The sequence below is a fragment of the Haliotis rubra genome, unplaced genomic scaffold, assembly GCF_003918875.1.
Source record: "Haliotis rubra isolate DU_JTF1 unplaced genomic scaffold, ASM391887v1 Scf126, whole genome shotgun sequence".
Classification (NCBI taxonomy): Eukaryota; Metazoa; Mollusca; class Gastropoda; order Lepetellida; family Haliotidae; genus Haliotis; species Haliotis rubra.
Genome location: NW_025765181.1, coordinates 463,309 through 532,977, shown reverse-complemented (window position 1 = coordinate 532,977; position 69,669 = coordinate 463,309). Strand labels below are relative to the sequence as shown.

The window sequence follows — 69,669 nt, the reverse complement described above, 5'->3', positions numbered from 1 at the left end:
CCGGGTAGTCGAAGAGTAAATGTTTACTTCGAGAATCTCATCACTACTCACACCCATGGCAGGTACCCTTCAGCGCGTGGGACAAGAGACAAAAGGCTGCTGACTTGTTTGATCGGCATTCTAGAAGTTGGTGAGTCAAAAATGAAGCATGCAACTTTATGGATGAAAACTGCTTGATAGAGGTGTAAGAAACTACATAGAAACGTCGCTCTATTCAATAAATAAGAAAATCCTCTTACACACACATTTAAGTGATAAACGATGAAATACTCATTTCATTTATTTATTTGAGATTTTGTTTGCATTAAGTAGGGTTTAAAGGCTTTAAGGACAATTGTTTTGACTAGTTACATATTCTACCGTTTATATGTCCATACACGTATTAGTATCATCCGCGAGTAGGAAGATAGGTGTTTGTAGGAGGATATATTTTTTCCACTTTATATTTTATACTGAATAATGTGTTTTATCTGAAACCTACTTACACCTCAAATTAGTTTCTTAAAATATATCTGCGTGTCCATCAAATCAAGGTGATTAGGTTGATTGTGTGTTATCGTACCCCGATAGCGGGGATCGGTGCTCACAGTTTCAATCACTGGATTGACTGGTCCAGATTCGATTAATTACAGGTGCCAGACTATTTGTTGCGCAATGGAAATAAACATGTGCAGAGCTGTCTAATAAATGTAACTGAAAAGCTAATCAACTAAATTTTGAATCCTACCTTTGGCCTGAACTAGGAACTAATAATATAAACGTGAAAACTATTACAAGTGAGAAAACTGGATGATTTATAATCAACTAAACGTGATTCTCTTAAAGTGATTCTAAATAAAGAAAATTAACTGTGAATGAAAACGTTAATTGCCTAACCTCTAAACACTACAATATTCTAATACAAGTACAACAATGTAACGGAAAAGCTACTAATCTAACGCCATTATAATAGCAAAACGAATCAGCCTAATGCCTAAGAACGAATGGGACGAATGGAACGAATGGAATGGGTTAAATTTAACACATATTTATATGTTTGGTAAACAGAAATCGATTCTGAACACCTTGTGGAACACCATTCGTTGATTGCGACAGCAACGGGCGTTGTAAAAACACCCTGTTCATTCTCATAATTAATTTTGTATAACTGGATTTCAGTGGCATTGACAGCAGCAGACATTGTACATAACATCCTGTCCATTCTCGTAATAAAATTTTGTATAACTGGATTTCAGTGGCATTGAGAACCATCCTCTTTACTCCCACCTTGTCATAATGGCTAGCCTCTCTTGCGACACACAGCAAACAACACGCCGAATAACGCTACCTACACGTACATTGCTTTTGCAAATCAACATGGAGGAAGCACTGTATGCTGCCCCGTAGACTTAGAAAAACATGGGTGCACTCGAAGAGTAAATATTTCGTATAGTTTATTCTGCCCATTGCACACAACCTATGATTCACCACTGAACGTGAGCATGCATTGTTAAGAAACAGCATGCCACAACACAGTAGTCTAATCTATTTGCTTAGGACCAGATTAAGATGTCTAGTTCCCGAGCATGCACTGACCTTAACATGACATCTGTGGCACAAAGATGCAGGACAAAACGGGGAAGGGTCATGACTATTTTTATGATAGTTATTTTTAAATTGTATGCTCAGTCTCAACTGCACAAAATCTCCAAAAATATTAATGATTCCCAAAAGCGATTCCCACATTTTTCAGTGTAAATTTGTTCTTTTAATATCTGTATATAAGGAGATATAAATTTCATTCTACAGCACAGACAATAGAAACTATGTTAAAACAATGTTAAAACAATGCTATAATTAGCTGAAACAAAAGCCCATATCCCACATCCCACCCCCCAAAAATCCCACATTTAATGCTACAATGAGCAAAAACAAAGCTACAAATGACCATAAATCCCACATCCTACATTTATCCCACATCCCACATTTTTCCCACATCCCACACTAAAAAAATCCCACATTGCATCCCACATTTTATCCCACATCCAACAAATCCCACATTTAATGCTGGAAGTAATTAGCTATTAATCCCTCATTCAGGTTCATTAAGCTTATTGATACACAATGTCTCCTTCATTAAGAAGTTAATAAATGAGAAAGTTATTCATTATGAATGTTTTTCCACTATATTTGAATTATGGTTTACTCAGTGTGTGTGTGTGTGTGTGTGTGTGTGTGTGTGTGTGTGTGTGTGTGTGTGTGTGTGTGTGTGTGTGTGTGTGTGTGTGTGTGTGTGTGTGACAACGATTAGAATGTTGCTATGAAACATACATAAAAGATTCTTTGTACTGAAAAGAGAGGCGTCCCCGGTCCTAACAATAACCTGTTTGAGAAATGCTGTATCATGATGTTGTACGTGGTTGCATGGATGGAGACTATGTAGTGTTGTCGTGTCGTGTTAATAGATTTCGTTATAAATATAAATTCAAAGGTTATCCATCACCAGACTCCTACCAGACACTTATAGTCGTTATAGTCCTATCACTTGCAGACAGATATCTACATTGGCCATAACATCTACACTGATGCATAATTAAAACGATTGATCAATTAAAACCCATGAGGTTGTTATTCCTATCGTATCATCAGCAAGAAAAAACGCTGCATCATGTTCATGTAAGAGTTTTTCTCATTAACCTATCGCGGCAAACTGCTGACAAGTAGCTTTGCTCCGTAGGACAAAATGGTTAGTGTTGTATCGCTGTCTAAAGAACTGAGATACACAAGACCCCACCCTGCCACGTTTCATCGTTTTCTCATAGAATTGGAGATATACAAGAAATGAATATTCTATAAATTGTGCACAGTAGACACACCTGATACATTAACAATAGCTGAGATTTAGTTGGGAATATTTCATGTGATGGAAGTCCACGTTACATTTAATGCTAAAAAAACTGAGTACCAACTTAAAATCGGAAATAATAATAATAATAATAATAATAATAGTACGCCTCTTCGTGGTGGGCCTAGATAGGGGAATTATATTTCCTGAACTGAACGTACATCACCCAGTTAGGGCTGACCCCCGAAGCTGGGAAATTACTGGGTTACTACAAGCCAAGAAGAATTCAATCTTTCACTTCCGCAGCCCAGTCAGCCTTCTTCCGGTAAAGAGACAAACCATACTGGAGATGGGACTTGACCGAGGGGAAGGCACAGAACCCGGTCAAGAATATCTTGGTCAAACCATCTCAAATCCACACTACTTGATAAGCTGATGATGAGCCTTACCAGCTGATGATGAGCCTTACCAGCCTGACTGTGCCAGTATCACCCGAACCCTCTCTGCTGCATATTATCTTTAATCTGTAAAACATAATAATAATAACGCTTCGGATATTATTTTTGATTACGAAACAGCTTCGAAATTGAAAGCATTATTTATCGACTTTTTTCAAGAAGTTAGAAATTTTAAATCTAAGACACACAACGTCATCACATGTTGTTTGTTGATTAGTTTTCATCGATTGTTTGGAAAACTTACCATTCTGAAATTAGACACTGACCATGATGAGGTATTGGATACAGAACATATAAAAACAGTTGTAGAATATTTGATAAAATCCGATGCTATTGTGGAGGTTCATCGATTCCGCGAAGAATTCAAAGACAGCTTATACAAGGTGAGTGTATTCATTATTTATATAGGGTAGATGTTTCAGTACTCTAGCTCTTTTTGTTTAATCATTTTGTGCACCTTACCTCATCAAAAAGTCTACCATATACAGGTATCCTCGATCAATGTTTTCACTCTTATTGAAATTCGTTATTATCATCATGCATGCTGTATCAAGTGATAGATCGTTAGATAGAATTATAGCAGTTAGGCTAAAACGTGAACTTTATTCGTTCGATCATCACATATGTTATCACAATCACGTATTATCTGTCATGTGATACAGATTACTTTATCTGTCTGATAAGCGGTTTATAATTATGTTCATGCGATTGTCTTGAACAAAGGTGATATTGACAAATTTATACATCTTGATAGGAGTAATAAACCGCTCAGATAATGATATTGTGTACGTTATACCGTATACTAGGCGAGTATGAACAACTATTAACAATTTCTACTATGAACGAGGAAATTCACAAGTGTGTTCTTGCTCTCACACTTTTTATATCATCAATATCGCGATAATGTAGGATAAATTTCATATTTATTGCTATATAATAATATTATTATTACTAAGATGTGGGAAAAGCCGCTGCCAACTTAGGGTTAATGAAAACTGCAACAGGTTGCCGTCTACTTTAAAATAAATCGAACGTATTACTTTAGTGAGTTAAGATTTAAAGTTTCTTTAACAATATTTTATTCATATCGCACCTATACGTATTGCTTAAATACTGATATATATATATATATATATATATATATATATATATATATATATACTACACTTTCGAGATTTATCAGTGTTGCCTTTATGATTAAGTAGACTAAAAAACAAATGCAAACTAACTTGCATTTCGATGAAAAACTAATTAGTCACTTATTCTGCACAAGTTTTAAAAATACGTTTAAAAATTAGTGTTAGCATCATAATGACTTATTAAAGTGGACAGCATCTCTGTAGTTTTTCTGCGAAGTAATCTAAAACGACATATGAATGGTGCTTGTGCGATGTTTCTCCGGGGCAAACACGTGATCACCCAACTCACACGGTAATTATAATTGTTCACGACACGTATATATGACCCCATCAGACTTACCCGCTCACGACATTGATATAATTTATCATTCGGACAGTGAGTGGAGTTTGAAAATTTCAGAAAATATATCACCATTTGGCACTCTTATTTTAAATCAATTTTCTGCCGAAATCGTTTACAATTATTTAGGCAAATATTTGAAACGCTTAAATATAAGTGAGGTTGTCACTGTCGGTATTAATTTACAAATTTTATTTCCAAAATTTTCAAAAAATCATTTTTCTGGTGTTAGCCTATTGCGCCACGGAGCTTTAACATTTATTTTGACGAAGCGGGAGATTGAAGTGCTTTTAATGAAAGTTTCCTCCTGTTTATAAGGTATGAAAATCGTTTTGCGTTTAACCAGAATGTGTACGTGCAATTTCCCTCGCCTACATTCTTTCTTGTCGCCGACACGAGACTGCGTGTCTTTGATCTTTGAACATCATTTGTTACATTGTTGCTGTTTTCACGTGCTTTATTCTCGCGTACGCGGATCAGGAAATAAGACGAATTAGACTTTCATTCAAGCAAAATGATTACCTTGATATTGTGTGCGTTGGTTGGAGTAGCTTCGACCACTGAGATTAACAACTCGTGTCATATAAGACACCATGTGTTTACCTGACTGTAAAAGTCATTGTTGTCCACGGTCGCGATGACCGCATTGTAGTTGATGCAACACTGTTCCCCTCATTACAAGTAGGTATTCAAATTTACCTTACTGTTTATGTTGATGATATCAAATCATTTATTGTTAATAACGATGTTATTTATTTTGAAACACTCACTAATAATTAAATTCACTGATTAATCTTATCATAAGTGCATCCTGTAGTAAGCGAGTGTTTTGATGATGATAACACTCACATATGTAAACTTATCTTGCAGCTCATCAGAGGAGGTGTAGCTGGTTGTCAGGACATTATCAACCGTCCAGTGGAGCGGCATCTGCTTGTTAATGATCAGCCCTGCTTTGGTAAGTTAATGTCATATTTTATCCTATCCGTTACTGTTTTTCTGTAGTATAATATTTTTACAAACACCGTGTAAAAACAATTTGTTTTACCGCTCACCTGTTTCAAACAAACACGTACCCCTCTCGTTTCATGTTATGTGAAAATATTCAACGACATTTATAGCGTTTTCGTTCATGTTTAAAGTAAAGTTATGATGCTTTTGCATCCATTTAAAAATCCTTCCAGAGGGGTACGAGTCACTGTGTGGTTTGGGGGAATAACATGGTTTAATGATATTTTATGTTCGTTTTCTCTACTAAATTCACTTGCAGTTTTTCTCTCTGATAGTTGTGATCACACGCACGCAGCATGCATGTGCGTGTGTATATATTACTTCAGTTTATTTTGTTCAATTTTCAGCTGACAAATGTAACTATGGACACTCATATTAACCTCGCTAATGCCACCACCCGTATAACCCCTACTACTACTAACAGTGCTACTCCTACTCCAAGAAATGCACCTATTACTCTTACAACATACACTACCTCTACTAATACAAATAGACACACAAGGGCTACTTCCACAAATGCTTATTTTAATCACTCCTCATCTAAAACAGTATCTGCGTTTACCTCCCCTTCTATAAACAGTCTTACTAGTACTACCGTTATCCCATCCGCTACTACTACTACTACTACTACTACTACTACTACTACTACTACTGTGACAGATGTCACCACTGATCCCTCTACCATCACCCCTAACATAACCATAAATTTAAATAGTATTAATAACACTAACGTGTCTGATGACGAGGGGGTCAACACAATTGTTGGAATTAGTTCAGGTACCGTGGTTTTGCTTTTTGGTTTGTTTATTCTTACCATTTATTTTAGAAAATCCATTAAACGAAAATTTAAATGTAACGAGACAGAAAACAAAGAAACGATACAAATGGAGGAAACTAATTATTCAGGTGTCCTTAAACCTGTAAATAACGTCGATGATGATGATGATGATGATAGCAATGTCATTTTTAAAAAAACCACAATTATAATTTATTCTTCAGTTAATTGAAAATAGCAAAACATATTAACTCTGATTTGCATCTTGCTATTATTCTATCACACCTTCCCTTCCTCTTCCTGCAGCCGACTATCCCCGCTTTCACACCAGCGATGACAGTGGTTTCGGTCTGATCACGTTGTCTATGTGATGGTATGTCCAAGTCTAACTGACTGATATATTGATGAGTTGGTAGGATATGTTTCCAAACGTCTACTTTTCTCAACAAACCTAGCTGTATGCTTTCACACTGCTACATGAATCAACCATCAGCTATTTACATGAACCTCTCATCCGCAGGGGAAAGAGTTACACGACATCACTCTGAATTCCCACTACGTGACGCTATTTAACTCGACAATGCAGGGTGACATGACTACCTCATCCTTGCGGGCGTCCTTTTAAACTATGCGTTTTCTCGTCTGATGAAGGGTATTCCGCATTACTGTCTTAAACCACCTTTCATTCCCCCTTTCCTCACCTGTGCTGTTTACGTCGTACCTGATGGTGGTCACGTGACTTGGATCAGGTTTTGAAACTAAACCTTCCCTACGGTTGTGTAGAGCTTAGTCAAAGAGACTTATAATCTAGATGGTGATATCTTCGAACTCTCACTACGAGACACTTACGAGGGACGTTAACTATCAGGTGAGGTGATATGGGGTTTAACGTCGTGCTTTCGCTCATATGACGACGTGCATGCGTGTGTATGTGTATGTGTGGCTGCCTGTACTAGCCCAGACTTAAGCTGGTTTTATAGTCCTAGCCCACTGAGATACCATGCCGCAGTGAAGCATGAATACCCCACTCAGACACATTATACTGACTCCGAGCCGACCAGTCCTTGTTGTACCCATTAATGCCGAGCGCCAGGCAGGGACCAACAAGTACCATATTTTAACGTCTTTTGGTATGACGCGGTCGGGGATCGAACCCGCGACCTTCCGCTCTCCGGGCGGACGCTCTAACCACTACACCACGGAGGCGGTCCGTTAACTATCACACCATAAAATAGACAAACACTGCGACTCCGTCTAATCAAACCATACTTCTAGTGTTCTTGAAGCATGGTGAAAGGATAACAAAAACAATACTGGAAATCTTCACAAGCTGGGTCTGTCACTTCTGATTTACTTTTGCGCACTGTTGTTACCTGTAAACAAAATACAATATTAGATCCTTCACCCAGAATGAACACGTAGAAAAGATGAAAAACAACAATATTAAGATAAATCAAGGAAAACAGAATTTAGAAACTCTTCACAATAGTTGAACATACCAATACAGTGTTGTATACAACATAATGTGACGGGTGCACACAGCTTTGGGTACAGAATATTTATCACACTTCATTGAGTTCGTCCACCCGGAGAGCGGAAGGTTGCAGGTTCGATCTCCGACCACGTCATACTAAAAGACGTTAAAATATGGTACTTGTTTATCCCTGCCTGACGCTCGGCATTAATTGATACAACAAGGACTATTTGACTCGGAGTCAGTATACTGTGTGTGAGTGGGGTATTCATGCTTCACTGCGGCATGGTATCTCAGTGAGCTAGCTCTATAAAACCAGCTTCAGTCTGGGCTAGTATAAGCAGCCGCACATACACATAAACACGCATGCACGACGTCATATGAGCGAAATATTTTCAAGCACGACGTTAAACCCAATTTCACCTCACCTCATTGAGTTAATAACTTACGATACAAAATATTTAACGACACTTCACTCAGTGATAGCTTGTGGAACAGTTTCAGATCACTTCATTGATAGCTTACGCATATATTTTACAACACTTCACTGAGTTGATAGCTTGAGGTAAAGAACATTTTTCAACACTTCGCAAAGAGTTGACAGCTTGTGCTAAAGAATAATTTTCAACATTTTTAGTATTCGTAGATTACCAAGCTGATACATATGTACATCACTTACCACGAACATATTGTATGCTTCTGATGGTGGTTGCTTTCCCAAGTATTGGAGTAACTCTCCCAGTTTGTTTCATTGGAGTAGTGGGGATGCCTGTCATTCCCAAAACTGGTGTTGTTGACGGCGGGGGAGGAGGTGGCATCAGCGTTGGTGTAGATGTACGTTGAATCTCGTCAGGTGTATAAATTTCTGGAATTGTGTGTGTGTGTGTGTGCGTGCGTGTGCGTGCGTGTGTGTGTGTCTGGTAGTTCATCCATCATTTGCGCAATATTTTCAGCCTGTTGTACGTACTGAGGACCATCAGCCAAAAGTTGATTGAAGACATCCAAAGTCATAGATATGCTCCTTCTCTGGTGTCTAGCATTCCAGTTCGTTAGGTGAATGTACACCGTAACATTAAACAAGTTGATAGACAAAAAATGTTTGTCTGCAAACTGAACATTAATTGAATCAGACATGATTTCAGCTTGGTAACTCGGTTTGGCAACAATGACAGAAGTGAGCAGAATTTGTAACTATTCTCTGGAGGTAACTGTATTTATATCACATCATGATTTAGCAACAAAAAAAATGAAAAAAATAATAATGTACAGTACCATGACCTAGCTCAACCATAGTCAACCACTTGCAGAAAAAGAAGTGACTAATCACGACACTCTTCAAAAGTTCCTCCACCCCCATTCATTACAAAACACGTTTTTATCAATAACCCTACATGTACCAAGCTACCTCACTTATCGTGACACAGTACTTTTCAAACGGTTTCCACATGAACCCAGACACGCCCATCTTTCATTACAAAGTCATGACAGCATTGACTGGACAACTGTAAATACAGAAAGAGATACAGGTTACATTCTTGAAGTGGATTTGTTGTACCCCAAACAGTTACACAAAGCTCATGTCGCTTTTCCAATGGCTCCTACACATGATGAAATTCCCTACGATGAGTTTTCACCTGCTCACAAGAAACTGTTAACATATTTTAGCCCACCCAAAAAATCATCCTGTAAACGTTCAAAGAAATCTTCTGGTAAAAAACTCTTTACTACTCTGAAAGATCGTTCCCACTATGTGGTTCACTTCAAAACGTTACAGCTGTATCTGAGACATGGATTGATATGTGCAAAAATACACAGAGTGCTCAAATTTAGTCAAGGGTCATGGTTGAAACCTTACATTCATCTTAATTTGAATAACCGCAAAAATGCCAAGGATGACTGTGATAAAGATCGCTATAAATTCATGAACAATTATGTGTTTGGACGATTCTGCATGAATAAACGAAAGCATAAAACGGTTCAGTTGGTGACACAGAGGCCCAAACTTCGAAAATGTGCAGCTAAAAGTAACTTCAAGCAGGTTAAAATCTTTTCAGAAGACGTGACTGTTGTAGAGTTGGAGAAATTAAACGTGCATTTAGATCAGCCCATTGCAGTTGGCTTCACCATCTTGGATCTAGCCAAATATGAAATTTACTCCTTCTATTATGATGTCATACAAAACAGTATGGACCAGAAAGACTTGACCTTTTGATGACTGACACAGATAGTTTGTTCATGCATGTACATGCACCTCCACATGAACCTTTACTTGATACTTATGTGTTTATGAAACTCAATTCACATTTGTTTGACACTTCCAACTATGCACCTGATGACCTCAGAGGGATATATTCAGAGAAAAATCTCAACGTGACTGGTAAAATGAAGGATGAAGCAGGTGGGAGCATCATATCAGAGTTTGTAGGGTTAAAAAACAAAATGTACTCTTTCCTGATGCAAAAACCAAAAGAAGTCATTGAAAAAAAGACAGCCAAAGGCATTAAGAAATCTGTTATCAAGACATGTCTCAGACATGACATGTATAAACAATCACTATTTGACCAGAAGAGGTACAATTGTTCCTTTTACTTGATTCGATCACACAATAACACTTTGTACACTGAGAGACAAAGCAAAGTGGCATTGACACCAGTTGACAACAAGCGGTATTTATTAGATGATGCTATTCACAGCATCCCATATGGATATTCACCAGAGTAAAAATTTGTATATACTCCCTATGTATGTGAAGACATCTTCACAGGAACCAGTAGTCAGTAGGTATGTATTTCATTTACTCATTCACCATTTATTTATCTATTTGTTCATGTATATATCTATTTATTTAATTATTCATTTATTTATTTGTTCATTTTGTTCATTTTCAGCATCAAAATGAATATCCAGAGATATGTATACAGGTTGATCAATGTCAATGGTGAATCACTGCGTGAAGGTGGAACCTCAAGAAGAACAGGTATGGCAGCTTATCAAGCAGCACAGAGGGTTCTACAGCGAATAATGGATCAAGGAGTTATCCCTGCAAACACTGTATATCCTGTGGAAGTGCGTGAAATTACCACCACAAGACGGTCTCTTGAGCTACACGTGACTTGAGACATAATCGCCAGATGTTTGAGACTATTCTGGAAACGCTCTACCTGAATGAACTCCAGAGAAGAATCACAAAACTGTGTCAAGACAATTGTTATAGATGTGAAATTGATCATCCCTCACAAATTCACCACCAGTGTGTGATGATGGATAGTATTGAAAAGGTCAACCTCTATTTTGAGGAAGCTCTGAGTGGAATACCTCATCAGAACATTTTAGAAAGAGCACGACAGCAGCGTACACAGCTCAGACTAGACTTAAATGACAGACATACCGTCTGTTATGAAAACATTGATTATTTGAACTCTGGTTTGCTTTCCAACATAGGAAAAGAGAGACTGGAGATGCTAACCAAACTCAACATGAGTTTACCATAAACAAGTCAAACTATTCATTCAGTAATCCATTTATTTTATCTATTTCCCTTGTACATAGTATGTATAGAATGATGGATGTACATTAAAAAGGTTCGATTGTCCTTACTTTTGCTGTACCAGGCACACCATCAGACGCTTTGCGTTTTAGATATAAAGTATTTACAGTCTTCTTTTTGTCTTTCTTTTGTCTGCTTTTCAAGAGATGTTTAGGAACATGTGAATGTTTTAATAGTTTATAAAAATCCCTATATCCTACTGGACGGTGGCTTTTAACACCTGCTTTCATGATGACAAAGCGGATCAAGTCTACTATGTTCGAACCATGCAACACCTCACCATAAGGTAACACAAGTTGTAAATCTTCTGTCAGTCCTATTTGTCTGTTTAGAATGTTTTCTTTCACAAATATCCACAAAGCCATTAACTTGCCAATGGTTTTTGTAGACGAAATACCACTTATGATCTGCTCAGGTACACGAAGCATGATGTCCATGTTATGCTTCACAACAGATGCAGGTGCTTCATCATGACTGTTACTAGATCCATTATTATTATTCATAATCTTCAGATCTTGTTTCGTTGTCAGATGATCCTGATTCAGTGTCTGATTCACTGTCTGAGGAGGAATCTGTTCTTCTTGATTGTTCATTAACCTCTGGTGGGTCTCTCTTGTCAGAAGAACCATAGGCTTGCTCATAGTGAATCGATGAAAGGTATGCTTGATAGGATCTTATGCAAATGGGTAGAACCGAATGATGTGTCAGAATCAGCTCACGTTTCTCGCGGATGTTAACTGTCTTGCTGGCTAAAGATCGAATGCACTTCTTGTAGCGTGTCAGTCGTATTTTATCACTGTCTGGTAAGGGAATGATTCCTCTCAGTATGTTAAATATAAGAGTAATCACCAACATAAGCTGTTCACGTGACGCATGTATTAACAAATCCTTTCTTTGTCCAACACCGGCTTGCTTCAAAATCAGAAGAAAATTCAAATGTTTTTCTAGTAGTTCAGTCATGATGTGATGTTTAATGTTCGATGTGCCACTTTCGAATGTACAAGTATATGATATAGACAACAGGGTTTTATTGCATCCGAACAATAAAAAACAACAAAAACCAAAAACAAACAAACACTTTCTAACCTTTCTTGGTGTTCTTGGGTTCAGACACCATGTGCATATAGCTACAGTGAGGAGACAGTCTGAAGTGTTCGGACATGGGATCATCGTCAAGTATTCATCAGGTATCCATCGAAACACGTGTGAGAGAGTTTACTACTTACGACACACTGAGAGAGAGGGAGAGAGAGAGAGAGAGAGAGAGAGAGAGAGAGAGAGAAAGAGAGAGAGAGAGAGAGTGAGAGAGAGAGAGAGAGAGAGAGAGAGAGAGAGAGAGAGAGTTAGAGAGAGAGAGAGAGAGAGTGCCGCTATTCATAGAAGAGAGAGAGATGTTCAGTCATACATCAGTTCTGGTGTAATGCAAACTTGTGGTGTAATGCAAAAAAATGAAGCTCCACCAAAAATTGCTCGACATACAACCGTGTACACATTTTACAACCGCTTCTCCTGGTTGGATCAAACGGAATGTCTGTAATGAGTTTATTGATTTTCCCTGTAGCCTTTAGAGACAGGGAATCACGTGTAAGGGTGTCGGTGAAGGATGACAGCTTGGCTGACAACATGAAAGGTGTCTTCATTTTGAAGTGCACGAACAGCAGATAGAATGAGTCGTTTCCTTAAAACGACAATCTGTCACGAAACAGGTCTTGATGACAAAACACATCTTACTCAAAGTTATTAACTTGACCAGAAAGTGAGCGCAGTACAAGGAGCAATAGGTTTGCCATAGGTTGCTCACGAATGACGAACGAGATGCACACCCGTATTCAACCCGAGTCTCACAGGATCGGTGGTCGAGTTCCACACGAGTGACCAACGTGACGGACACGGGTGGGGTCATGGGTTGCCCATGGGTAGCGGAATGAACTCCTGAGCAGTCGTATATATCCGTTAATATGGAACAAGAGAACGGAATGATGTAGATCCCTGGGTCACGGACATAATTTTGCCAAATACCCAATCGTTACCAGGGCGATTTGAACCAACAAACATAAGATCCTCGCATGCACATAGGGCGTACCTCTTAACAGCAAAATGCGGTGTCTCTGAAGAATAATTCCACCACTGAATATGATACTTTCCACATATTATAAAGGCTGACTGACTGAGTTTGGTTTTACGCCGCTTTTAGCAATATTCCAGCAACATCACGGCGGGGAACACCAGAAATGGGCTTCACACATTGTGCCCATGTGGGCCCGGGTCGAACCCGGGTCTTCGGCGTGACGAGCTAACGCTTTAACCATTAGGCTACCCCACCGCCCCTATTAAGGATTGTGAATGGCGGGTTATATCTGTATTAGGACAGCCTGATACGGACGTTCGAGACTGAATACTCGTTGGCGTTGACATTTTGAAATCATCATGTTAGGACGCATAAACGTGATCGGGGCGATGGGGTAGCCTAGCTTGCCACGGCGAACAACCGAGTTCGATTCCCTCCGTGGGTACAGTGTGCGAAGGTCATTCTGGTGTTCCCCGCCATGATATTGCTGTATATTGCTTAACGATGCGAAGAACCTTACCTACTCACTTAAAAATGATCATTGTGCACCAACTATTGTGTAATATAATAATAATGTCCATTTATATGGCGCCAAACTCCACTGGGGTGTGCTCATAGCGCATACAAGAGTCAAGGAAAAGAAGTAAAAACTAGTAGCAGTACAAGGTCACTTTAAAAGTACAAATGGAACAGATGAGTCTTTAGGAGACACTTAAATTGTTCCAACGACTGGGCGTCTTTGAGAAAATCTGGCAGTGAGTTCCATTTAGTGGCAGCTGCAACACTAAAGGACTTGTAACCAAAGGACATTTTCTTCCATGATGGCACTATGAGTCTCTGTTGATTCTCAGACCTGAGGGAACGTGGTGGAATGTACATACATACAATGTCACACAGGTATGATGGGGCTAGATTGTGAACGCACTGATATGCCAGGATGATGATTTTAAAGTCCACTCTCGCCGCTACTGGGAGCCAATGTAACGCCTTAAGCACTGGTGTTATGTGCATTCTTGAGGGAGATCTGGTGACTATCCTCGCCGCTTTATTTTGCACTTTTTGAAGTGTACCAATATTTAATAATTCTGTAATTGTTATGATATGTGTAAGCGGCCTTACAAAACACTAACTTTTAAGAAATGTCCTTCCTTTGGTCAACATGGTAAAGACTTGCCCAGAACGTCCGGATTCAAAGTCATCTTCAGCAATTGATTCCGACTGACCTGCTCGCGTGGTCAGATTCGTTTACACTTGGTGTATGTCATCGTGTCCCAATACATCTATGCTCATGATATCAATCTCTGGATTTTCAGGTCGATACTCGATCATATCATACCGCGGTCATATCTCTACAACACTGCCGAATGAGGTGTTAAAACAAAAATACAAACAAACGAAATTAATAAGGGAAACAAGATACAAAATCAATAGCGACAGTTCAAAAGATTCTGTTGATACTGTATTCTGGTTTCTGGTAATCTGATATCGACAAGCTTCGTGTTGTTTGATCAAAGAACAGTTAGCCATACATCTTGCTGAGAGACCAGACAAATCGTGTTCTTAATGAATGCATAAGCGACAGTACCGATATATAGCACGCCAGGCTGCCAGGTGTTCTGCGATCGATAATGTCTTGAAGACAAGTCTTTCAACAAATTGTTATAAGGCTCTATCACTAATCTGCCCCACTTTCATTTACCGTAATGTACATGGTATTCGTATATATATGTTGCTGTGTCACCATGGTTCGTTGTCACATGAAAACAATGCATTAAAAGAATAGACGTTGATTATCATTTTCATTGATGCATGTGTGATTGATTTGTATTAACAGAGAAACAAATACAATGACGGGCTTAATTTGCACCTTGTTATTGGTCCATATACGATAGAGGTACGATTGTCGTTACTTTCAAAGTCCAACAAAGATTTTCGCGTTCTATAGTAGAACTGGAACCAGTTCTTTCGTGGCGTTATTTCAGCGTAGATGACGCTGTTAACGAATATCGAAGGATATCTAACGTCATGGAATCGGTAAATTTCGTACCACAGAACTTGATCCAGCGAGCTTGAGGTGCCGGGATCGAGCCCAACTGTGACCTGGTGTAAAACCTCTGGAGTCAACTTTGTGTGCAGACTCTTTCAGTGTTGTCACAACCCCTAGTGTACAGTACACAACCTTGTGCACTTAAAAGAACCCACGTCGAAGATGACCAGATGGTGGCCACATGAATACGTGCAAACACCTAGTTGCGGGTACAGCAACGTGCGCAAACTACTGTGACTATGTGTCCCAGTCCACCCAGCTGTGAATGGGTACCTTGTAAGGATGGGAAAGTCCCATTGACTTGGTGCGCCTATTAGCTGCAAGAGTTGTTAACTCCCCAGTTGTTGTTGTATACTCCCCAGGGAGTTGGGATTGATAATGCGATGTGCTGTTGACATTGACATCTAATGATCAAAGGAAAAACCAGCGCCTTGAGCATGTACTAGTTGCGTGGATGTGTGCGCTATATAAATATCCTATAATAAATAAATAAATTTACGAACCAATGCTGGTCATACATATGGAAAAGTAAACCGTCAATGCCAGTGAATAACTAAGCCTGTCAATCCGTGAAAGAAAACATAGTAGCTAACTGTATTTAAATAGATGTGCGAAAAACATTGACACCAGGTGGTGGGTTTAAAGCCGGTGTACAGAGGTGATGCTCAAAGGTGCTAATGAAACGGTGTGCTTTCCTTCCACATTCAGACAAAACAGTTTCATACACCTGTATATACACACCGCCAACGTTTCCAAGCGCGTCCCGCCAGGTCGTTTACGGTAACGACAGTCGCAGGTGCTCGGTGACGGCCTGACAGCATCACCTACCAACAGTCTGTAGCCAGCGCAGACAGCGACACTTCGCCTCAGCGACACCACCATTCTTGACTGACAAGCCACGGCCATTTTGAAGCACATCCTTCGTGGAAATTGGTTCAGCTGTAGATGTGACAATAGTTGACGGAGGTTAAATGGGGGCCCATGGATTTCGGGGAGAGTGATATCAGCCGCCCGTCAGGTGAGTTGGTGGATAGATCGATATCCTGATATCGATGTCCTGATCACACGAGTTGAGCTGATCAGTGTATGTTGTGAGCAGACCTAATGTTGCGATAACCATAGCTCGTTCGCTGATCAACAACCATTAACTATTTATTGTATCTAATGGTTGACTGACATCCAACTGGAAATACCAAGCTTGACTTCACATCCCTAATGTCCTCAAAAACTGGTTTAACAACTGAAGTCACTTGAGAAGTATGTCATGTACACAATGTAAGATACATCTACATGACGCGTGCCCGACACTGACCAATGTTCCATACCATCTTCATCTGCTTCCAAATAAGGCAATGACTTCAACAAGTGCCATCCTGATGTTTGCATCGCTATAATGAAGACGGGGAATTTGTCTGCCGACAATGCTCGTATATTGAATTCAGACATTTCTCTGTTACTGACGATGTTATCTCAATGTTTTGTCAATATTGGACATGTTCCTAGGATATCACAGAAAGTCCATTGTAGGGTTCACCGATCTAAGTCGGTGACATTGTGCACATAAGGTCTACCATTCGTTCGGTTACATAAAGTCTACGGAAGGCCTGTGTTTCATTAAGTGACACAGAGTGTTTAAGCTTTATGTTTCGTTTAGCTGTATAGTGTATGAGAGGTCTGTCAGTGATGAAATTACGTTTTGAATATGTAAGGTGGAAAATTCAAGTGATATATAGGTTACGAAAGATTTGCAATACTTAAAGTGACATATAGTTAATGAAAGGTCTATCAATCATTAAAAGACAGATAGTGTGTATAAAGTCTATCATTCATTAAAGGGCGATACAAAGTTTATGAAATGTCTGTCATTCATTTAACTTGCACATCGTGTTTGAAAGGTCTTTTTTTGATGAACTTTCATATAGTGCACATCGTATGTCTGATGTTTTAGATCTGTGAAGATCCGGGTTAGAATTGATCTTCAGTTACCCATGTTTGATGTAAGAGGCGATTAACGGGATCGGGCTGTCAGGCTTGCTGACTTGGTTGACACATGTCATCGGTTCCCAATTGCGTAGATCGATGCTCATGATGTTGATCACCGAATTGTCTGGTCCAGAATCGATTATTTACAGGCCGCTAAGTACACTTAAGTACACTTCGTATATGTCATGTCTATTCATTAAAGCGGCATATAGACATGACGGTGTTTCACTCTCTGATATGTAAAAAAAATAGTTGAGCAATATCTATCAAGGTGGCATATGTATAGTTTATGAAAGGTCATAGCTTTGACATAAGTGACATAGAATGTATGTTGCGACACACGAATGTACGGGTATTTGGTTGCGCATCAAAATCCCTCCTCTGGATTTTTGTACACTAAATTGTATCCTGTTCCGGACGTTTAGAGATATTGTCGATTCCAAAGTTTTATGTTTTGATGTAACTCTTTCTGAAAAGTGATTTAGTTTGAAATGGAACATTAAAACATATCATTAGAATTGTTACTAGCCAAAGAGATCAGAAACAAGATATGTTGTTGTGCTTCTTCTAGTAATTAATTAGGTAAATGCATGATCGGATTAATAATGGCAACGCGTTGTGCAGAGTTGCACTTGCAAAGGTCCGGCTTAGAATGGTCATCAGCAATCAATACTTGCTGTAACTAACGGGATCAGATGGTCAGGCTCGCTGATTTGGTTGATGCATTGTATCGTTTTTCAATTGCTCCTGCTGTTGATCACTGGATTGTCTGGTCCAGACGAGAGTGCGGCGTGAAACAACCAACAAAAATCATGCGCACAATTGCGCCCCTTAGTCTTGTCGGATCTGGTGATCGCTGATTCAGAACGCCCTGGGATCACCCTGGTCACCTTGATTGTGGCATGTGTAAACGTTTCAAATATATTTGAATTTTGCATGACATATTTGCCATGAGCGTAATAATAACAGTAAATGTATAATCTTTGAGTCTCTCATTCAACTTGGAGGAGGAGGAGGAAGAAGAAGAGGAGTGAAATTAGCATTGGCCCTAGCATTAGCATTAGCCTTGGCATTACCAATGGCTATAGCTCTAAACATGGCTCGCAGGTAACTTAAGTGAACATAAAGTGAATATATATGGTAACTAAGAGTTAACTCCCTTTACAGGTAAGGAAAATGACGGCGACAGTGACCTTCCCCTTGTCCACCAGGCGGCAGCACAGGGTGACATTGACCTTCTCGTCGAGGTGGTGCAGCAGGACCCCAGTATGCTGGAGCTCCAGGATGCAGAAGGTAAACCATGTTGTTGAAGATGCAGACAGTGTCGTCACATATTGATCATGTTGTTGGTGATGCCAGTAGGGTGTTTGGCATCCAGTGACCGTTCCTCTTAGTTAGGTCCTCTTTCATATGATAATCTGTAGAGCTTTGACAACTCTGTGCACACATCTGGTCGACATCGACTCATGTCGAGGATACAGCCCGCTCGATCCTTCCTTTTGTCGACTATTACGTCATGGGATAACAGGGACCTCTTTGACCAAAGAATCACCAAAGAGGGTTCGTTACTGTAACTCTTAGGTGTTTTCATTTCTAATATATACATGACTGCTCTTGTAAAACCATATCTTCAGAAGGCTCGGTTATAGCTTGACAGTAAACTTGTGTCCAGGAGACACCGTTGATTTTACGATGTAAAATTCTGAAAAGAGTGAAATAATCTAATTCACGTCTGTTTTCAACATATAGTTTTCTAAAAGCCGTGCAGATGTAGGTGATTTCAATAATGAAATATATCTGTTTTCAACACATATTTTTTCTAAAAGCAGTTTTATCTCTAAACAGGCTTCACGCCCCTCACACACGCAGTACAGAGCAAACAACTTCGAGGGGTCAAGCGGCTCATTAAGATGGGAGCCAACATCAACGCACAGGACAACCTTGGACGGACATGTCTGTCCATAGCTGCGTATCAGGTAACTGAGCAAGTAGTGAGAGTGTCACCCGTGAAGATCCGTGTTAGAATTGATCTTCAGCAACCCATGCGTGTCGCAAGAGGCGACTAACGGGATCGGGTGGTCAGACTCGCTGACTTGGTTAACACATGTCATCGTATCCCAACTGCGTAGATAAATGCTTATGATCAATGGATTGGGATACAATGACATGTGTCAATCAAATCAGTGAGCCTGACCACCCGATCCCGTTAGTCGCCTCTTACGACAAGCATCAGATAATGGAGGTCAATTCTAACCCGGATCTTCACGGGTCACACAAAACTAGGAGAAACAGAGAGTTAGTCATATAAGAAACGATGTTCACACATTGCACCTTGTGTGGGAATTGAACCCGAGCATTCGGCGTGACGAGCGGACGCTTCACCACTGGGCTACTCCGTCACCCCTTGAGAAACACGAACTGAAAGAACGAAATAGATGACTGGAAATTAAGTAAACATCTCACAGAGAAAACTAGTGCTTCGCCGTCTGTGAGGGGACATGCTTGAATTGGTTTCAATGGTAGGGTGGCATGAGAAGATCTGAATGTCTTCAGAGAAAGAAACAGAGACATGCTGTCAACTTCACAAACTGGTGTAAAGGCCCAAACAATTACAACAGCTTTTACTGCATGAGGCTAATGAGTCTAATCAATGTGGGCATCATTTGACCTAAGTGAGTGAGTGTGGTTTTTCGCCGATTTTAGCAACATTCCAGCAATATCACGGCGGAGGCCGCACATTCTACCCATATGGAGAATCGAACCCGGGTCTTCGGCGTGACGAGCTTTCATCATTAGGCTAGCCCACTGCACCCTTAAGTGAGAGACTTGATGGAGGCACCAATGCGTAAATAAGTGACATTTATCATTTCCTTTATCATGAGAATTACTTAAAGCAGAGTCTATTATGCGATGATCATAATGACTATATCAATATCAAGTTATTATCAGTGGAGACTATTACGGTACGCAATAACACATGACATAATGGGAGCAGACAAGCAAGGTGAATCTGGGAAGCTGACAAGCTGGATGGACCTGGTGTGTTAGTGTGTGAGTGGGTGAATGGGAGAATGAGTGGACAGGTGAATAGATGGGTTGGTTGGTGGGCGGGTTTGGGAGTTGTATTCATAACCACTTTAAACAGTTTTTAAATTTATCCTGAAATGCCTGCTAGAAAGGAGGAAAGATAAAGATGACGCAATTTAGTGAACTCACAAACACTTTAAAGGGCGTAACAAACCATAGCACATAGTCGGAGCCAATGTTACACATGACTTATCTTCAGGATAACATCCACCACACAAAATGACTGTATTACCCAAATTTACTAACGTCAGCAAATACTCGTTTCATCCGGCGGCCATATGAACAACGTTTGAAATCTACGTATCATCTGGCCGTCAGATTTACACACGTTTAAAGGGGTGTTAAAATAAACGAACAGTCGGCTCTGCATTTACATGTATTTCACAGGTGTGTAAATCTGGCCATTGTTTCCATGTGTTTCCTAACATGTGTAACAGATGTAAATGCTGTGATTGTAGGACATGCATTTCAATACCCTTGAAATCTCGTATGACCAGGGTTAGGTTTGTCATATATTTTGTACATGCGTAAATGGTTGGAAATGAGTAAGTATAGTGTTACAAGATTAGCACTACTTTAACATGTATTTCAATGGTGCTGTAATGTAACTGTCACATAGGGTTCGTTAGCGCGTCCGACCACGCCATAATGTACTGAGATAATTAGAAACACATGGTGAAGTGATACCCATGACTGAGCACCACTAATAACGTGCGTGTCTTTCTTGACATACACATGGTGTCTGTTTAAAAGGTTCAAATATCGGGTCTATGGGCCAGAGCGATATGTATGTTAGGGAGTGTGTGTGTGTGCGAGGGAGAGGGTGTGGGAGTGGTCGGTGTTGGGGTACTGATAAGTCTTTCTGACCAATAGGTAATATCATTTATACATTTTGTAATGGTATTTACATAACAGTTTAAATATCTGACCTTAGGTACACTTCTTATATATGCTATACAAGGAGACACTGCTAATTACAATAAAACACAGACGAATGTGTTCACACAGACATGAACCGGTAGGTCCCTAATTTTAGTGCTCACTTGTATGAGTTATCCGACTGATCATAACTGAACAAATTTCATTATCTATACTTTCATAAAAGATGATTACAATGTATTAATGATTCCCGGTGTAAATTAATGTTGTAAATGTGTGAACATGCACATATTTGGTATGACCTCTTTTTGATTCGGAATACAGGTATTATTCCATACGGACGTTTTCTGAAATTTCAGTTACCCGACGGAATATACTGTAGACATATTTTGTTTCCACCTCTTGGGTAGACTATAGGAAATTGTAGTGATTGCAATTAGCTCATAACTAAGCAGTTTCGATAATTGTTGAAAGCTTACTACCTGACAGCATTATGTTGCTCATGCGTTTTCTTTTTTGCTTTTGCTTTTTGCTGTCTAATTTGTTATACATTATATAATTATGTTAATCATTTTGGTATCTCAATATCATGGAATATAATATGTACTTATTAATCTATCAAAGTACCGAAACGTATTATCTGTATGCTTTACTGTTATTGGGTGAAACTGTTAAAAGTACCTTCGTACAGAATTTCGTGGAAAGAGAAACAGAATCAGTGGAAAACTAAATTGGATAAAGATCGCAAACAATCATTATTTATATTCCACTTTTTAAATTATCAGTGTGCAGATCATGTCACTAACATACAAACTGAAGGATATATGGTGACAAAGCTGGGTTCAATCTTGAATGTATAATAAATGTACCAACAGTATCAAGGAATGATGGGGTACGCTCGTGGCTAAAGCGTTCGCCCGTCAGGTCAAAAACCGGAGTTTGATTCCCGACAAAGGCACATTAAGACTGGAAATATATTATTTTGATAAAAGGCAAAGATCTTAATTTCAATTGAAAAAAAGAGACGAAGTAATTTGGAAGATTCACAGACTAACAACATCTATATTGGGGCTACAGGTGCAGGAAGCATCTTCAATTATAAAATCACATTCCACAAATATCAGATAAAGGTTTAAATGACAAGCATATTTATTGGTATCTTGCCAAGCTCTGTCCTCTCTCAATGCAGTATAACCAGAGTGCTGTGGTCACTACCCCCGGTGGCCAAATTCAGCAATCCCATTACTTTACAGTATTTTCTTACAGGCATATATATGGAAAGTTAACTTTTACGGGTATGGAAAGAGTGGGGGGGAAACACGTGCAAAGTATTAGTACGCTGATATTATCCTTCAAAAACATCATATGTACAACAATCACTTATCATTATGGCATTACAAAAAAGGCCATATTTCCAGACAGCATAACATCACCTTTGGCTGGAGTTCCAAATAATTTGACACCGAAAGCCTGTCAGTTAACGCAAAGGAAATAACCCTTGTGTTTTAAAGTGATAGTCACAATGAAGTGTAGGTTGCCATGCATTTTATATTCTGTCTCACAGTCCCTGAACCACATTATTTTCCTTACTGTTTAGTCTGTCTCACAGTCCCTGAACCACATTATTTCCCCTACTGCCAAGCCCTCTGTGCAATGCTAAAGCCTTAAATGAAGCAAGTCTAGATCTCCTCAGGTCCAGGGTCTGTTAACATCTGCAAGAACCCTAACTCACTTTGGGGGTCGGGTTACAAAGTAAACATATCTATAGCTAACTGCCATGGCTCGCCGGACTGAATCTCGTGTCTCCCTGGGGCTCAATTTAAATGGGCTTGTTTGTTTCTATCAAAATTATATATATTCAGACACTAAGCGTTAGTCTATGTATTTTCCGATATGATGGAAATACTAATATTGACCAGATAAAATTCTAAAGGAGCCTTTCTTCAAGCAGTGACTTAACGCCATACATAGCTAGAATTGCTTAGATGATAGACTTCATATAAGGCATCACAGATATTTCACAAACATGGTACAGGACCCTTAGCCTCATTAGCCTATTGCCTCACCACTTGCGAATTAAGCGTTGGCAGATGTAAATGTTACTGGAGATGTTGGTCCCGCCAGCTGTGGGTGTTTGGTATGGCTCTCCATAACCCGAACCCTGCAGTGAGTTTTCCTAGAGACGGAAAGGGAGAAAATATCGTTCTGTGACTATGGAAAACCAAAAATGTGGACAACACACCATTGTTTGGGTCTTTTAATTGTAAATATGATTCAAATAGCTTAACCTAGATTTCGATATCCTCCGAATGCACATTTGGTTGAAAATATACATTTATCCCGAGCCAAGGACGAATGTTTATATATAATTAAAAAATGTAACAGCACTAGTATCCATTTTGTCTTTTGTCTTCTACCCGTCAGAACTAGATTAACAACTAGTCTCTGATATGAACATATTTTACAGAAAAAAAATTGATAGTAAAAAAAGAATATTATATAAGGAAAAGGAGCCCTGAGACTTTCTCCTGAAGCTGTGGAAATCTAGACTTGCCACATTTTGTAGACTTGCGTGGGCTTGGATATATTTGCTTCAGGGTCTGTATGACAGACGACGTCCCAACACACGCTCAATCACATGTGTCTCCAGGTCACGGAGAATCAGTGGTTAGAGGCCCGTATTGCAATTCTCGTGCGTTTGCCAGGCACGTAGCAAGCCAATTTTTTCGTGTAAGCCCCATGGGCTGCAAAGCCTTATATTTAGGTGGTATTGAGGGCTTGCCCAACTTTCATTTTTTATGAGACCTGAAGAGTTATCGTTTGACGTTTGATGATTTCAATAGCTTCAAAATATTGTGGAAAGACTATTGTGCCTGTATCCCCCCTTAAATTTCATTCTAGTCAAATCATATCACCTGAATATATATTCCTCATCCGATAAGGATGAGTTTTAACGTGTTTTGTTTATTTAATCTGAACATACTGATAGACATATAAATGCCACTCAAAGAAAGTTTTCCTCATCGTTAAAATTTAAGGGGGAGGTGTGTGTGTGTGTGTGTGTGTGTGTGTGTGTGTGTGTGTGTGTGTGTGTGTGTGTGTGTGTGTGTGTGTGTGTGTGTGTGTGTGTGTGTGTGTGTGTGTGTGTGTGTGTGTGTGTGTGTGTGTGTGTGTGTGTGTGTGTGTGTGTGTGTGTGTTACGGACGGAAGTCTTACCACCATGGAAATTCGAGTGTGATTTCCTCATATACAAATATGTTTGGACATATTTTATACATGTCAGCTGCATTGATACAATACCATACATCGAGTATTTTTCGTGTTTTTTCTAAAATAATTGATAAACAAATGATAAATAAACAACTGCATTTCAATGATGATTCACATATAATCATGACTGTAACGAAACATCCTCATACATGTCGATGGAAAAACAATCATCACTGAAAGTTATGATATGAATAATCACCTGTTTACTGTAAATGGTAATGCTTTAATCAAAGAATATTGTAGTCAGTATGATACATAGAGGGATTTCCACTTTTTAAATGGAACGTGTGTGTAGGTATTTTTGGCAAGAATTAGAAGAAAAATTATTTTTTAGCAAAGATCATGTGTATGCTCGAGCTGTTTTTTTATAATGGTAACTACGCCCCTGTTTGCATGTGTTGTTGACGCGGCATGGACTCCTTGTAACATCACTATTTGATTATGATTCACAAACACATGCCCATGCCCAGATACTTATCATGAAAACAGGTTTTTATGTAGGTGGCTTGAAACTCGCTTTTACAAAGGCCTATAGGTTCGATCACAATACATTTCGTTTTACAGCTTCTCCTTTCTTAACATGCTCACGTCAAAACTGATTTAAATTCTAATCACAGATTAAAGAATAACACAATAAATAGTATGCCAAATTATCGTTACCATGACAACCCTGTGATATTTCACCTTATGTAAAAGAGTAATGCAGATGATACTGTCGGCTGTAAATTTTGATAAGTTGCTTCATCGCTATTAATGAACACTGGGTAGCTATACAATTATATGTGTGATCAAAGGCCATATGATAGATTATGTGGTTTCTGGTGTGATGGAGGAGAACTTGCGTCGCTAGTTTTCTCGATAATCTGAACACATGTATGTAGCGTGAAACCGGCAGATACTTTAGAAGAAAGTGTTTGCCCTACCTGTAACAACGATGTCCCGTGTCTATAAAAGGGATATAATGTGGAGATGAATGACATGTACTTTTATCTTGGCCCGTTTATGATGATACATACTGCGATCTTTCACAATAATCCCTCTGGCTATCAGATTGAAGGTACGTTTTAAACATAACCGGTATTTCTATTATTGTATTTATAAAGTTCTTCGAACGTTCTCCATATACGTCCGTCATATACATCGCGCACTACCCTTTTCTCTTTTGATCTTCTCAAACGACTGTTACAAGTTCGAAGAATCCTGGTCAAAGTAGAAAAGTCTTAACTCTATTCCCTACAATTCTGTAATTTACACATTGTACCCTAAATGGGTAGAGCTTTCGTTCGGGGGGAATATCAGGACAACGATACAGTTATTTCCAATGTTGTAGAAAGATCTCCACTTACTTAGGAAAACACTGAGATATTGTATTAATGTCGGAATGATATTTTCAGCCCCTGGCAGATCAGAACTTGAACATGCGATGTCCGCGTCTGTGTCAGACTAAAGGCCTATAAAATGTTTAGCAACACTGGGGCGTAATAGCCATAGATCTTCTCCAAACAAGGGAATATACAACTTGTGAGAATGACTTTTTCGACACGGAAATTTACAGCAGTGCGACATCACAATTACTTACGTGATATTTACTCGCAATCTGAGTTATGGATCGTCAGTTTAAACAGGACAATATAGACGAATTTCACAAAAGGCACGGAGATCCAACATGTCTATGATATACTCAGAGAACGCACCCGCCTGTGCTATCCGGTCATAATCGCTACTCGATAAAAACAATTTTTCATTTCATGTCTCACAGAATATATAATTTGATATGGCATTGTTTCTTATTGTATACTTTTGCGTTAGTGAAACAAACTTTAAAGTTTATGTATGGCGTTATTACAGCAAAGGCTGAGCGAATGGAAAATAACATGGTTCAGGCACTGTGAGACTATTAAGAAGGTCTCATGCAGTGCAATAATATTCCAATTATGTACTGCCACAAAATATTTTACAGTAGATGCGCGAGCTGATAGGACTTAAGAAATTACGAGTTGGTTCGTGTAGCATATTTGACTGCGCTCCAAGAGAGACAAAGTGCTATTCTTTTGGGGCAGCGAGGGACACTTGCGAGGACAAAGGGGCAACGCATCGCCCTTTGTTCACCACTGAATCTTTCAATCCCTCGAAACATGCACCTCACAAGATTTGCCAACACCACAGACAAGGCGTAACTGATACTGGTAGCAAGAGCGAGTGCAGCTTAATAAGGCGTGTTAGCTTGCGTAATACCGCTTTCTTTGTCAGGCTCTTTGGTGATAAGAATATTGAGGTCACGTGAACGTTGATTTCAAACGTACTAAAATGTGTGAAAGTGAAATTACATGAGCCAAGTAATTCACATGATGGAAACATGATCATCTTGCTTGAGTACAGGTAACATGATGGTGTATGAACCGTTCATATACTAACCCCTGAAATCCGGTATGATACATAAATATCTAAGGTGTGTAAACATTTGCAAATTTGAAAATTTACATGTGTTTTCCCACCTAAGTAAATTCACATGTTTCCAACCCGAGTAAACTTAGAACGAAATTGGAAATTTCAGCACCCATTGAAATTCAAAGGAATGCATTGGAAATACTGTATGATCATGTATTTACCGGGGTATCTGTTTTGCAATTCATATTTGGAAATCCCTGACAATCCGGTCAGGGCATACATGAACGAGGTGCTTGTGCAAACGAAAATGTACGATGAGCATATGTTTCAAAGGTATAGATTCATATGAAATATATGCCCGAAGTTAGGAAATATCTGAAAACATACGTAAACCCGGTCATGGCATGTATTTCCTACTATATTTACGTTTATTTCAATGGTTTACTATCCGGTTTTTGGTGCTGTGATCTTCATCAGCATGTGCCATTTTCTTAAACACGAAAGATTGGTCTTCAAATATCCCCATTGGATACTGTCACGCCTAGGGGGCGTAACTCTGGACAACTCTGACAACGTTGGGTCGTTACCTACCTGAGTCACAGGCCAACCAGTGACAGATATATAGAGTACATATCCTGTTTGGATCAACTGTCACAAAATATACTGATCATGATATGTATCTCAACGTTTCGAGTTATTCATGTTCAGAAGAGTTTCTTCGAAAGCGGTTGAATTCGGCGTTAAGAGGTTGGAATCCACCAATTGCACCGACCAAGATCTTTAAACACGTGTCTGAGCAAATCGGTAAACGTTTACTACTTACGACACACTGATTTATACATCAGGGATAGAGAGAGAAACAAAGGAGAGATTAAAAAGGGAGTGAGAGAGAGAGAAAGAACGAGAGAGAGAGTGTTGAGAGAGAGAGAGAGAAGAGAGAGAGAGTGTTGAGAGAGAGAGAGAGAGAGAGAGAGAGAGAGAGAGAGAGAGAGAGAGAGAGAGAGCATGTATCCTCTATCGTACATAAAGTTAACATGAGCGTCAATACAAATGAAGTTCGATTTGTCTGGTCGATGCATCTTTCGTGCTGTAATACAAGTACTCCGTCATGTAGTCCATGTTTGTTATCGATTAGTGAGTTTGTAGTATCGTCTCATTAATCATAGTCAGGATAACACCAGCAGCTGCAGGTAAGGGACACCTTGTGTTGTGTCACGTGATAACCTGCAAACGATAACACCCTCCGCCACAGCTTTCGTACATTAAGGGCAGATTAATTAATATCAGCACCCAGTACTTCGATTCTGTTGTCCAAAACCTCATTAGCTGGATGTGTCACATTTGCAGGCGATAAAATGGAACATTCCATCAATACTGATACTTGACATTCTAAAATAAATGCATTTGCAACTGATTTGGAGTTAAATGTTTTCATGAATGATTCCTATTACGAACATACGCCACGCACTTCTTAATCGACTTATATCATTGATACTTTTCGACAAATACAGGGAAATGCTTTTTAAATCATTATCATAAAACATTGTCATTGTGTTAAGCAAAACACGTCTCCAAAATAGAATTACGACATATATATTTCTCTTAATTGATTTTCCCATTATGTCCAACGGATCGAGAAAAAGAGCGAATGATGTTTTTCCTTTTTTACATAATTCATTGAATAATGAGAGCCGTCTTTTTGTGGATGAAAGCTGAGATTCTTCGTGACATAATGATTTTGATGTGATGGAAAAAATAAGATCATTCCTATTATTCATGTCTCAATTACAAATGGATTAGCATGGCCCACGTATAATGAGTAACGAGCTGAAAGATGCTGAGAGAATGAGGGTTGTGTACTGAACAAGAGTATGCCTGTGAACGAAACCCATCGAGACTACGACTACATGTTTCGTGTTTCATGTGTTAAATAAGTTTGGGTCTTCCTAACATTGCTTGGTTTCGTTGATAGCTTTACGCTGAACTCAAATTTTGCCTTTAACCAAAAATAATTAGTTGTAAAAAGCACCTCCTTTCAAGTGCATTTAGCGTTAAGCTCGTTATGGCTATTTTCAATGACTTCTTCATGCAACAAAGTGTTTGGTGTTGAATTAACACTATCCACGAGTGAGTGAGGTGAGCGGGGGTGAGCGAGGGTGAGTGAGTGAAACAGTGAGGTGTGTGAGTGGATGGGTGAGCAGATGGATGACTGAGTGAATTATTGCAGTTTTACTCCGCAGTTAGCAATATACTGGCAACATCACGCTGAGGAACACCCGAAATTGGCTTAACGCATTGTACCATGTGTAGATTCGAACCAAGACTTCCGTTGTGATCAGAGAACGTTTTAACCCCAAGGCTGCCCCACCACACCATAACAGAATAACTATAGCGTATTTCCAGCTTGGGTATGGATTTGACGCGTTCACCTTGCTTTTCATAATCACAGATGTAATTCTTTTCAAAGGTTTTCTTTTAGGATTTGAAACCATTGCAAATTATTTGGTTTCATCTTATTGCAGCTCCTTCTTCCATTCATAATGGTCGACCAAAGGAGTATAATTACTTCCGCTAATCCATTGATCATAGGCTCAACATTTCAATAAAATCGTTCAACAAAGTATAACTTCTGGACTCTGTTGGTTTTCATGTTGGCGTCATACTCAATATTCTTCTCCCGAACTACGTCTAATGAGACATGAAGTCGACGGTCCACGGATCATAGTTCATACTGTTTTATCTTTGTCATATTTTAGGGGATGTAGACACAGAAAAGTTGCTGTGCAGATACTGTTCTACAACAAACGACTTGTAAGAGGAAGTTGCACTTCTCTCCAACAGAGAAATACTGCTTCAATACATCTGTGTCTACCATCTTAGCATCGTGGAAGTGGCCAGCTGCTTTGTTTATCCGTTACCTAGCAACAATCGATAAGCGTGTACCGACGACAAGGACAGACTGTTAACAAGAGCTATGGAAGCTCACAGTATTTGTTGTTCTACATTGAGCATTGCCCCGAGCGCTGAAAGAACAATAAAATTACGAATACAAATGCAAATAGGGAGATAGTTTTCAGTGAGGCGTCAAAGAACGTTCATTAACGCCGTGAAAAATGTAATGTAAGATTTATAGCCTCGTCACGGTGAATTTAGTCATGGACATTTTACACGCTGTTCGTGTGTTGGTTTTCAGATAAAAATAATGTTATGATGAAACCCGTATTTTGTGGACTTTGAGCGTAATTTCTGTTGAAACATTAAATATTTTTTGAAATATCAGTTCTAACTCGACGTCATTTGCTGTGTGATGTATTCCTGGACTCACCGGACGCCTTTGACGGTGGGTTCGAATCCCGATTCTGTTTAAAAAGTTGTCTGCACCAAACCATACTCGTGGATTTTATGGGGCGATGGGGTAATCTAGTGGTTAAAGCGTTACTCCGAAGACCCTGGTTCGATTCCCTACATGGTCACATTGTTCGGAGCCCATTTCTGGTGATGTTCCTGGAGCATTGCCAAAAGCGGCGTAAAACTAAACTGACTCACTCACTCGTAGGTTTCATCCTAGTGGTAAACGTGAGAGACCTGCATCAATTGGATGCCCTGTTACATTAAGCTGACGCGCCATGATGTTATTTGAATGCTATTTTAAACGGCGTTAAACCCGACTCACTCACCCACTCACTAACACACCATAGCTTCTAACATATGCTGAGTCCTTCCTTGATAATATTGGGCGTAGGGGTAGCCTGGTGGTTAAAGCGTTCGCTCGTCACGCCGAAGGCACAAGTTCGAATCCCCACATGGGTACGTACAGTGTGTGAAACCCATTTCTAGTGTCCCCCGCCGTGATATTGCTGGAATATTGCTAAAAGCGGCGTAAAACCATACTCACTCACTAACACCTTGGTAATAATCCTTGGTCCATCATCTCTGCCAGTCCTCCGACAAACTTTGACCTGGAAGTATTTGGTTTTAAAATGTCAAAGGGTAACCGTGGCATGTTGGATGTCATGTGGGATGGCTTCCGATGTGTTATGTCTAGCTTCTGTTTCTTCCCTAGGGCTGGCACGAGGGTGTTGTGTGTTTACTGAGGAATGGCGCCAAGAAGACGAGTTGTGACAAATTTGGACGTACCCCTCTTCACGCAGCAACATACGACACAGATAGAAGGTAACATGGTATTCAAATTTGTATTCTCAAGAAACACACAAACATTTTTGAAAATAAACGATGACTGATTTCCATAAACATAAGAAATCTAAAGAAATGTTTTGACATCAGTATCATTTCAAAGTCTCCAGAGAATTTTTACACACATGTGATCTCGGATTCCGGAAGGGTTATAGATTCCCAGTAGAATCGTCGTGTCCTAACTAACTGGATCGATGCCCGTGACCAATCAGCGGGTTGTCTGATCGAGACTAGATATACAGATCACTCTCATATAGCCGGAATATTGCCGATATTAAACAACAGATAAACAGCATATTTTATATAACACAAACAACAAACAAAATGAAATCCTTATTGATAAGAGACTTGTGCTCCAGAAATATCAAACTATTTGTTCCTGGTTAGCACCGATTGAATGTTTAGTGTAAATGACCATTCACAAGTTCACTTGCATAGCAAGATCATAATTCAGGTCATGATTCTATCGGATGAAGGCGTAAAAATATACTCCGAAACGTCATGTTCCACAAATGAAAGAAATTGTCATCAATAAATTCTCGTCTTTATGACATAATTCATTACATGAACTTTGTCCTGTACTTGTCATGCAATCAATCCACAGGGCTCTTCCCGAGGATGATCACTCTTCACATCTCTAGCAAACCGTACTGATCCTCTTCACAGCTCTAGCAAACCGTACTGATCCTCTTCACATCTCTAGCAGACCGTACTGATCCTCTTCACAGCTCTAGCAGACTGTACTGATCCTCTTCACAGCTCTAGAGACCCTGCACTGATCCTCTTCACAGCTCTAGCAGACTGCACTGATCCTCTTCATATCTCTAGCAGACCTGTACTGATCCCTCTTCACAGCTCTAGCAGACCGTACTGATCCTCTTCACAGCTCTAGCAAACCGCACTGATCCTCTTCACAGCTCTAGCAGCTGATCCTCTTCACAGCTCTAGCAGACCGCACTGATCCTCTTCACAGCTCTAGCAGACTGTACTGATCCTCTTCACAGCTCTAGCAGACCGTACTGATCCTCTTCACAGCTCTAGCAGACTGTACTGATCCTCTTCACAGCTCTAGCAAACTGTACTGATCCTCTTCACAGCTCTAGCAGACCCTGCACTGAGCAGACTGTACTGATCTCTTCACATCTCTATCCCTCTTCACAGCTCTAGCAGACTGTACTGATCCTCTTCACAGCTCTAGCAGACTGTACTGATCCTCTTCCTCTCTCAGACCGCACTGCTCTAGCAGACTGTACTGATCCTCTTCACAGCTCTAGCAGACTGTACTGATCCTCTTCACAGCTCTAGCAGACCTGTACTGATCCTCTTCACAGCTCTAGCAGACTCGTACTGATCCTCTTCACAGCTCTAGCAGACTGTACTGATCCTCTTCACAGCTCTAGCAAACCGCACTGATCCTCTTCACAGCTCTAGCAGACTGTACTGATCCTCTTCACAGCTCTAGCAGACTGTACTGATCCTCTTCACAGCTCTAGCAGCCCTACTGATCCTCTTCACAGCTCTAGCAGCCCCTCTTCACAGCTCTAGCAAACTGCACTGATCCTCTTCACAGCTCTAGCAGCCCTTCACATCTCCTCTTCACAAATACATTGCTCTGGGTTTCAAACTGATCCTCTTCATATCTCTAGCAGCTTTGTCATCAACAGCGATTTTCAGAGGCCATTCCTAAAAGATGTTTCCAACAGGGTCAGTTCTTTGAGGTTGGCGTTTTGTATCTATTGTGTTTTAATCAATCGATAAACTGACCACATACATTCACATTTGTACTTCTAGATGTTAGTTTTGTTCCTCGTCTAACTTACTTAAAAGTCCTAAATCCCCAAAGTTAAACCACGGCCAGTTATGTGCTGTCAATGGCAAACCACTCAGTTCACCTGCTGTGCACAACAACAAAATACACTGACCACTGACTCGTGATTCTGACGGTAATGCAGGAACATCCATAAAAACCCATTGTGAAAGCGGTAATTCCGTGTAACTGTAAACACAATTTCTGAAAATATTTACGTCAACAACAATGATAACTCAGCATAATGAACACTGAGAAGCAAGTACGAGGATCAGGCAATAAGTTTCAGAAAAATCAATAATTATCAATTTGATGTACCATAAATAGAAACGTTATTCAGTAACGATTACTCGGTGTTCCGGACACCTGTGAATCCGACGATTCTGGAGGGGACACAACATTCCTGATTAGGTGGGTGAGTGAGTGAGTTCACAATATTCCAGCTATATGGCGGTGGTCTGTAAATAATCGAGTCTGGGCCAGACAATCCAGTGATCAACATCATGAGCATTGATATACACAATTGGGATACGATGACATGTGCCAACCAAGTCAGCGAGCCTGACTACCCGATCCCGTTAGTCGCCTCTTACGACAAGCATGGGTTGCTGAAGATAACATTCCTGTTTAACGGAGCTGCCCTGTTTAATCATAATGATCACATCCCCGACCGAGTCATACCAAAAGACGTTAAAATATGGTACTTGTTTGTTCCTGCCTGGCGCTCGGCATTAATGGGTACAACAAGGACTGGTCGACTCGGAGTCAGTATAATGTGTCCGAGTGGGGTATTCATGCTTCACTGCGGCATGGCATCTCAGAGGGCTAGCACTATAAAACCAGCTTAAGTCTGGGCTAGTACAAGCAGCCGCACATACACATACACACGTATGCACGTCGTCATATGAGCGAAATATTCTCAAGCACGACGTTAAACCCAATTTCACCTCACCTCACCTCATACTGATCAGGCCAACCAGTAAAGCTGCAATGCTGGATGTTTGTCAGCACCGTGCTCTTGGGTTTGTTGTGAACATCTAAGACCGTCATCATTTCTAGTTTTCTTCCCACATTCAGGTGATACGTTACGCGTTAAGCCTTAAACCCAACTCACTCACTCATTCATATTCAATATACACTCGCTTTGGAGGAGAGAGTAAGTAATTTCTCTTAATTAACAGCATCAGGAACTGCTACCAAATGTAGGAAAATGTGAGACCTCACTAAACCGGACATAAGCAATCCAGGACCTAGTCAAAGTGTTCCTGTGTCAGCCGGACACATTTAATCCATACCTCGTTTATCAGGGGGTTGCTGGTCGGGACAGAATTAGCCTTGATACCCCAGACCTGGTTAATCCGGACACCGCTAGCCTCGGTAGTCCAGGCCTAGTTAATGCTGACATTGTTAAACCAGACCTTCTTAACCCATACAGATTTGATCTCGATAATCCAATCATTAATTCAACCGCTTATCCGAATCGAATTAATCCTGAGGTCGGTATCCGCCAATAGTGTTACCTATCATAGGATTAATCCATTCATTTTCAACCGCAACACCTTTTTGACAAAAAGTGAAAAATGCATTTATTACAGTTCCCATGTAATATCCAGAAGGAAACTAAAACTGTATAGCGGAAGAAGGGTTATATTCAGGTCGTTAGAATACAGTAAACCAAATGTCGTTCAGCACTTGACTGTCGGAACTGTTCTGTCTAGCAATTATAGTACGCAGCAAACAGTCAGGTAAAAAACGAGTAAAAAGGCGGATTCACGTATTCATGCATGTGGAAGTTCAAATACAATCCCCACATGGGTACAATATGTGATGCCAATTCCTGGTGTCCCCCGCCGTGATATAGCTGGAATATTGCTAAAAGCGGCGTAAAACTAAACTCACTCACACTCAAATACAATCACACACTGACACAGACAAATCCCGCACTTTTCGTGCCAACATATATTACAGAGGCATGCATGCGTTGACGGACATCAAAGCAGGGTTGAATTATCAAAATAGATGCTAAAAACTTCATAAATAATTCATTCAGCACCATTCAGTTTCCGATAAATCCCAGCTTGGCATCACGCATCCCTGTTGCAGCATCAAAGAATATGGATTGACTGTTCTCTCATTCACATTCACCATACATAGAGGTTATAAAATACTTGTAAATAAAACAACTATATGAGGATGCCATGCCAAAGAGACACCACACATTATGACGTCATTATCAGATCTTACATAACAGTAAAGGTGCGATACCCGCTAACCATATACCTCACCCTGACCAGCAGTTCGTGCTGAAGTAGGAAGACATGCCTACTGCAAGAATCAATAGTCCATGTCTACTATTTCTACCTGCAGCAAATGACAGCACTTCACTGGGCAGCTTTTCACGGCCGCCCAACCCACCTCGAAGACCTGATTGCCAGACAAGCGGACATATTTGCCCAAGATATAGACGGGAAGACTTCCATGCACTGGGCTGCACAGGTGAGCCGACTGTAGATAGGTAGATAGACCTAGAAATGATAATCCAGACCATTTAATTTCAACGACGGGGAAATATAGGTTTAGTTCAGCACCATACATGGAAAGGGTAAGACCAAAAGAGATAGCGATGGAAGAGATACAGGGCCCATTCTGTTTTGAACATTAGGTATGTATGCTGTTAGTGTGGAAATTGGTTTCCGGATTTACATGGAAGAAATCTGGGTTGTCATAGCATACTGAATTTCATAGCGTTGGTACCGTGTTAAAATCTTTATCGTACCACCCCTGTGATGTTCACCTTTTTACATTTTAGTCATACATTCCCACTGTTCTGTTGTACCCTTTTCGAACACTCACTGATGCATCATGCACTCTGAAGACACGCATGCCTACTGTTGTATTAAGATACTTACATGTCATACAAGCACATTCGTGAATTATTAATGTCCACTGTTATGACGTACCGCATACCAGCTGTTACATTTTATATTCTGACGTCACACATGCATGCTGTTATATAATACCCCTTGACGTCATGCATACACCCAGATATATTATTACATGTTTGGGGCCAAATATGCCTACTGGTATATATGTTTTGACGTCACTGTTATTGTCATTGTTCTGGTACTATGCTTGGCTTTTGATATAATATTACATATTTTGGTTGCATGAATGACTGATGTTTTATGATGCCTATCCGAGGTCAAAAGAACTGTTATACAATTTTTAGATAAGGTAGATTTTACCTGAGAGCAGCCTTTCAAGTGTTTTGTTAAAATTATCTTTGTAATGTTGGCAAAATATGAAATATTGTTAAATTTATACCACATGATTGTGTTATGCCTTGGTAAAGAATTCGAACATGGCTGGATTCTGGATCGGTAATTTGCGTCTAATTCTGCGTGTACAATGGCAGGGTAATCATAACTCTCAAGCCGTAAACGATAACCCATGAAATATAAATGAAATCCTGCAAATAAAAGTTCGGGATACATTTCAAGGAAGGAGTTAACGCTGGGCTAATAAATCACAGGCGTTGGGTCTCTCACAACATGATGTTGGCATATCAGGCTTACGTTTCTGAATATGAACTTGCGTCGTGTGTTGGATTGCGGCGACTAGGAAACTTACCCATGGAGAAACTTATGTTTCATATATACTCATGCCAATAATGGTTGTCACCCCCTTCAATTTTTTTTATTGGAGAGGGGTGTGGGGGTGTGGGGTTAGGTGGGGTGGGGAGGGGTGACAACCATTATTGGCATGAGTATATATAAATGAACATTTTGATCAAAGAGCTTTCTTCAATTCTTGTTCAGATCGAACGTTGTTTGACCGACATAACGAAATAATGTCCAATTCCACATCTCGACTTGTACCATATGGTATTTTAGGTGAACAATTGACTTGCCTTGTCGTGTGTTTGTGGCAGGTGCCACAGGCGGGAAAATATTCTAACCTTTTCTCGAAAACCCAGTAACTATTTCAACGTTTAATGGATTCTGCATTTAGCAGAGAGTTTTAATGATTTGGGGAAGGGTTTCTGTCGCATATATTTAATTAACTTAATTACAAGTAAACGTCTTTCAATGTTGAAATTAATGGTTGGCATGTATGTTAGAGTTTTGTCCATGTTGACTTTGCTGTTAAATGCATCGCGTTACGCGACGTATATCAACCACTGATAGGGTAACTCGTAATGGCGCATTTAGTATCCCCAGTTCGATTTCCAATATACATGCTGAAGTTTCTTGTTCACGCGCAAAAGATGTTGTTTCTTTTATTTTTTATCACTCGATGAGAAGTTACTATCATAAGTCTACGTAACTGATTGTATTCCAGGTGACCGCGAACACAGAAACAAAACAGCTTTGTTGCCAGTCGTTACATGTTCTGAGAGTTAAGGCGAAGTAATTATCTCCGAATCTCGTTTATCGATTGACCACGTGTTTAGATATTACTTATCGCATCATTTTGGACGTCTCTTCATAATGAATGAACTCAGCGGGGGATGGTCTCAGGCATACCCGCTACAAGATTCATCTTCAGGAAGATGTGTGTGTGTGTGTGTGTGTGTGTGTGTGTGTGTCCCTTAAATACGTTAATATATCCACCCATCCATCCATCCATCCATACATACATACATACATACATACATACATACATACATACACACACACACACACACATACATACATACATACATACATACATACATACATACATACATACATACATACATACATACATACATACATACATACATACATACATACATACATACATACATACATACATACACACATACACATACATACACACACACATACACACACACATACATACACACACACATACATACATACATACACATACATACATACATACATACATACACATACATACATACATACACATACATATTTGTACACACACATGTACACATACATACATACATACATACATACACAAACATACATACACCCATATACATACACACACACACACACACACATACATACACACACACACATACACACATACATACACACATACATACATACATACATACATACATACATACATACATACATACATACATACATACATACATACATACATACATACATACATACATACATACACCTGCATGCATGTATTTGTACATACACACATGTTACATACATGCATACAGACAGACAGACAAGCATGCATGCACACACATATACACACCTACATACATACATACACACATACATACATACATACACACACATACATACATACATACATACATACATACATACATACATACATACATACATACATACATACATACATACATACATACATACACCTGCATGCATGTATTTGTACATACACACATGTTACATACATGTATACAGACAGACAGACAGACATGCGTACATGCATACACCATACAGACATGCGTACATACATACTACTAGCTAGCTACACCTGCATGCATGCATACAGACAGACAGGCAGATAGACATGCGTACATACATACATCTAGCTAGCTACACCTGCATGCATGCACACATACAGACAGACAGGCAGATAGACATGCGTACATACATACACCTAGCTAGCTACACCTGCATGCATGCATACATACAGACAGGCAGACAGACATGCGTACATACATACACCTAGCTAGCTACACCTGCATGCATGCATACATACAGACAGGCAGACAGACATGCGTACATACATACACCTAGCTAGCTACACCTGCATGCATGCATACATACAGACAGGCAGACAGACATGCGTACATACATACACCTAGCTAGCTACACCTGCATGCATGCATACATACAGACAGGCAGACAGACATGCGTACATACATACACCTAGCTAGCTACACCTGCATGCATGCATACATACAGACAGGCAGACAGACATGCGTACATACATACACCTAGCTAGCTACACCTGCATGCATGCATACATACAGACAGGCAGACAGACATGCGTACATACATACACCTAGCTAGCTACACCTGCATGCATGCATACATACAGACAGGCAGATAGACATGCGTACATACATACACCTAGCTAGCTACACCTGCATGCATGCATACATACAGACAGGCAGATAGACATGCGTACATACATACACCTAGCTAGCTATACCTGCATGCATGCATACATACAGACAGGCAGACAGACATGCGTACATACATACACCTAGCTAGCTACACCTGCATGCATGCATACATACACACACACACATCCGCAGTTATGTACATAACTTACCGAATGAAAGATTATTATATTTTGTAAAAGCAACTTACATATCCTTAAAGCACAAATAATATTTCCTTGACACAGTATTGCACAATTTCGACATCAACCCTATCCATGTCTATCTGCAATTGTAGTGTGTATGGCGTTCCTTCAATCACTCGTATCAATATAAAATATCACCTTACAAAGGACGTGTTACCCAATTCTTTTCAGAGCTTAATGACCATATTGTATAGCTTCTGTAGTCATTGTTGGCATTAAATACTGGCCATTTTCCAGTCGCTGGTTACGTGTTTAGTCACGCTAAGCTTGCAAGGGGTTTTCTATTATTAGCTCCTCTGAATACCTGCCTAGTCTGTCGCTACCAACTGAGTGTATAGTTTGGCCATGCGATACGGTCAGCTAGGACGAACAGTGGACATACCCAGCTCATAACTGTGTAAACAGAAATGTCCGTTGTATATTTGAAACCCGAAAAGGTGTCATCAATTCCACTTAAACCATGTTGTGACTGGATATATTGCATGGATATATCCTTCTCTATGTAAGGTAAGAGAGCAGTATATAATGGAATGTCTGTGCATATATATATGTGGTTTGATGCTTGGTCTGTCGTGATCCATTCTAATATTACAAATGCATATGCACTGTCTTATTTCCAACGCACAATGAAATATATGTGGGCGGAAAATCGAGACTTGTTATTTTTGGTTTTGACGTTTTATATCAGCTATTCATGGGTTTATGTGGAAGGGATGATCTTAAGCTGGGAGAGCAAGATATTTGTGTTTTGTTGGTTTTCACCATTCTTTCAGTTGAAGAGTTGACATGCTTTAGCATCTGATTATGCGGGGTGCATCCCCTTGGGCAGAACATTCTCGGCTTACATCGAAAAGCTGGCATCACTATTCGATGCTGATTCATGAACTCAAGGTTTGATCTTGTCAGAATCACACAATGAACGTAATTAGAGATCTCCTGTGGTTATGGAAATGTATATTTCGCTTATATTAGAAGACAATCACATTTATTGATTGGTAGGTATATTCTTTCTTGTAGTAACTCAAGTATAGGCAGTAGAATCACGATATTCACATATACTTTGGATAAGATACTACATTATTGGTGAAAATATGTTACTAATATATTCTTCCTACCTTGCAACTGTGAAAACAGTTGGCCATGTTCGTTATACTATATACTACACGAGCTGTAAATACAAAAGGTTCTTGATTCAATGCCAGCGTGCACTGAATACAACCATTTTATATACAGAGAACATTGAGTGAGTATACGTTTACGCCGCTATTAGCATTTCCAACCACATAGTGTTAAGAGACAAGAATCCGTTTGATCCACAGCGTTCGTGAGACTACAGGGATACCGCTAATGGTGTAATTTCGTTCAGTTAAACACCCAACTACCTTCGTAAATACCATGAGAAGTCATGACCTATGATGTTCCTTATCATTTTTTTCAGAACGGCAGTAAGAAATGCTGTGACATTCTTGCGACCAGCACAGACGGATTTGAACTAATTAACTTGGCAGACCATTCAGGAAAGACAGCTGTACACTTTTCAGCTGCAGCTGGCCACGCAGAAATCGTGCAGCTGTTGTCGGGTTTCCCCGGATGTGACCTTGAGGCTCTTGATCCAGACGACAGGTAAATAAAATCATTATGTATACTTTTGATGCTTAATGCCAAATATATATGACGAATAAGCAAATTAGTCCAGGAGGAGAATCTCAAAAGAGGCCTAGAAATAGGATTTCGTAGCCTCCCCAGTACTGATTTTGTTTGACACTATTTTCAGTTAGTATGATGTCTTGGGCTCATGAAAAGGCCTGTAATACTCTCAGATTGTGGTATCAGGTTTTTTTTACAGGCCATTATATGTGGTGGGGGTCTGCGAGCCATTTCGTCACATTTCGTTTGCTCCCCGACAACACCTCAAAGTTAATCATTAATAGTTTTACTACTATCAATCTGATCACTTTCATTTTGACTTTTGTGTACTGCTAAAGGATGTAGAAATTATTTGACATAATTTTGTTTTGAAAAAAAAATCAAAATGGCCGCCATTTTGGCCGCCATTTTGTTTTGTCGTGTTTTGCTTTCTCAGCACTTCAATCTACATAAAAATGAACACCGAATGTTTCCATTTACATCCAAAGTTGATACTTTTGATGTGTTTTGACACTTGTTTCTCCTAGAGTGATGGCTTGGGCACAAAACAAGTCATTTGGTTGGTCATATCGTGGTAATTTAATGTTTTACAGCTTGTTCTTTGAGTCAGGGGTATTTTAGCAATTCTCCGACTTTTCATGGAAATGTGTGAGAGTGATTTATTTAATGGCAGTTAACATTATTTTTGTTACTAAAACAAGTTCTTTTTGTTTTCTCTTTACTTCTAGAGTGACGGCATATTATTAGGGATTTTTATATATTACCCAGAATTCAAAATGGCTGCCAAAATGGCCGCCATTGAAGTTTAACTACATATACTTATTGGAGGACTAAATTTGTACTGATATGAAATCCAAACATATCATTTGGTGTTTAATGTTTAATACAGTATAGGAATAGAGCTAAATTTCAATGATAGGGTCAGTCAAAGCTTCACACTCCTAAAATATTTGATGAAATAACATTATCCAAAAGTGTTTGAAAACTATGCTTCATGGCCAATAACTACGTCTAAGCTTTGGTTGTAGGTATTCAAATTGTTCTATCAGATAACTCTTAATCACTTTTGATACATCCATAAGCTTGCAATTAATCCTCCTTTTCACTTTCTTTCATTTCATATGTTACTTCATGTCAGAATCGGACCTGTAGAGATCCGGGTTAGAATTGATCTTCAATAACCCATGCTTGTCGTAAGAGGCGACTAACGGGATCTAGTTGTCTGGCTCGCTGACTGGGTTGACACATGTCATCGTATCCCAATTGCACAGATTGATGTTCATGCTGTTGATCCCTGGATTGTCTGGTCCAGACACGATTATTTACAGAAGACCGCCATATAGCTGGAATATTGCTGAGTGCGGTGTAAACCTAAACTCACTCACTCACTCATGTCAGAATCGGAGTCATCTACTGGCAACAGGTCAAAGGTGTTCAGGCAACAATCATTTGCCATACAAAAAGACATGCCTATGTGCACACTATATCATTCTTTCTGCTGGCATGATGACTTTTTGCTTTTACACGATGTCAGTTCAACTAATCCATGGGGGAGCAGGATCTCTCGACATCAGAATAGGGATAAGCTGACCATCACATATGCTCCAACCATGGTCAACTGGTGAAGGAATGTTCATGATTGGTTGCAGAGACTGTTTCCAAACATGGACTTTGTAGTTTACTCGTTCAATGTGATGTTTTAGACTGTTGGATGTTGGTTGGAGGTTTTCATTCAATATCTTGTGTCATGCAGACATAATTCATTTGGAAGATTGAATGGACTTGTCATCAACCTTGATGTGAACATGGACATTTCTAGTGTTCATTTTACAATGGCTCATTCAGATGGAACATTAAGAAAGAACATCAAAAGCGGTTTGTTAAATGAACTTTAAAAGGAAGCTTTTGGTCCTTCGCTGCTTATACTAGCAGAAGAGAGAATGTTGCCAGTTCATATAGTTGATGGAATGGCAAAATTGCAAATGTTCAGAAAGGAAGCTGCTTCCACATTTGGACACTTGGCTGATATGCATTGGGACAACTTCACTTCAATTCTGAATCGAACAGACTGCATTAGAGTTGATGTTGTTTGGGACTTAAGCAGGGGAGCAAATCAAAAGAGGATCGCCAACGGCGCTAGAAGTCAAGATTGTTGGCAAAAACAAACCACTGCCAAGACAATGGGACAAACCCATCAGCAGTCCTGTCAACAAGTCTAGTCTTGTAGCATGTATGAACGAACGATGGTGTTACCTGTTGGTAAAGCCTGAGTCACACCAATGTAGTTCTTAGGACGTCCTGCCCTGTCCAAAGAATAACTGTAAAGTGAGCTCGAACGGGATAGAACGTGTAACTTTTGTATAAATTACAATGCTAGTTTGATCATTAACAGTTCTCAGTACGTCTGTCACGTCTTTACCCCTGCCCCCAGACAGTTGGTGTTACGTTTAGAGTGGGTAAAATTGCCCGTTCAGCCCGTGTGGACAACGTTTTCAAGCAGTCCAATCCCGTCCATAGTCACTTTATATCCCTTCTGAACTAAACCTATCTCGTTCTTAATACGCACAACCCCGTTCTAACTCATTCTTCTGAACCAACTCATTTTCAGGCACTTCTTTCCGTTCTCTCTACTTTCTCACTCCGTTTCTAGTGCGTGCAATCGTAATAGCAATCACTTCCTGGTTCGATTTATATAAATACCCTGCCCATTCTTATTCCGTTCTCAGTTTCAAGGTGGAAACATTGACATCACCATGCCTCCAAGGAAGAAGAAGGGTGAACATCTAAGTTATAAAGGGGTCAATGCGTTTAAAAAGTTCATCAAACATGGGAGGGGTGATTCTCAAGAAATTGTAGAAGGACTCATGATCATCAAGGCGGAGCTCCTCCATCAGGTGATGATAATGTCCCACAGCTATTCACCTCTCAGGTTTAAGCCAGTTCCTCACCCAACACGTTCTTGTGTTTTCCTTCTTTCTTGCTCTACCAACTCATTGTACTCTTGCTCTGCTTCCGATCAAAATTGCAGGAAACCAGCATTCAATATTTTGACAGCTGCAAACTTGTTCATAGAAACTCTATCCCAAAGGACGACCATGTTAAAAACGCATGTATATATACCTTACCTTGTCATTTCGTAATGCACACAGAGTTGACATAGTAAGAACTGCATGAGAACTACATAAACATACTACCAACGAGTAGAACGTGATGAGAACCCATTGCAAACTGTTAGAACCATGTACTACAAGTTTCTTCAGAACGATTCATTTTGTTTTGAACATATTTTCTTGGAATAGCGACTAACTAGAGTTCAGTAGAGTTCTGCAAACGGGATGGACCAGGTGGAAACTGTGTACAGACGTATTGCAATTGATGCCGGACTGCACTACGTCCGCCACGATTCTGTTCGTAGTATGGCAATTCCGTTCTTAGTATGGCAATGTCATTTTTAGTACGTTATTACTCCGTCCCATTTTAGAACGTGTAGAACGTTCGACATGGGGAATTGACTTACAGAAGTCCTCTGAAAATCACTAACAAACATTGACACAATTGGGTGACAATTTGGATTGTCTGCATCTTGTGAACATTGGAAGTGGAGTTGTTGTCCCAAAGGATATGATTCACAGCCTCTTGCATGTTAAACAGATTGGGGCAGAGCAAAGGGATAACTAGATAAGTAGTCGATTGAACTCTTCCAGGACAAACTTGTGGTCACCTTTACATCGACTGAACCTGAAAACCTTTTTCTACATTGATTCCCAAAAGGCTGTAAAGCCCAGGGATGAGAAGCTTCACACAACAAATGGATGACAATTTGATGTTCAAGAAACACTCATTACATCTTGTGGCCAGTTTGTGAGTTCTATGCATGTACCAAATAATCCAGTGATGTCTGTAGATGACACAAGATATTGAATGAAAACAGTCTAAAACATCACATTGAACGAGTAAACTACAAAGTCCATGTTTGGAAACAGTCTCTGCAACCAATCATGAACATTCCTTCACCAGTTGACCATGCTTGGAGCATTTGTGATGGTCAGCTATTCTGATGTCAAGAGATCCTGCTCCCCGTGGATTGGTTGAACTGACATCGTGTAAAAGCAAAAAGTCATCATGCCAGCAGAAAGAATGATATAGTGTGCGCAGAGGCATGTCTATTTGTATGGCAGATGATTGTTGCCTGAACACCTTTGACTTGTTGCCAGTAGATGACTCCGATTCTGACATGAGTGAGTGAGTGAGTTTAGTTGTACGCATTCAGGAATATTCCAGCTATATGGCGACAGTCTGTAAATAATCGAGTCTGGACCAGACAATCCAGGGATCAACAGCATGAACATCAATCTGTGCAATTGGGATACGATGACATGTGTCAACCCAGTCAGCGAGCCAGACAACTAGATCCCGTTAGTCGCCTCTTACGACAAGCATGGGTTATTGAAGATCAATTCTAACCCGGATCTCTACAGGTCCGATTCTGACATGAAGTAACATATGAAATGAAAGAAAGTGAAAAGGAGGATTAATTGCAAGCTTATGGATGTATCAAAAGTGATTAAGAGTTATCTGATAGAACAATTTGAATACCTACAACCAAAGCTTAGACGTAGTTATTGGCCATGAAGCATAGTTTTCAAACACTTTTGGATAATGTTATTTCATCAAATATTTTAGGAGTGTGAAGCTTTGACTGACCCTATCATTGAAATTTAGCTCTATTCCTATACTGTATTAAACATTAAACACCAAATGATATGTTTGGATTTCATATCAGTACAAATTTAGTCCTCCAATAAGTATATGTAGTTAAACTTCAATGGCGGCCATTTTGGCAGCCATTTTGAATTCTGGGTAATATATAAAAATCCCTTTATAATATGCCGTCACTCTAGAAGTAAAGAGAAAACAAAAGAACTTGTTTTAGTAACAAAAATAATGTTAACTGCCATTAAATAAATCACTCTCACACATTTCCATGAAAAGTCGGAGAATTGCTAAAATACCCCTGACTCAAAGAACAAGCTGTAAAACATTAAATTACCACGATATGACCAACCAAATGACTTGTTTTGTGCCCAAGCCATCACTCTAGGAGAAACAAGTGTCAAAACACATCAAAAGTATCAACTTTGGATGTAAATGGAAACATTCGGTGTTCATTTTATGTAGATTGAAGTGCTGAGAAAGCAAAACACGACAAAACAAAATGGCGGCCAAAATGGCGGCCATTTTGATTTTTTTTAAAAACAAAATTATGTCAAATAATTTCTACATCCTTTAGCAGTACACAAAAGTCAAAATGAAAGTGATCAGATTGATAGTAGTAAAACTATTAATGATTAACTTTGTCAGAGGAAATGTGACTAAAATGCTCGCAGACCCCACGAAATGTGACGTAAAAAACCTGATACTCACAATCTGAGAGTATTACAGGCCATGAGCCCAAGACATCATACTAACTGAAAATAGTGTCAAACAAAATCAGTACTGGGGAAGCTACGATTTGAAATTTTTCAGCTGCCTCCTCCTGGACTAAATGATGAGTCATAAATAAAACAGCAAAGGTAAGCTATATGGATAGATAACATAAGTGGTTTAAAATCTCTGCTTGACGATGCTCGATAGATTACCTGATAATAGTGTGTCCTACGCCAGCCTCTAATGGAGGAGTTGGGCCAGGGCGACGCTGGTTTTGTGCCAAGCATCGATTTATGCAAACTGTGTCTGACCGGTGCAGGAAATAATGTTCTCGAAAACCAGGGGCCATCACTGCTTTTTGTGATCCATTTGTGTATCCTTTCACCGATATCTTGTATTTTCGCAAAATTGAATCCGTTTGGGCAGATAAGACACTCATTCCGTTGAAGTTTAATATTCAATTTTGATATATCCGTGCCTTGGTTTTATTGGTTGATGCAACGATCGACACAATCTACCAGGTGAAAATACATTACAAAATATTCATTTGTTTTACGACGAACTTAGCTCAGTGAGAGATATTCTCTCCACGTAACCCGGGTGATAAATGTACACAGTTTAAGGGCAGATCATCACATAACCGTCACACACCCTATATGTGAGGAAGAAGCTGCATTTGGCTCTCTCAAGTCTCAAGGAAGAGAACCTTCCATAGATTGAACTTAAAATAAAAATATTGGGTTGGCTCCAACTGAGAATTACATATATCGATGGAAAAGGTTTCACTGTATGCCTGTATCTAGAAACGTCATTCCGGTTATTTTATATGGTCCGGCGCATCCTTGAGAAGCCACCCCCGCCTTCATCCCAACCCTGACCCCACAGAATGACCTCATTAACATATTGTTAAGGAATATTTAATTTGTAAAATTAAATATATTATTATATACGTAAGCTGAAATTCGGTGCGGGATATGCTCAATGGATTGCTCCAAACTTATGGATGGATACACTGTCCTTAAACAAATACACAAAGAACACAATGCTTTTTATAGATGTCAACTTTTTTATTTTGAGGAACACGACGTTTCGGGGTATAATCTTTCTCCATCATTGACCCGATGAATATAAGAATATATCCGAAACGTCGTGTTCCTCAAAATATAAAAGTCCATATCTATAGATTCTTGGCTTTTTGTACCTCACGTCTATCACGTCGAAAGACTTTATAAAGAATTACTTTTAAAACCTGAAATCACGAAACAATCTCGGCTTTACAACATATCTGTATTTACATATGGGGTTACGACAGTAAAGACTAAACGACATTTGAAGAGCAGAGTCCAGATATTTACAATTGCACACCAATATTTTATATGGTTAAGCCTGCTCTACACATCGACCTCCGCCAGTCTCATATGAGACCGTATTATTATGTCCACCATACTGTGTTATTTGCCTATATACTCGACGCAGTGTTTACTGGCATTAGTTCCTAAGTAAATCTAGCGTGACAAATGCCGATAGCCACTGACCGACACGCTCCTCACAGTGTTCGTAAGCTATTGAATATAGGCTTATCGACAAGAGACATTGTCTCGACTGTGTAGGGAGCTGACCCTCTCAGTCAGTGCCTGGTTGGTTTCTCTGGGGATAGTTAGTGTTTTGTTCGAAATTAGGTAAGCCCCGACCGCAATGAAATTACTTGTATTTTTATCGTTGCTTTTGTTAATTATTGCCCTTTGTCTCGTTGAATGGTTCGCTATTGTTTTGAGAGCTTACTGGGGATTTGCGATTTTATCAGGTATTGTAAACTGGACAAGCAAGGGTACGGATAATAAGGTTATGTTTATATCTGTGTGGTTCTCCTTTGGTGGTGGAGTGGTGTGGGGTGAGGTGGTGATGGATGAGGTGATGTGGGGTGTGTGCGTGTGTGAGAGAGAGAGGAAAGAAAGAGAGAGAGAGGAGAGATAGAGAGAGAGGGAGAGAGAGAGAGAGAGAGAGAGAGAGAGAGAGAGAGAGAGAGAGAGAGAGAGAGAGAGGGAGAGACGCATGGGTTGGGATCATGGTGTGTGTGTGCGTTGCGTGTGTGTGTGTGCGCGTGTGTGTGTATGTGTGTGTGTGTGAGAGAGAGAGAGAGAGAGAGAGAGAGAGAGAGAGAGAGAGAGAGAGAGAGAGAGAGAGAGATGCGTGGGTAGGGATCATGGTGTGTGTACGTTTGCGTGCGTGTATGTGTGTAGGATGCGCGTGTGCGTGTGTGAGGTGAGGGGGAGAGGTCAAAGGTAGGAGTCAGGCATGAGGGCAAGGTTGGAGGGTTGCTATTTCATTATTGGTCATGTTACACGCATTCAGAACTGGTATTATACATCGGACAGGCACGGTTTGAGTAAAGTGTACTGACATATGAGGTAGGGACCGACGATGAGCCGTAACTGATACATGCCCCATGTTTATTGATATGTTGACCTGCTACATTTTATTAATTAATGAGATGTTTACCAATTATTGAGCTGATTTACTTACCAATGAAGGGACACTCAGGATATTTGTGAAAATGTGCATATTATGAGGCTCAATGGTCATAGATTCTAGTCCTGTATTCTTGTAAGATGTAGAAGTAGATGTTCCTGGCATGCCCGGATGTGAGCATGTTCCAAATCTGTACATTATTCTAAATAATGAGTAGAACTATCTCAAACAGCTATCATTCAGACATCATGCAGCTATCATTCAGACATCGCACAGCTATCATTCAGACATCGCACAGCTATCATTCAGATATCGCATAGCTATCATTCAGACATCACACGGCTATCATTCAGACATCATACAGCTATCATTCAGACATCACACGGCTATCATTCAGACATCGCACAGCTATCTTTCAGACATCGCACAGCTATCATTCAGACATCGCAAAGCTATCATTCAGACATCACACAGCTATCATTCAGACATCTCACAGCTATCATTCAGACATCACACAGCTATCATTCAGACATCGCACAGCTATCATTCAGACATCACACAGCTATCATTCAGACATCACACGGCTATCATTCAGACATCACACAGCTATCATTCAGACATCGCACAGCTATCATTCAGACATCACACGGCAATCATTCAGACATCGCACAGATATCATTCAGACATTACACAACTATCATTCAGACATCGCACAGCTATCATTCAGACATCACAGAGCTGTCCTACAGACAATGCACAGCTATCATTCAGACATCACACAGCTATCATTCAGACATCACACAGCTATCATTCAGACATCACAGAGCTGTCCTACAGACAATGCACAGCTATCATTCAGACAATGCACAGCTATCATTCAGACATCACACGGCTATCATTCAGACATCGCACAGCTATCATTCAGACATCACACAGCTATCATTCAGACATCACACAGCTATCATTCAGACATCACAGAGCTGTCCTACAGACAATGCACAGCTATCATTCAGACATCTCACAGCTATCATTCAGACATCACACAGCTATCATTCAGACATCGCACAGCTATCATTCAGACATCACACGGCTATCATTCAGACATCGCACAGCTATCATTCAGACATCGCACAGCTATCATTCAGACATCACACGGCAATCATTCAGACATCGCACAGCTATCATTCAGACATCACACAACTATCATTCAGACATCGCACAGCTATCATTCAGACATCACAGAGCTGTCCTACAGACAATGCACAGCTATCATTCAGACATCACACAGCTATCATTCAGACATCACACAGCTATCATTCCAGACATCACAGAGCTGTCCATTACAGACAATGCACAGCTATCATTCAGACAATGCACAGCTATCATTCAGACATCACACGGCTATCATTCAGACATCGCACAGCTATCATTCAGACATCACACAGCCATCATTCAGACATCAACACACAGCTATCATTCAGACATCACAGAGCTGTCCTACAGACAATGCACAGCTATCATTCAGACATCTCACAGCTATCATTCAGACATCACACAGCTATCATTCAGACATCGCACAGCTATCATTCAGACATCGCACAGCTATCATTCAGACATCTCACAGCTATCATTCAGACATCACAGCTATCATTCAGACATCGCAAAGCTATCATTCAGACATCACACAGCTATCATTCAGACATCTCACAGCTATCATTCAGACATCACACAGCTATCATTCAGACATCACACAGCTATCATTCAGACATCTCACAGCTATCATTCAGACATCTCACAGCTATCATTCAGGCATCACACAGCTATCATTCAGACATCGCACAGCTATCATTCAGACATCACACAGCTATCATTCAGACATCACACAGCTATCATTCAGACATCTCACAGCTATCATTCAGACATCGCACAGCTATCATTCAGACATCTCACAGCTATCATTCAGACATCACACAGCTATCATTCAGACATCACAGAGCTGTCCTACAGACAATGCACAGCTATCATTCAGACAATGCACAGCTATCATTCAGACATCGCACAGCTATCATTCAGACATCACGGCAATCATTCAGACATCGCACAGCTATCATTCAGACATCTCACAGCTATCATTCAGGCATCACACAGCTATCATTCAGACATCGCACAGCTATCATTCAGACATCACACAGCTATCATTCAGACATCACACAGCTATCATTCAGACATCTCACTGCTATCATTCAGACATCGCACAGCTATCATTCAGACATCTCACAGCTATCATTCAGACATCACACAGCTATCATTCAGACATCACAGAGCTGTCTTTACAGACAATGCACAGCTATCATTCAGGCAATGCACAGCTATCATTCAGACATCGCACAGCTATCATTCAGACATCACACGGCAATCATTCAGACATCGCACAGCTATCATTCAGACATCACACAACTATCATTCAGACATCGCACAGCTATCATTCAGACATCGCACAGCTATCATTCAGACATCGCACAGCTATCATTCAGACATCGCACAGCTATCATTCAGACATCTCACAGCTATCATTCAGACATCTCACAGCTATCATTCAGACATCGCACAGCTATCATTCAGACATCACTCAGCTATCATTCAGACATCACACAGCTATCATTCAGACATCACACAGCTATCATTCAGACATCACACAGCTATCATTCAGACATCTCACAGCTATCATTCAGACATCTCACAGCTATCATTCAGGCATCACACAGCTATCATTCAGACATCGCACAGCTATCATTCAGACATCACACAGCTATCATTCAGACATCACACAGCTATCATTCAGACATCTCACAGCTATCATTCAGACATCGCACAGCTATCATTCAGACATCTCACAGCTATCATTCAGACATCACACAGCTATCATTCAGACATCACAGAGCTGTCCTACAGACAATGCACAGCTATCATTCAGACAATGCACAGCTATCATTCAGACATCACACAGCTATCATTCAGACATCACACAGCTATCATTCAGACATCATACAGCTATCATTCAGACATCACAGAGCTGTCCTACAGACAGACAAGGCACAGCTATCATTCAGACATCACACAGCTATCATTCAGACATCACACAGCTATCATTCAGACATCACAGAGCTGTCCTACAGACAATGCACAGCTATCATTCAGACATCTCACAGCTATCATTCAGACATCACACAGCTATCATTCAGACATCGCACAGCTATCATTCAGACATCACACAGCTATCATTCAGACATCACACAGCTATCATTCAGACATCACAGAGCTGTCCTACAGACAATGCACAGCTATCATTCAGACATCTCACAGCTATCATTCAGACATCACACAGCTATCATTCAGACATCGCACAGCTATCATTCAGACATCACACGGCTATCATTCAGACATCGCACAGCTATCATTCAGACATCGCACAGCTATCATTCAGACATCGCACAGCTATCATTCAGACATCTCACAGCTATCATTCAGACATCACACAGCTATCATTCAGACATCACAGAGCTGTCCTACAGACAATGCACAGCTATCATTCAGACAATGCACAGCTATCATTCAGACATCGCACAGCTATCATTCAGACATCACACGGCAATCATTCAGACATCGCACAGCTATCATTCAGACATCTCACAGCTATCATTCAGGCATCACACAGCTATCATTCAGACATCGCACAGCTATCATTCAGACATCACACAGCTATCATTCAGACATCACACAGCTATCATTCAGACATCTCACTGCTATCATTCAGACATCGCACAGCTATCATTCAGACATCTCACAGCTATCATTCAGACATCACACAGCTATCATTCAGACATCACAGAGCTGTCTTACAGACAATGCACAGCTATCATTCAGGCAATGCACAGCTATCATTCAGACATCGCACAGCTATCATTCAGACATCACACGGCAATCATTCAGACATCGCACAGCTATCATTCAGACATCACACAACTATCATTCAGACATCGCACAGCTATCATTCAGACATCGCACAGCTATCATTCAGACATCGCACAGCTATCATTCAGACATCGCACAGCTATCATTCAGACATCTCACAGCTATCATTCAGACATCTCACAGCTATCATTCAGACATCGCACAGCTATCATTCAGACATCACTCAGCTATCATTCAGACATCACACAGCTATCATTCAGACATCACACAGCTATCATTCAGACATCACACAGCTATCATTCAGACATCTCACAGCTATCATTCAGACATCTCACAGCTATCATTCAGGCATCACACAGCTATCATTCAGACATCGCACAGCTATCATTCAGACATCACACAGCTATCATTCAGACATCACACAGCTATCATTCAGACATCTCTACAGCTATCATTCAGACATCGCACAGCTATCATTCAGACATCTCACAGCTATCATTCAGACATCACACAGCTATCATTCAGACATCACAGAGCTGTCCTACAGACAATGCACAGCTATCATTCAGACAATGCACAGCTATCATTCAGACATCACACAGCTATCATTCAGACATCACACAGCTATCATTCAGACATCATACAGCTATCATTCAGACATCACAGAGCTGTCCTACAGACAAGGCACAGCTATCATTCAGACATCACACAGCTATCATTCAGACATCACACAGCTATCATTCAGACATCACAGAGCTGTCCTACAGACAATGCACAGCTATCATTCAGACATCTCACAGCTATCATTCAGACATCACACAGCTATCATTCAGACATCGCACAGCTATCATTCAGACATCACACGGCTATCATTCAGACATCACACAGCTATCATTCAGACATCACAGAGCTGTCCCTACAGACAATGCACAGCTATCATTCAGACATCTCACAGCTATCATTCAGACATCACACAGCTATCATTCAGACATCGCACAGCTATCATTCAGACATCACACGGCTATCATTCAGACATCGCACAGCTATTTCAGACATCGCACAGCTATCATTCAGACATCACACGGCAATCATTCAGACATCGCACAGCTATCATTCAGACATCACACAACTATCATTCAGACATCGCACAGCTATCATTCAGACATCACAGAGCTGTCCTACAGACAATGCACAGCTATCATTCAGACATCACACAGCTATCATTCAGACATCACACAGCTATCATTCAGACATCACAGAGCTGTCCTACAGACAATGCACAGCTATCATTCAGACAATGCACAGCTATCATTCAGACATCACACGGCTATCATTCAGACATCGCACAGCTATCATTCAGACATCACACAGCTATCATTCAGACATCACACAGCTATCATTCAGACATCACAGAGCTGTCCTACAGACAATGCACAGCTATCATTCAGACATCTCACAGCTATCATTCAGACATCACACAGCTATCATTCAGACATCGCACAGCTATCATTCAGACATCGCACAGCTATCATTCAGACATCTCACAGCTATCATTCAGACATCTCACAGCTATCATTCAGACATCGCACAGCTATCATTCAGACATCACACAGCTATCATTCAGACATCTCACAGTTATCATTCAGACATCTCACAGCTATCATTCAGACATCACACAGCTATCATTCAGACATCTCACAGCTATCATTCAGACATCTCACAGCTATCATTCAGGCATCACACAGCTATCATTCAGACATCGCACAGCTATCATTCAGACATCACACAGCTATCATTCAGACATCACACAGCTATCATTCAGACATCTCACAGCTATCATTCAGACATCGCACAGCTATCATTCAGACATCTCACAGCTATCATTCAGACATCACACAGCTATCATTCAGACATCACAGAGCTGTCCTACAGACAATGCACAGCTATCATTCAGACAATGCACAGCTATCATTCAGACATCGCACAGCTATCATTCAGACATCACACGGCAATCATTCAGACATCGCACAGCTATCATTCAGACATCGCACAGCTATCATTCAGACATCACACAGCTATCATTTAGATATCTCACAGCTATCATTCAGGCATCACACAGCTATCATTCAGACATCGCACAGCTATCATTCAGACATCACACAGCTATCATTCAGACATCACACAGCTATCATTCAGACATCTCACAGCTATCATTCAGACATCGCACAGCTATCATTCAGACATCTCACAGCTATCATTCAGACATCACACAGCTATCATTCAGACATCACAGAGCTGTCCTACAGACAATGCACAGCTATCATTCAGACAATGCACAGCTATCATTCAGACATCACACAGCTATCATTCAGACATCACACAGCTATCATTCAGACATCTCACAGCTATCATTCAGACATCGCACAGCTATCATTCAGACATCTCACAGCTATCATTCAGACATCACACAGCTATCATTCAGACATCACAGAGCTGTCCTACAGACAATGCACAGCTATCATTCAGACAATGCACAGCTATCATTCAGACATCACACAGCTATCATTCAGACATCACACAGCTATCATTCAGACATCATACAGCTATCATTCAGACATCACAGAGCTGTCCTACAGACAAGGCACAGCTATCATTCAGACATCACACAGCTATCATTCAGACATCACACAGCTATCATTCAGACATCACAGAGCTGTCCTACAGACAATGCACAGCTATCATTCAGACATCTCACAGCTATCATTCAGACATCACACAGCTATCATTCAGACATCGCACAGCTATCATTCAGACATCACACAGCTATCATTCAGACATCACACAGCTATCATTCAGACATCACAGAGCTGTCCTACAGACAATGCACAGCTATCATTCAGACATCTCACAGCTATCATTCAGACATCACACAGCTATCATTCAGACATCGCACAGCTATCATTCAGACATCACACGGCTATCATTCAGACATCGCACAGCTATCATTCAGACATCGCACAGCTATCATTCAGACATCACACGGCAATCATTCAGACATCGCACAGCTATCATTCAGACATCACACAACTATCATTCAGACATCGCACAGCTATCATTCAGACATCACAGAGCTGTCCTACAGACAATGCACAGCTATCATTCAGACATCACACAGCTATCATTCAGACATCACACAGCTATCATTCAGACATCACAGAGCTGTCCTACAGACAATGCACAGCTATCATTCAGACAATGCACAGCTATCATTCAGACATCACACGGCTATCATTCAGACATCGCACAGCTATCATTCAGACATCACACAGCTATCATTCAGACATCACACAGCTATCATCATCCAGACATCACAGAGCTGTCCTACAGACAATGCACAGCTATCATTCAGACATCTCACAGCTATCATTCAGACATCACACAGCTATCATTCAGACATCGCTCAGCTATCATTCAGACATCGCACAGCTATCATTCAGACATCTCACAGCTATCATTCAGACATCTCACAGCTATCATTCAGACATCGCACAGCTATCATTCAGACATCACACAGCTATCATTCAGACATCTCTACAGTTATCATTCAGACATCACACAGCTATCATTCAGACATCACAGCTATCATTCAGACATCTCACAGCTATCATTCAGACATCTCACAGCTATCATTCAGGCATCACACAGCTATCATTCAGACATCGCACAGCTATCATTCAGACATCACACAGCTATCATTCAGACATCACACAGCTATCATTCAGACATCTCACAGCTATCATTCAGACATCGCACAGCTATCATTCAGACATCTCACAGCTATCATTCAGACATCACACAGCTATCATTCAGACATCACAGAGCTGTCCTACAGACATATGCACAGCTATCATTCAGACAATGCACAGCTATCATTCAGACATCGCACAGCTATCATTCAGACATCACACGGCAATCATTCAGACATCGCACAGCTATCATTCAGACATCGCACAGCTATCATTCAGACATCACACAGGTATCATTTAGATATCTCACAGCTATCATTCAGGCATCACACAGCTATCATTCAGACATCGCACAGCTATCATTCAGACATCACACAGCTATCATTCAGACATCACACAGCTATCATTCAGACATCTCACAGCTATCATTCAGACATCGCACAGCTATCATTCAGACATCTCACAGCTATCATTCAGACATCACACAGCTATCATTCAGACATCACAGAGCTGTCCTACAGACAATGCACAGCTATCATTCAGACAATGCACAGCTATCATTCAGACATCACACAGCTATCATTCAGACATCACACAGCTATCATTCAGACATCATACAGCTATCATTCAGACATTACAGAGCTGTCCTACAGACAAGGCACAGCTATCATTCAGACATCATCACACAGCTATCATTCAGGACATCACACGGCTATCATTCAGACATCACAGAGCTGTCCTACAGACAATGCACAGCTATCATTCAGACATCTCACAGCTATCATTCAGACATCACACAGCTATCATTCAGACATCGCACAGCTATCATTCAGACATCACACAGCTATCATTCAGACATCACACAGCTATCATTCAGACATCACAGGCTGTCCTACAGACAATGCACAGCTATCATTCAGACATCTCACAGCTATCATTCAGACATCACACAGCTATCATTCAGACATCGCACAGCTATCATTCAGACATCACACGGCTATCATTCAGACATCGCACAGCTATCATTCAGACATCGCACAGCTATCATTCAGACATCACACGGCAATCATTCAGACATCGCACAGCTATCATTCAGACATCACACAACTATCATTCAGACATCGCACAGCTATCATTCAGACATCACAGAGCTGTCCTACAGACAATGCACAGCTATCATTCAGACATCACAGCTATCATTCAGGACATCACACAGGCTATCATTCAGACATCACAGAGCTGTCCTACAGACAATGCACAGCTATCATTCAGACAATGCACAGCTATCATTCAGACATCACACGGCTATCATTCAGACATCGCACAGCTATCATTCAGACATCACACGGCTATCATTCAGACATCACACAGCTATCATTCAGACATCACAGAGCTGTCCTACAGACAATGCACAGCTATCATTCAGACATCTCACAGCTATCATTCAGACATCACACAGCTATCATTCAGACATCGCACAGCTATCATTCAGACATCGCACAGCTATCATTCAGACATCTCACAGCTATCATTCAGACATCTCACAGCTATCATTCAGACATCGCACAGCTATCATTCAGACATCACACAGCTATCATTCAGACATCTCACAGTTATCATTCAGACATCACACAGCTATCATTCAGACATCACACAGCTATCATTCAGACATCTCACAGCTATCATTCAGACATCTCACAGCTATCATTCAGGCATCACACAGCTATCATTCAGACATCGCACAGCTATCATTCAGACATCACACAGCTATCATTCAGACATCACACAGCTATCATTCAGACATCTCACAGCTATCATTCAGACATCGCACAGCTATCATTCAGACATCTCACAGCTATCATTCAGACATCACACAGCTATCATTCAGACATCACAGAGCTGTCCTACAGACAATGCACAGCTATCATTCAGACAATGCACAGCTATCATTCAGACATCGCACACAGCTATCATTCAGACATCACACGGCAATCATTCAGACATCGCACAGCTATCATTCAGACATCAGACATCTCACAGCTATCATTCAGGCATCACACAGGCTATCATTCAGACATCGCACAGCTATCATTCAGACATCACACAGCTATCATTCAGACATCACACAGCTATCATTCAGACATCTCACAGCTATCATTCAGACATCGCACAGCTATCATTCAGACATCTCACAGCTATCATTCAGACATCACACAGCTATCATTCAGACATCACAGAGCTGTCCTACAGACAATGCACAGCTATCATTCAGACAATGCACAGCTATCATTCAGACATCGCACAGCTATCATTCAGACATCACACGTCAATCATTCAGACATCGCACAGCTATCATTCAGACATCACACAACTATCATTCAGACATCGCACAGCTATCATTCAGACATCGCACAGCTATCATTCAGACATCACACAGCTATCATTCAGACATCGCACAGCTATCATTCAGACATCGCACAGCTATCATTCAGACATCTCACAGCTATCATTCAGACATCTCACAGCTATCATTCAGACATCGCACAGCTATCATTCAGACATCACACAGCTATCATTCAGACATCACACAGCTATCATTCAGACATCACACAGCTATCATTCAGACATCTCACAGCTATCATTCAGACATCTCACAGCTATCATTCAGACATCTCACAGCTATCATTAAGGCATCACACAGCTATCATTCAGACATCGCACAGCTATCATTCAGACATCACACAGCTATCATTCAGACATCACACAGCTATCATTCAGACATCTCACAGCTATCATTCAGACATCGCACAGCTATCATTCAGACATCTCACAGCTATCATTCAGACATCACACAGCTATCATTCAGACATCACAGAGCTGTCCTACAGACAATGCACAGCTATCATTCAGACAATGCACAGCTATCATTCAGACATCGCACAGCTATCATTCAGACATCACACAGCTATCATTCAGACATCATACAGCTATCATTCAGACATCACAGAGCTGTCCTACAGACAAGGCACAGCTATCATTCAGACATCACACAGCTATCATTCAGACATCACACAGCTATCATTCAGACATCACAGAGCTGTCATACAGACAATGCACAGCTATCATTCAGACATCTCACAGCTATCATTCAGACATCACACAGCTATCATTCAGACATCACACAGCTATCATTCAGACATCACACGGCTATCATTCAGACATCACACAGCTATCATTCAGACATCGCACAGCTATCATTCAGACATCACACGGCTATCATTCAGACATCACAGAGCTGTCCTACAGACAATGCACAGCTATCATTCAGACATCTCACAGCTATCATTCAGACATCACACAGCTATCATTCAGACATCGCACAGCTATCATTCAGACATTGCACAGCTATCATTCAGACATCGCACAGCTATCATTCAGACATCACACAGCTATCATTCAGACATCACAGAGCTGTCCTACAGACAATGCACAGCTATCATTCAGACAATGCACAGCTATCATTCAGACATCACACAGCTATCATTCAGACATCACACAGCTATCATTCAGACATCACAGAGCTGTCCTACAGACAATGCACAGCTATCATTCAGACAATGCACAGCTATCATTCAGACATCACACAGCTATCATTCAGACATCACAGAGCTGTCCTACAGACAATGCACAGCTATCATTCAGACAATGCACAGCTATCATTCAGACATCACACGGCTATCATTCAGACATCGCACAGCTATCATTCAGACATCACACAGCTATCATTCAGACATCACACAGCTATCATTCAGACATCACAGTGCTGTCCTACAGACAATGCACAGCTATCATTCAGACATCTCACAGCTATCATTCAGACATCACACAGCTATCATTCAGACATCGCACAGCTATCATTCAGACATCGCACAGCTATCATTCAGACATCTCACAGCTATCATTCAGACATCTCACAGCTATCATTCAGACATCGCAGAGCTATCATTCAGACATCACACAGCTATCATTCAGACATCTCACAGTTATCATTCAGACATCACACAGCTATCATTCAGACATCACACAGCTATCATTCAGACATCTCACAGCTATCATTCAGACATCTCACAGCTATCATTCAGGCATCACACAGCTATCATTCAGACATCGCACAGCTATCATTCAGACATCACACAGCTATCATTCAGACATCACACAGCTATCATTCAGACATCTCACAGCTATCATTCAGACATCGCACAGCTATCATTCAGACATCTCACAGCTATCATTCAGACATCACACAGCTATCATTCAGACATCACAGAGCTGTCCTACAGACAATGCACAGCTATCATTCAGACAATGCACAGCTATCATTCAGACATCACTCAGCTATCATTCAGACATCACACAGCTATCATTCAGACATCATACAGCTATCATTCAGACATCACAGAGCTGTCCTACAGACAAGGCACAGCTATCATTCAGACATCACACAGCTATCATTCAGACATCACACAGCTATCATTCAGACATCGCACAGACCACCGCAATACAATACAACGACAACCCAACAAAAATGGAAACATTTTGGAACCAAGCAAACTCATTACAATAGTCAAGTTTGATCTGAATGTTTCCTTTAATCTGCCATTCCCTCAGCTTTCTTTATTCTGATGTCCTCTTCATTCAGGACCCCTTTACACTGGGCAGCAGCCACTGGACAGACCGACTGTGTTAAGACACTTCTGTCACTGAATGTGTCCCCCAACCCAGTAGACGCCGAGGGAGGGACTCCCCTAGAGTACGCCAGGCAGTCAAGTCACACAGGTATGTTGGAACCGTTTGGTCACTTGTGGTTTTGCCGAGCAAATGTTTAAAATGATCACATATCATGTTGCATAAGAAGCATCCCAACCTTTACTTTATAAAATTTGTGGCAATTGAGTTCTCGATCAGTTTATACTAACAGAAATAGATTTGAAACAATTGTGTATATTTCTAAACGCCGTGACTGACAAGATTTCAGCTATATCAGGCCGTCCTGTACGTGTTCGAGTTTGGCTAGCCAGTAACGGAAGGCATTACTTGCGATCTACGCCCTGTCACAAGTCCCCGACTACCCTATCACCCTTAAGTCTTCTGTGTCGATAAGCATGACGTGGTGAATCACAACAAATACGGGTTAGAAATGGCCTCCAACAGTCCTGCTTGTCACGAGAGGCAACTATCAGATCAGGTGGTCAGGATGACTGACTTTGTTATTGCATGTCATCCTATATTAATCGGGAATATTGTCGGGTCCAGATTCGATTATGTACAGACAGCCGTCACATGGCTGGCATATTATATTCAGTATGGGCTAACAACAAACAAACCTAACGTTACTTTCCTTGTAGAGTGTGAGAACCTACTAGTCAAGAAGCTCGGACGGAGGTTCAGCAGAAATAATTCCAAAGAAAACCAAACTTCAGGAGTCAAGGGAGGAGGAGGAAGGTTCGGTTTCATCAAGAACCTCTTCGGGAAGAAAAACACCAACAGTTCCAATGTGACGTCAAACAAAGGGGGCAGTCAGAATAATACCTCCCCTGGTGAAGCGAATGGCACTACTACAGTAAACAACCCTACAGTGCCTTCCGAACAACCCAACCATTCTGTTGATACTGCTCCTGTTGCTGTGCCTACAATCTGTGTGCATGAACCTACTGACAATAAGCCTAAGCGAGGCAAGAAGCGAAATTCAAAGAAGTCGAAGCGCAATTTGATGTCGGAGTCTGCTGATCACAACCTGTCGTCAGAGAATATTGCTGACACACCTACGCCCTCGGGCGGCAAGGGAGGTAACTCAGAATATCGTGACGAGACGAGGAGGCGATCAGTATCACCACGACCTCTTTCTCCTTTGAATGGAGTGAGCATGTCACTACCTTCAGACTCAGAGCTCGACCACTCAGTACCGGTGAGTCATAGAAATCTTCAATTAGTTTCGGTTGTTGCAATTCCAATGGTTTGTTTTCTCTTTTTGGGACATAGTTGTTGAATAACCTGCAAACAATCATAGGCGGTTGTCTTCCTTAACAGCACTTGATATTACAACTGTTGAGGAAGCAGCATCATTAGGGTTGATGTGGTTCAGTGGGTACGATACGAGCGGTACAAAATGAAATTTGGGACGCACTTGAGCTACAAATACAGAGTGACACTACTGAACGAATTTGTCTTGCCGACATTTTTCAGTTAAACATTGTAAAAAATGTTCACCTAATTGAAACGTGACAGAAACCAAAACGTTTTGGTTTTTTAATTCAGAGGGGTACATACATAGTAGCGGTATAATTTGCACTTTACCTTACCATATTATGTTAACTAACCTTATCATCATCCCCAGCCTCCCCGCGTCCCCCGTCGGTCTCACAGCTTGCAGCCCCTACCAGACAGGCCCACCCTCAAGCTCCCTGAGGGACCTTCCCCATCCACCTCGCCTTCCGTCTCACCAAGGCTCCTTGGGTCTTTGGAGAACATGGAATCTCCTGTATCTCCCCGGGGCGGAAGTCTTGGACCCCTAAGGGGACACAAACCCAGGCCAGGTAGGTTAATACGCCGTTACATGCAGCAGTCACAGAGATTCGGTACCCTGAAACAACATGGTGACGGTAACAGTGACGTGGTTGTATTCATTGTGTACACAAGTTAGTTAACATTGCCTCTAACGTTAGGAAATTATATCGATTGGGTGGTACTGGAGGTGGAGACTTTCCCTTATGATGAAACCCTACTTGAAGGGCTAACTGTAGGATAGACATTCGAGACATACGGAGGTCAGGCTCGCTGACTTGGTTGACACATGTAATCGTATCCCAATTGTCTGGTCAAGACTCGATTATTTACAGACCACCGCCGTATAGCTGGAGTATTGCAGATTGCGGTGTAAAAATAAACTCACTCACTCATTGGGTCACGTGTAGCCCAGCAATCTGAGGCACTGCATTTCGCTGTGCAGAGTTGTGTTCCTTGAGCACGGCAGGAAACGTATGCGCATGGAATCGAATTCCGACTGGTTCTGAATATGTTTCTAAGTTTGTCAGCAAAAAAACCGTGTTTGTTTCACCAAGCGATGAACATCCGAGACCTGCATAACTTATGACCTTCTTACATGACCAAGCGAACCTGCCGTGATTAAACTGAAACACTGTTCAAAGCGTCTCTGAACCCAACTCACTCACTCACTCACTCACTCACTCACTCACTCAGGAGCCTTATTGTAGCGTTGCCTTTGCTGATGTACTTTTCGTGATATTTATATTATACTTTTCATGATATTAATATTATACTTTTCATGATATTTATATTTTACTTTTCATGATACTTTATCAGACATTCTCGTTAACTCTCGTGTGGCGTCTCTCCAGAAAGAGAGAACAGGGGCGAATAGGACACCCACACCGCCACCATCCGATGTAGATTCAAAGTGAGTTATAGTTATACTGTTGTATTCAGAGTACATAAGCTTGATAACACGTCTATACTTAATGATTGCCACAATGTTTGGTTCCAAACACAAACACATACATGGATACACATACATAATTTGAATATTGTCAGTCTGCATAGTTGACAGTCAGTACATAGCAACGGCAATACAGTCTGAAGGACCACACTTCTATGCCCGCAGAAGACTCTTCACTAATGGAAGGTTTGGGTATGAACGTATTCGATGTTTATGAGAGCATTAAATTTCCAAGTATTCCGATTCCAGTTTTCTCAGACGCCAAAAGCAGGGCCAGCAAATCTCCAAATGTGCATCATTCATCCATCGTAGACATACGTCTGTATAGTTATAATAGCTTGACTTATATTCAACATGCAGGTGAAGGTGGTTGCAGTCTTAAAATGTTTATGCTAAAATATACGTTCTCATACGTTAATACGTTATATTCATGCAGACCATCCTAACTTTTTATTTGTTTTCTGTCGTCAGAATACTGAACATAAACCCAAGCATGAGCCCACGGATGCCAGACCAAGCAATCCTCACGCCCGGGCGTCACCGGAAACCGAAAAGAAGGAGCAGCTTGGCAGCACCGGAAACGGAATTTGAACTTAACTGTTTCCCCACCGGACGTATGCTGGACAGTCAAGATACAAGGTTGGAAAAGCGAGGCTCAGTATCACCATTGGCAACAAGGGAGACAACTTCTGCTCGCAGACGGCCTTCAGAAGGGTCCTTGTACAGTTGAAACAAAGAGAAGAAGGCCCCAGGAAGGGCCGGATGTTCACGTATGCAGGACGATACCACGTATAACTGGTGTTGTATGAGACATTCATGTATACGTTCAAGTGCAGGTGACAAATGTGTAAGCCTGCCTCAATTTCTCGAGGCTCGAATCTGAACAATAGTATGCTTGTTTCACCAGGTAAGCTTACGAATTGTGACCAACATGTGTTGGATATACTCATGGTTCGACTACATGGCCCTTGTTCTTTCAGTAGTGGGTATATAGGAGATTGTTATCGACTTATATTTTGATCAGCAAATTATGGAAATTACACAAGCAAAAGTATTTAAAAATTAACTGCTGTTTTTCATCAAATTAAAAAAAAGATGTAATTAAATTATAATTTTTGTACCTGGTGCGGTGAATAATATTGGATGTATTTGGGTATGAGAAGACATTATTTGATTAAAAAACATATACCAATAGTAATGTACTTTCTGCTTTTGGTAAGGGCCGATTATAATGGGGATTGTTGGTTTTTATTGAAATGGGGTCACGATCTGCAGAATGTGTGTCATCGTTCCAGATCATTCAGATCGTTGCTCTTGTTTAGCTACTGGTTGCCTGATCCAGACCTGATTATTGTCAGTAATAACGACTGTGGGGCTTTAGATCATTCAATTGAAATATTATTGCTTCGTATTCCTGCTCCTGTGAGACGTTATTTATTCGCATGTGAATGTTCTGATGGGATACATAAAGAAACAAATCACACAAAGATATTTTTACTTGGTTCATTAAAAATGTCATCAAAACATCATGTTGACATCCTAAAGGATGCGGTGTGTCGTCAGGAAAGAGGAAAGGGGATGTATGGATGGAGAAAGTAATGGTCCTATACTAGTGCTTCAAGTGATATTGTTTCAGTATTACTAAACGGTGGCGTATTATCATACTCACTCACCCACTCCCTCGTATCATTTTAAAGATGTGTTTTCTTCATACCTGTCCCAGTTTGGTTTCAATTTGATATATGTGTTTGGTATATTTGCTTAAACCTGTTTATATCTCTGGATCTGACCATTCAGGTGATCACAGGCGTACACCGTGTCATAGACCAATGTACTGTTGAAATACAAACTCTTGATAGCTGCTTGAAGTGTTAATATTGCCATCATCTCCTAATGTTACTCAATTGCCGTCAAGGGTGTCACATTGTCTTTATTGCATATTGAGACGGCATAAAGGTCACAAATATGTATTTTTTAATTCAAATGATTTGCTCACATTTGATCAATTGGTTTTGTGATCATGAATGTTTGTGATGCAAGGTGGATAAAGGGGAATATAGTATTTATGTGTTGTTACCTAGTCACCGTTATATCTTAATGCTTTTGTACAGTTTGAGTTGTGACGAGTCATAGATGCCGATTATACACATGACACTGCCAATTATATATTCATAATCAAAGAAGCCTGTAACTAGCCTGATTTGAAATGGATTTTCTGAAATTGGCTACTGGCAAAATAGAACAAAGATGCTTGTCCGATCCATGATCCATGAACTCGGGACGTATTCAAGGCATACCAGAAGACGTCTTGTTCAAGATCAGAATACAATGTAATGAAGACGTCATGTCTCTTTCTCTACACTACAGTTTTCCATCTGAAGATCTCCCCAACACACCGCATGTGATCGCTGCACGTCCTTATTGTGATTCACATGGGGAATTTGGGGGGAGTGTTCTTGAAGACACTGGTGTGTTGATATCATGGGAGATTTCACTGGTTTTTGGCTTAACATGGCGATGAAATGTTTAATGTAAGTCACCTCAGAACAGACTAACTGCAACTTTGTTTGCATCAAATTACAAGCATACAATCAGAAAAGTTTAGTTTCAGATCTGGAAATAGACTATCATCTGTGTATATGTTTTGTCCCATAATAGACTAAGGATTTATCGATCCATCTTCATCTAACATGTGCTATACAAAGTATTACAGGGTTTTATGGCAGAAACGTGACGTGTGTTATAATATGTTATTTGCTTTTCCTTAAATAACCATATGACCACATTCCTGTTTGAACATATCAGTATTGCACCAGGCACAAGATTCTGTAACGTATTTGAAAGGTGGTATTTGGACTATTATGTACTAAACTTTTATCGTGGGGGCATGAACCTTTATCGTGGGGGGCATGACTATTTTGGGGACTGTTTTACTGAAATTCCTGCTTTGTCTTCACTACAACAAAAAATACCCCATATAAATAAGGTTCGTAACTGTGTTCGCAAAGTACAAATCAAGAACATGAAATATAATTAACATAAGATTACATGTAAATTTGAGAAATTTCTTTGTTTAATTATTGTTGAGATATTTCAGATTCGAATTTCAATTTTGACTCTTCCAGTACTCACAGTTTAAAGATACCTATTGTTCTTCAGACAATTTTGCCTACATAATAGTCTGGATATGGTTTTGCCAATGACCAGAGAGTCAATGTTTGTGAGTAGTAATGCATCGACACGATTATTTGTGTTATTCATACGTGATCTTGCGTCAGCCTGATGGCCACTTAGATTGCAGGCACACACCTGAACTATGACAGACCTTTCTTTGGGTTGATATTTTAGACTAAGCATACCTGTTACTGCTGGACTGCTTTCTGTTACAGGAAATAGAAATGTCCACCTTCTTACCAATGACAATATTCTTGATAAATAAAACATTTATTCAATATATGAATTTTGTTATCGATGACATGATGACATCCAAACAATTTTTAACGAAGCTGCAACTGTATGGCAGGTATATCAAGAAAGGTAACGGAGGAACCTAAGAGGTGGCACACAAACCGTCATGATAACATCCTGAAGGAAGTGATGCGTCTTCAGGGCATGGGGGAGCGGTGTACTATGGACGGGGAAAGGATGGGGTTCCAGCACTGTTTGAGTATTACTTAAAGCTGGCGTATCACGCTGTTCAAACCTTTGCATCATTTCATTGAAATAATGCCTTTATATCTAGCCTTATTGGTTTAATTGCAAACGTATTTGGCAGGTATATTAAGACAGGTACCGGGGGAAAACACCTATATTCTACACAGGCAAACCAAACCCATATATTTACTATTTTCTGTTGAAGAAAATTGCCATAGGCATTATGTTTCTTCCATCATCTCTAATTGCCATTGGCATGAATACATTGATGCAAATCGTTTCTCTTTTGAATAGCAAGAGATACCCATAATGGAGAGACTATATGGATGCCTGATTCTGTACAAACAGGAACACTTCGTGTTGGAGAATATGCTTCCCCCATTTATCACGTGAATCCACCTGTTGTTTTCCTCATTATACACAAGTTTTCCATAATCTATATCCCTTAAATACATTCATCTGTTTTAGAAATTTTTCGTCTCCAACTTATAATTCCATTTGATGAATATTCATGTTTCATTCCGTATGGTGGGGAAATGTTTTGTTTGTGGTATTGTCGTGAGCTCTAACTTTATCAAGCATATTCCACTTGAGTTCAATGCACTTGTTTCAACTCGTCTGTCTTTGGTAGTCTTGCCAAATCGTTTTAATACATATCAGTAAATGTAAGGTGTAAATGGGCCTAGTTGCCCGAACACTATTAACCTGTTTGTGCTCAATCAATGAATCGTCCCCATATATCAAGAATTTTGCGGCTTAGCAAAACACCTTTGTGAAAAAAGAGCGCTAAAGACCCACAAATAACGGTTTCTGTGGAACCATACCAGAATACGTATCGTATGGAAACGGTAATTGGGCCATAGTTACAATAATAAAACCTGCTAATTCCCATTAAACTGACGCAAGAAAAGAAGCATTTATCTTTATTTTCTCCAAAGCAAAAATAGTATATAAAGCAACGTACAGTCAGTTGTGTGCATTTATCTAGATATATTTGCAATTAACTTTCAAGCTTCTCGTTCTGTTGCGCACTAAATAAAATAAGTACTGCCTACTAAATCCACAGATTGTGGGGCAGGGTTTATCATCTTCCCATACCGTCCGTTCAGTATCACGCCTCATTTCCATATCACTTCATTACATTCCTCCTATGCTGTGCACACCCACGTGGGTATGGTTCTGTCCATAATTGATCCATATGGTTCAGGCCATACAGTTCCTTCCTCCACACCTTTCAAACAGCATCGACAGGACTCGATCCTATTGTACCCTTTCCTTTCACTTGGTGTGTGATGGTTCCTTGTAGTAGCTTGGGATGACGGGAATGTATTTCGATATCTTCGATCTCTTCAACCACTCTGGCACAAATGGCGGCTGGTACACTTCCGTTCCTTCTTCCCACGAGCCGGAAGTAGTTGTGTCACCTTCAGCATACTCTTGTTGCCAGATATTGAGACCACGTTCTTCCATTGTGCCTGTTATAAACACATATGCCATTGACTCATGCAAATCAGTATACGATATTCTGTATCAGTTAGAGTACTAACATCAAGTATTTGGAATCTCATCGGTTCTTGTGGATATGTAGTACATTTTCACGTTGCACTAGTACCTGGCAAAAAGACAAGCCTA

At 40.4% G+C, this 69,669-nt stretch overlaps 2 protein-coding genes across 2 annotated transcripts in view; one reads left to right on the top strand and one right to left on the bottom strand.

Annotated features, from left to right (window-relative positions):
* The first annotated feature begins 16,448 nt into the window (after positions 1–16,448).
* On the top strand, positions 16,449–67,833 carry LOC124266515 (ankyrin repeat domain-containing protein 55-like). The gene is made up of 11 exons (XM_046701309.1): positions 16,449–16,701; positions 18,834–18,959; positions 19,512–19,642; positions 31,354–31,463; positions 35,598–35,787; positions 41,048–41,232; positions 61,570–61,706; positions 62,276–62,835; positions 63,265–63,463; positions 64,251–64,344; positions 64,855–67,833. Exons 1-11 carry the CDS (start codon positions 16,665–16,667, stop codon positions 65,111–65,113), a joined length of 2,028 nt encoding a protein of 675 aa, XP_046557265.1. The 5' UTR covers positions 16,449–16,664; the 3' UTR covers positions 65,114–67,833.
* A 1,112-nt stretch (positions 67,834–68,945) lies between these two features.
* The window catches only part of LOC124266514 (solute carrier family 23 member 1-like), a 37,665-nt gene continuing 36,941 nt past the window's right edge, over positions 68,946–69,669 (bottom strand). Inside the window, exon 16 of the mRNA XM_046701308.1 lies at positions 68,946–69,512. Within this exon, the coding sequence (XP_046557264.1) occupies positions 69,316–69,512 (197 nt within the window). The 3' untranslated portion in view covers positions 68,946–69,315. The remainder of the gene's footprint in view (positions 69,513–69,669) is intronic.

Bases quoted from the DNA above. Each gene is read 5' to 3' on its own strand.
- LOC124266515 (XM_046701309.1), top strand. From the start codon at position 16,665: ATGGATTTCGGGGAGAGTGATATCAGCCGCCCGTCAG. The intron at 19,643-31,353 runs GTAACTGAGCAA...TTTCTTCCCTAG, and splicing joins TGTCCATAGCTGCGTATCAG to GGCTGGCACGAGGGTGTTGT. The intron at 63,464-64,250 runs GTAGGTTAATAC...ATACTTTATCAG, and splicing joins GGGACACAAACCCAGGCCAG to ACATTCTCGTTAACTCTCGT.